General features: G+C 45.8%; 1 protein-coding gene across 1 annotated transcript; it reads left to right on the top strand.

The window, feature by feature from the left end:
• The first annotated feature begins 34,019 nt into the window (after window positions 1–34,019).
• Window positions 34,020–46,430, top strand: TBX3 (T-box transcription factor 3). The gene is made up of 7 exons (XM_073312832.2): window positions 34,020–35,292; window positions 37,039–37,306; window positions 38,451–38,597; window positions 40,735–40,811; window positions 42,010–42,167; window positions 43,405–44,081; window positions 45,155–46,430. Exons 1-7 carry the CDS (start codon window positions 34,898–34,900, stop codon window positions 45,596–45,598), a joined length of 2,166 nt encoding a protein of 721 aa, XP_073168933.1. The 5' UTR covers window positions 34,020–34,897; the 3' UTR covers window positions 45,599–46,430.
• Window positions 46,431–71,930: the final 25,500 nt, after the last annotated feature.

Below are 71,930 nucleotides of genomic sequence, written 5' to 3'. Positions count from 1 at the left end.
TAGCTTAAGAGCATGAGTACCAACCTCATGGGAGAATTGTTAGGAAACAGGGCACAAACTCCAAATTGGTTATGAGTGCTATACTTAGATTTCACCCATCACCCATCAAATTTAAACTCCTCATTATAACAGGCAAAACATGGAGTCACAGATAGTTCCCTTGGGTGCTCTGAGCTATCTCGCCACTGAGTGAGCCTACCTTCGTGATAGATAGATGGTCCCTTACACCCGAAATCACAGCAATATTCAGGTTACTCCTAGTCCCAAAGGACCAGTCACTTACCCCAGGTCAATTGTTCTTTAGATCTCACACCAAAGACAATGCTTGTAGCCAATCCTGTAATAAACTAGCTAAAGATGTATTATCCAGGAAAAGGAAACAGAGTTTTATTAACAAGATTAAAACAGGTAAACATACATACACACAAATGAGTTCCAATGATAAATTTCAAAATAGAAGCTGCTATAATAATCAAACTCTATATGTCCTTTAGGGCTAACCCAGACTAAGCACTGGGGATCTTTTGTTTATGCTTGTTAATCTTTGCCTCTCAGAGTCCCAGTAGTATAAAGGCACACTTCCTCCTTGTTAGGGCTTTTTATTCCCTTCCCCTGCTTGTGCTTTGAGCCGCAAATTTAACTGATGGCTAAACTCTACCTTCAAGCTAGTATTCATATAAAAATTATTTAAAATCTCAAGCTATCCCCCCCTTCCACTTTGAGCTGCAAACTCAGCTGATGGAAGGAATTCACTTGCACTGCGCCTCTTCTTGGGGGGAGGGGCAGATCAATCAGCAAAGTCTTTTGTCCTCTTTGGTGTTCCACAATAGTTCATCTGGTCTCAATGTGCCTTGCTTGCGGGGCAGGACATAACACCTTCTGTTGGAGATCAGCGTTTTACTCTAATTAATGTTTCTCTCCTGCCTGCTGATTTACACAGTCACAGAAAACAAATGTTTAAATAGTACCTTACAATATGGTACACAGATGTTATAAGTGAGATTAACGTGTTCAGCAATTTACAAGTATTCAATAAAGTCTCACTGCTAAACACATTTTTGTAATCCTAATACCTATTTTAACAATACTAACACACAGGTGAACCAGATGGATTCTAGCTCTGTATTTGTCAGTGTTCCACTGAGGCATGGGGTCCTTGGCATGAGCAGGTACCTGGTCTGCCAATGCCACACTCCCCAGTGTGCACAATCTATTCTGGGATAAAAGTGACTTTTTTAATATAGTTTATGGCACTTTGGAAACAACATTAGAAAAGTTCTATAGATCAATTTGCCCTTGAAGACAAGGCCCGAGTCTTTGGGTAACATTTGAATTGACAGCAGTTCTTTTTTGCCTTCCATTCTCTTGGGCTGACACTAATTAAATGACTGGTTTCTTCAGAGATTGAAGAAACAGAAAGGAGGTATGACCAAGGCCATCAACAATCTGTAGCATCTCTTACCCTGGGAACTGTTTGCACCAGATACGTCGTGATAGACCTTTTTTACAGTTGTTATATGAACCTGTTTGTATGAGAGGCCTCATGGGAGTGGAATGCTCTGCCAGCTATTTCAGAGGTGCTGTATCCAGACTCAAGGCACCACCACTACACAAATAAATAAATAAAGGGGAGGTGGTGGCAATGATTTGTTCAAGCAGCCTCCATGTTCACAGCCTAGCCAGGTGTTTCTGTTAAAATGACCCACAGAGAAATAGTTTGGAATGTTGCCTTTTAGGCTGGTATCATTAGGGTTCAGAGGAATCACCCCATTGAGAATACAGTCTGAGTTTTCAAGAGTTAGGCACTGAAATTCTAATACACTTGAGTGCCTAGCTCTATTAGATTCCTTTGAAAAATCCCATCTAATGGTTAGTAAAAATGTCAGTTCTAACCTCTCTTAGAGCTATCACTTCTGTCAGTCTGTCTGCAGAATCAGGAAGATGGCACTGTTATTGCTCTAGGTCTCCCCAGGCGTGAACTGCTGCAACATCAGTCTGACTTTGGCATCTTAAACTTTAGAAGACTATGGCAATACGGTGGCTGACCTCTTGTAGGCATGCTGGGAGATAAGTAAAGACACAGGTGCCAGCCACAATGTGGCTGAGGGAACACTGCCTACTTATAACTCTGTCCAGAGTGGCTGGTAGGCACTGTAAAAGGGAAAGCAGAGTTGGCCAGTCATGAAGTGTCTTGTAACTTCATATATGGAGTGGCTAATGTGGTTTCATCTATCTCCCTGGAAAAAAGTCACTGAATAGCTACCTAACAAAGCAACTCTGCTACACACTTTTTTCCCCCTCCCTTCCTGGCTTCAAGCATGATAGAAAATTGCAGACAGACATTACACAAATTCACTCTGTGTACGTGTGTTACAGAGGAGATCAAGTCTCTATGCGGCACATGAAAACCTCTCTTGTCTTTTAACACCTTTATTGCAAGCTTCAAGGGTAATCAAAATACGTGGCCACTGGCAAAAGAAGTAATGCTAAGCATGGAGTAGGAAGATATTTTGTATTCCGGGACTAACCTGGGGGTAATTTTATTCAACCATTTTTCAGTATTGTTTTTAGGAAAGAGAAACCAAGGATGGATTGAAGACAACTACCTGGGCTAAATCTTCAGCTGGCATAAGTCGGCTACTGAAGTCAAAGAGCTCTGCTAGCTCTCCCCAACTGAAGATTTGGCCCAGTTGACTGGAGATCCTGTTAATTTGTTTTGACCCCTAACGGGTTACCAGGAAGCACTCTTACCTACGGGCATAGTTAATGAGAGGCCCCACAGCAAATAAATGCAACTTGCAGGCCACGGCATGAAAATGAAGGATATATGGGAGGTCAGCATTGGAATCCGATAATTTTTAAAAAGAAAAGGAGTACTTGTGGCACCTTAGAGACTAACCAATTTATTAGAGCATAAGCTTTCGTGAGCTACAGCTCACTTCATCAGATGCATATCATGGAAACTGCAGCAGACTTTATATATACAGAGAGAATATGAACCAATACCTCCTCCCACCCCACTGTCCTGCTGGTAATAGCTTATCTAAAGTGATCATCAGGTGGGCCATTTCCAGCACAAATCCAGGTTTTCTCACCCTCCACCCCCCCACACAAATTCACTCTCCTGCTGGTGGATGGGCTATCACCAGCAGGAGAGTGAATTTGTGTGGGGGGGTGGAGGGTGAGAAAACCTGGATTTGTGCTGGAAATGGCCCACCTGATGATCACTTTAGATAAGCTATTACCAGCAGGACAGTGGGGTGGGAGGAGGTATTGGTTCATATTCTCTCTGTATATATAAAGTCTGCTGCAGTTTCCACGATATGCATCTGATGAAGTGAGCTGTAGCTCACGAAAGCTTATGCTCTAATAAATTGGTTAGTCTCTAAGGTGCCACAAGTACTCCTTTTCTTTTTGCGAATACAGACTAACACGGCTGTTACTCTGAAACCGATAATTTTTAAGTTGCATAATTTTATGCCAACTCTTTCAACTTGTATGTCTTCTCATAAGAATCAGTCTGGTACCAGCAGATCCTCAAAAAGGGGGGCTGAGCACTAGGGCAATATGTTCTGCACCAGGTTAGCCTGGATTAGAAAGAAAGAAGCCTACTCATGCCACAGAAAGGAGCAAGAGATCTAACGGGTGAATAAGGCACCCATGTAAATGAGAACCCCAGTATATTAGCAGCCTTCCTCTCTTTCCTTCCTGTTGGTGTCAATAAGAGGTGTTGGAGATGCTACAGGCCAAACCTGTACCCCCATGTGCAGCTCAAAAGAGGAGGGGTCAGAAACAAACCTGCCACTAGACTAAATGTTATTTTAAGACTAACATCTGTTGAGCAATTACTTAACACACCCCTTGCATCTGATGTGGGCGTTGGCAGGAACTCCATCCCTATAGCAGTGAGAGGGCTCTGCTGACGGAATTAGGGGACCATCCTCCCCACACGTGATTACGGCAAATTGGTGATGATGGTGCAGGCGCCATTTAGAACAATATCCTCTGTGCTGGGCACCTGAGTCCTGCCCTCTGCCAGGCTGACAGGTCCAGTTCTGTAATGGAGTCACCAGGCATCAGAATTCCAAACAGCTCCTTCTTTTAAAGATCTACCTCAGCACACTGACCCTCAGCCAGCCCAGAAAAGTTCTCCCTGCCATGATCAATGCACAAGAGGTACTGGGCATTCTCAGTGTATATCATCCTCTAAACCTGAACAGATATAGGCGAGATTGATGGAGGGATGAGTTTGGCCAGTTGCCTACAGTCTTGAGAAGATGAGGATTTAGGTCTCCTTGTAAAGTCTTTGAGGGGAATCCTCCCCCTTGGACCAGGCAATTACTTCTTGGGTTGAGAAACATTGGAGGCTACCAGAGCAGCCACTCCAGCCTGCTCTGAGATAATTATGAACATAATTACTGTTGCAATTTGGTATCACCCATTTTGCCGATGCGGGAATATGAGTCATGAAAAGGGGAAATGGCTTGACTCAGGTCTCCCAGCAAGGCCAAAGCAGAGAGGAAACAAGAAACCTGATGCTCAAGCGCCTTGCTTTAATCACTAGCCAAATGCTGCATTGGAAGTAGCTTTACTCTCCTGAGTCCACACCTCCTTCTGCCAGAATTGTCACCTGAATGTTTTTATAAAGTTTTGCCTCCACCTATTTGTATCACCTGAGCCTATTTTCAGACTCCAGCTAGCTACCACTGATTTTCTTCATGCCTTCATTTTAGGGCTGGTTAAAACTTTTCTGTTGCAATGGGTTTGTCAACAATGACTTGGGGTTTCAAGTCATTGTTTTCAACAATGGCTTTAGTCTGCAGAAGAGAAGAATGAGGGGGGATTTGATAGCTGCTTTCAACTACCTGAAAGGGGGTTCCAAAGAGGATGGCTCTAGACTGTTCTCAATGGTAGCAGATGACAGAACGAGGAGTAATGGTCTCAAGTTGCAGTGGGGGAGGTTTAGATTGGATATTAGGAAAAACTTTTTCACTATGAGGGTGGTGAAACACTGGAATGCGTTACCTAGGGAGGTGGTAGAATCTCCTTCCTTAGAGGTTTTTAAGGTCAGGCTTGACAAAGCCCTGGCTGGGATGATTTAACTGGGAATTGGTCCTGCTTCGAGCAGGGGGTTGGACTAGATGACCTTCTGGGGTCCCTTCCAACCCTGATATTCTATGATTCTATGATTCGATTCTACAAAATGTTTTGTGATAAGGTCTGCTTTCCACACTAAACGTTGACTTTGGGGAAGCCCCCCAAATTTTTGTATTTTGGCTGGATTTTTTTAATCTTCTGCAAAAAGTTAAAATTTCTCATGGAGAAAGGCGACATATTTTTATTATAGTTTTTGTTTCATTTTCCCATGATAAAAAAAAGAAACTCTTTGCTGCCAGCTCTAATTAACTGTATCTTTGTTTCCTGTTTGCTTTCTGTGTGAAGATTATTAATACATTGGGACACTGAGGTCACAGTTCAAGTTTAAAATTATGGGCCAGATTCTCAGATGGTGTCAACTGGTCTGTAGCTCCATTGAAATCTGGGAAGCTTTGCTGATTTCCACCAGCCGAGACTCAGAACAGAATACAGAATGTTCCTTGTCCCTGCCCTGAGGAATTTTCAGTCTCAGTAGTGTATAGAGCCAGAACCTTAACTGGCATAAATCAACCTACTCCACTGAAATCAATAGAGCTTGGCCGATTTACACCAGCTGAGGTTATGGCCCATGTTGCAGTTCTGCTCCTCCTCCCCCTTCCTCTCCAGCATGGACCATGGGTTTAAGCCACAATCTCCACTAAATATACTGGACCTGACTCTGAACTTACACCTACTACTTTTGCACCAGTGTGACCCCTTTTCCACTGAGTTATTTCTGATTTGCACCAGTGTAAGTGAGACCAGAAGTGGAGCCATTGTTTGCTTAAGGATAATGGATGAGAATTTCAGCTGGTGGAATTCAACGTCAATCCTTTGATGACAATGCAGTGAGGCCAGTTTACCCCAAGTAAAGATCTGGCCCCATAGCAGGTGGGCAATTCTGTGCCTTTGGAAAGCAGCAGGCAGACATCCGTGAATGTTCTCAGGTTCTCACCCAGACTAACCTCACCCTCCCTGAAGCTCTGCTACAGGTCTTCTGAACTGCTTAGTCCATGGACAGCCTGAGAGATGCAGGAAAAATCCTGAGGGATGCTTACTGAACTAGGGCTATGCCTACACTACAGTGGCGCAGCTGCACTGATGGTGAGGATGCTCTAAGCCAACGGGAGAGAGCTCTCCTGGCGGGCTCATAACTCCTGCCTCTGCGAGAGGCGGTAACTGTGTTGGAGGGAGAAGCTCTCCTGCTGACATAGCGCTGTCCAGACCAGCATTTAGGTCAGCATAACTAATGTCACTCGGGGGTGTGGATTATTCCCACCCCTGAGTGATGTAAGCTATACTTAAGTAAATTCTAGTGTAGACGTAGCCTCAGACTACAGCATGGGGCTGCTAGGCAAGCTTCCTTCCCCCAGCTCTATGGCCATGGAGCATCACTTGTCAGCACGATCTCCATGGAGAAGGCTGTGATTTCAGGGCACACGGGAGCTGTGCAGACTTCTGAGTGGTGCAGAACTCAGCTTTGTAGAGGTCCCTTGGCCAACCAGCTCCAGCACAACCCCTTGCCCTTGTGAAGCTGAACTGTTTGCCACAGTCCCTGTGCAGCCCTGTGGAATCCTGCAGCCCCTCTACCCCAGGCAGTGGAATATCACTGGTTCTGCTAACAAGGCATTTGTCTAGGCCAAGGAGGCAAGGGCAGGAATTTGGTCTAATGACCTGACATTGCACCTCCGCATTCAGGAGAGTGACCAAGGAGCCATACTACTACCCTGCTATTGTAGCCTCCACATCCCTAATGCATCCCCTTTATGTCGAGAGACGGGGAGGATTCATGTAGCAGTGGATCTTCATCCTCACCTCTCCTTCAGTTCACTCTTCAGTTTACCTCCTATTCATTGGCGAGTCAGGAGCCATTGCAGAGCTGATTCTGCACGGGGTACATATCCCCTGTAGAGCCTCATCCCAAAGAACCTTTCCACTCCGTGCAATGGGAAACCACACTGATTCCACCGCTGAGGACCCTCTGACACAATGCAGGAGGGGCAAGATTTCCTCCTTGCAAAGGCCCTTTCCTTTGGTACTATTTTTCTAAGATTTTCCAAGTCAAGTCCCATGCAAGATTGAGATTGAGCTAAACCAACTGACTTTAGGAGCTTTGCCCACATTAGGGTAATAAGATTTTGCAACCAACAACAGAACACCTGGCTTGGAATGCCTTGAGCTTACAATGTGTGTCAAATGTGTTGATTCCATACACACCGGCTCCTCTTGGCGTTTTAGTAAGCACTTGTACTGGTAGATTGCAATGTCTTGGGTGAGGTGTTTAGCAAAGGGGCAAGTACTGCAGTATTATTATTTAGTTAGTTATTTGTATTATCGTAGCACCTCAGAGCCCTAGTCATGGACACACACACACCGTTGTGCTAATTGCTGTACTAACACAGAACAGAAAGACAGTCTCTGCCCCAAGGTAGACAACAGATGGATAGAGACAGAGTGGGGAGTACAAGGAAACAATGAGGCTGTGATGATCAGCATGCTAGGTAGTGGTCTCAGGACACCAGCCATTTAACCTTGATCAAGTTTTATGTAGGCCTTTGTCTTCATCCCACAGTGCAATGGCTTTTGTTTGGAAATTACCCAAATGAACCTGCTCTTACTAGCAGCTCCCAGCATCATCCGCTTCACGCTCCAGGAGTCCCAGCTGTGAGGCACATTATGTTTGGACCAGCCAAGATTATTTGGTCCTTATGGGTGCACACACACACACACACACACACACACACACACACACAAAGCACGGGAAGCAGTCAATATCTGTGCAGTCAACATCCATGCAATAGTTTCCTTGATCAGGACTCAGTGCTTTAAAGGGCCAAACACTTTTGAATCCCACTGAAATCAGTTGAGTTGAGGCAGGGCAGCATCTTGCAGTGTTGTGCCCTCCGTGTGTATAGAGTCCATCGATTCCTGTTTGTTTTAAGTGTTAGACTGGTCTCTGGTCTTGACTAGAGGCTGGTCTTGACTAGAGGCTGCTTGAAATGTACACTTAAAATTAGGGGGTTGATTTGTCGCTATGTTATTCCAGTTATACACGGCTGTAACTCTGGTGAAATGAACGGATTTACTTTGGTGTAAAACTGGAGTAATGGAGAGGGGGATCAGGCCCCAGGTCTCTCAGAGAGTAGCACAACACTAGTAATGCAGGTGATCCATCAGGCCCAAGCTAACACAGTCAGTGTCAGTTCCTCACAGGCTTCCTCTCTCATCCTTCTGCTGGGTCAGATGCCCTTCTTCAATGTGAGATGCAAACACAACAGAAAGAACTTAACACAGGAGTTTGTCAGCCTTTAGCTCCAGTTGCATTACACTGACTTCAACCAAAGGAAGAGGAATGGATTGGAAAGTGGGGAAGCCACAAGAATTAGCAGTGCCAACTCCTGGCCTGTCTTCAATATGGACTGAAGCCATAGCAGCTGTGGATCTGCTTTGGAAACACAAAACCAGGTTAACATGAAAGGATCTCTGTGTTGAGTTTGGTGATGGGGGAGGCGTTAATTTGAAGGAAAGCCAGATCTGGAGATAAAGGGTATTCCTGGTAATAAGCGGAGATAGGGCTTAATCTCATCGTTACTCCTCTTTGAACACTGCTCCTGCTTTTGTGAAAAATGCCATGAAATCTTTACTGTCCACAAATGGTCAGGATTTGGGGTTTGCCTTACCTAAAATATGGTCTTCTCAGAACCACAGCATCTCCTAGCATGGTGGGGAATTGGGTTAGTATTCACCCAAGGCAGATTGCTACCAGATATGTTCCCATCATCACTTCCTCCAGAACATAGTTGCTCTCTGAATGAAGGTCTCCCATCCAAGTATTTGGCAAGGCCCAACCCTACTTAATGTCTGAGGCCCTTATTTGATTTCTTTGACTGCTGCTGCCCATCTTCAATGAAGTGCTGCCTAAGAAATTACCTGCCTAAGTGCTGCTTAAGAAATTACCATGGCTTTACAACTCATCAAACTACATTAGTTCTCCAGCAGTCTCCTTCCAGTGTATGCTAACTTGCATTTGTCTATGCCAAATAATTTGATCTGCTAGTAAGTTGCCCCATTATGTAGTTTTCTTAGGTCCCTCTGGAGTTTATCACATTTCTCCCTAGTCTTGACTTACCTAAGTAAGTCATCAGCAAAATATTTCATTTAATTACTCAACCGTTTCTTCCAGATCAATGTTTCTCAACCAGTGGGTCGCAACCCCTGTGGTGGGGAGAGGTCATGAGAAGCGGTCAGGGAAATGCAAGTCATTGAGAATTTCATCATATTCTAAAGCAAAAAAAATCTCACTCCCCCAGTCTCCACCTACCTTTACCCTTCCAGGTCAGGTATTCCCCATCAATTTCTCAACACATGCACAGAGATAAATTATGCAGCGTTATCATCATCATTGATATTGTTTACTCATACTTTCATAGTAAATGTAAGGGGGCAGTAACAATTTTTTATTTTAAATAAGGGGTCGCCCACCTGAAAAGCTTGAAACAATGTTCTAAATCGTACTTCCTTTACTTTGTAAATCACCTCCTGTGCTATTTAGGCCTGGTCCTACCCACATTGATTTCAATAGCAAATTTATTTCTATTTCAATGGGTGCTGGTTTAGGCATCATCATTATAGTATTAATTATTGTTATAATTTATTATTCCCCAACCCTAACTACAGAGGCATCCCCCTGTTAAGCACTTTCCAAAAACTTGGGGACACATCCTGCAAATTATTTCCATATTGGCCATTTGCCATTTATTTCGTACACTCTGTTTTCTGTCTCACCAAGTTTTTAATCTATGACAGCACTTTATCTCCCAACCCCATGATTGTAAAATTTCCTTCAGAGACTCTAGTGAAGGACTTTATCAAAAGCACTTTGAACCTCTCCATAAATCATATTCTCTGGTTCTCCTTCTCCTGCCATTTTATTAACTTTCAAAGAATTCATATGGCTAAGGGAGGCATGATTTACCCACATTCTTTTGTCCCTATTATATTATGCTCATCAAGGTTCATTTACTTCACTATTATAAAATTACCTTCTATTTTTTCTGCAAGTGAAGCATGTTTCACCAGTCTGAGATCACCCTTAGCCAATTTTCTAAGAGGCGTACAACAATCCACTGATATTGTACCTGTAGTTAAAGACAAATGCGTGGGACCTGATCCTCAGCTAATGGAAATTAGTATAGCTTTGTTGATTTCCATGTAATTATGCTGATTTATGCAAGCGAGGATCTGGCCCCATTAATTTTTGTGGAAAGCAGTTATTTCATTCTTTAAAACCTTTGGAACTCTCAAAAGAAATGCAATACGATCTTGATGTTTTACAGCAATCTTTTACGTTGTTCCATAGCCTCTACATCTTGCAGTTTTTCACTTTCATTACTTGTAAAGAGTAATCCTGGGATAGATATTTAGCCTCATCCGCCAACGTTCTGAACAGGAGCATCATTTCAGAAAAATTCTAGGGGGAGGCTAAGTTCTGTCAGTATATAGAGCATTATGTGTTTATATTGTATCCTGCAAAGTCGGGGATCAGGGGGGAGGTTTCGGGAGTGCAAAAACTGGAATATATAGAGTTATGAAAGGTCAAGGGTGGGGGACAACCTTACTCCATAGCAAACGACACCCCTCATTCTGAATAGAGCTAGTTAGTAATTTTTCAACAGCAAGTATTTCACTGGAAATTGCTGATTTATTGAAACCAAAACTTTCTATGGGAAAGGGCTGGTTTTGTGGCACATCTTCTTTACTCAAAACATTTTTGGGGAAAAAAAGTTTCAAACTGGTTCAAATGTTTTGTTAAATGTTTTCTGAGCAAAATGTTTTTTTCAAAATGATTTTTTCATTTTTGAAATACTAATTATTTTTTGAAAAATTAAAAATGGTCAAAATGGAAGCAAAGTTATTTGAAGTAATCAAAATGGCTGGTTTTTTTCCAGATTTTTGGTTCACAGAAATTTTTTTGTCCCAATTTGAGATAGGAAAACTGTTTTCTACCCAGCTCTATTCATGACCAAATCAAAGAAATGGTACCATGGCCCAGTAGATCGAGCTTTGAACTGAGTCTCATGAGAGCTGGGTTTTATTCCTGGCTTAGTCACTGACCTGTTGTGTGCCCTTGGCAAGTCACTTCCGCTCTCTGTGCCTCCGTTTTCCCTACCACAATTTCTCTGTCTTGTCTATTTAGATTGTAATGTCTTTGGGGGCTGGAATTTTCTCTTGCTATCTGTTGGTACAGTGCCTAGCACACTGAGGCCTCGTAACAGCAATCATAATATGTCTTCTCTGAAATGTCTTCCGTTTATATTTGATTCTCCCCTTACACCTTGGTGATCTAGTAGATTTTTCCCTGTGGCTCTCGCTTCTAATATAGTTAAATATCTTCTCATTTTTGTCTAATGCAACAACGTTGTCTCAAGGCAAATCCAGATATTGAGCATCCTATAAAATCAACTAGGAATATTTCATTCCGACCCCTAATTGACTGCATACATATCCCCTCTCTGATAGGTGATATGAGATGATCTATGTTCGTTTACTTCCACATTTGTTCCAAGCAATGTTTCTATAGTGAAAAGTTAACACGTGGACCAAATGGGCACCAGGACTCATGTGCTCTGGACCCATCACTGCCACAGGGTCTTCCCATGGTCCTGATTTTCAGTGGTGCTGAGTACCTGCAGAGCCCATTGCCCTTCGCAATGTGGCTCAGGTTGAACACACAGAAAATGAGGCTCCAAAAGGAGTGGTTATGACAAATAGGGATTTGACTTTGTTGTGCCTCAGTTTAGTCACAGGTATAATGGGCTATAACAATCCATGTGTACCTCACTAGATGTCCCTGAGTCAAAATTCCTCTAGGCTTCCAAGCCCCCTCCAAGGTACTCAAATGAAAGGCGCCCTATACAGTAATTACTACATCCGTTTTGCATAACACCATGTGATAGGAAACAGTCTGCAAGGCATGGCTGGAAAAGAAAGTTAATTTTATAGTGAAAATCCTTTCTAGGGAAAGTGAAAGATTTACTGCTAAAATGTCAAAATCAGCTGACTCCTTTTTCAGCCATTACAAATGGATTTGAGACAACGCTACATTGCAGTTAATTCCAACCACTGAGGAACAGTAGAACTCTCACAAATCTGGGACTGTCAGCACTGTTAGCCTGGTTTGTAAAGTAGTCAATTCTGGGTATGTCTACACTGCAATAAAACACTCGTGGCTAGCCGGCGTTAGCTGACCCAGGCTTGCAAGGCTATACAATTGGAGTGTAGACATACAGGCTGGAGCCTGAGCCCTGACACCCCATGCAAGGATCCCAGACTCAGGCTCCAGTTGGAGCCTGGACAACTACAGTGCAATTTTGCAGCCCGAGCCCTGAGCGCCTAAGTTGGCTGACTGGGCCAGGCAAGAGTGTTGTATTGCCTTGTAGACATTCCCGTAACGGCCAGATCTTCAGTTGGTGTAAGTCATGGTTCCATTGACTTCAGCTGAGCGGCAGTAATTGACAGCAGCTGGGGTTCTGGCCCATTTCCTTTAGAAACATCTTCTAACATTGAGACAGAAAAGACATCACATCGGTGAGAGGATCTTTTTCTGGCCTTATTGAGGGCTCAGTTGTGGATTTACCACAAGCCACCAGTAAGGGGCAGCATGTAGTTGCACTGGCTTGTGAGAAGAGCAGGCTCCAAATTGTGATTGAGTCGCAATTTCTGCTCTGGTTCCTCCCTTGTTCTAGAAGGAAATAATCTGCGCCAGCCATAGTGCAAATTACTTCCCCTTCCATGCTGACTCAGTTGTAGTGGTTGGCATGCTCAGGGGTGAAGAGGGGGTGCGGCAAAGTCAGTGGCTCCACCCACTGTCCCATCCCTGCCCATCTGCACTGGAAAGGAAGTAATGACCTCATGGAGACATCTATCCTACCCTGTGCAGCAGGTAGCCCACAAAGAGGAATAAGGGGCTGTCTTATGCCACTCACCTAGAATGAGCCAAAATTTCACCCTTTGCAATGAAAAGCTGCAATCCTTCTCCCTTTTCTCTCTGTCTGCCTCACTCCCCATTTAACAACATCACTCGTGACCCTTTCACATCGAGGAAGATGTCACCACTGGATGATAGATGACGAGACACATGCATGATTGCTAAGGGTCTATTAAAAAATGAGACACCTTTGAATTCAATGAGCAATAATGGGCATGGAGTATGCTTTATTGGTCTCTCTATTTTTTTTTTTTTTTTGAAGAAGTGATGGATGTTCCTGTGGAAAGATATAACATGCCCTCCCGAATGAGATGCTGTTACATCTCCCATCAAAATTCCTAGGTCAAAGGAAAGGCTTTAATTTCACTGTTAACACTCAGCCAAGTGAAATATGTGCTAGGTGTGAAAGACACCTGTTCTCAGTGCAAAACTGCAGAGAAATTTGAAAAAAGAAGTGAAGGCTACCAGGCAACTTGGCTGTCACTCGTTTTCTCAGGAAACTTCCGAGTGATGTGTGTGGATGTGCATGTGCGCCTATGTGTTTATTTCACACATACCTATGCCCCAAGGAAAACCAGCCCTTATGGGGAAAGGTACAAAGAATCAATTTGTTGCATAACTTTTCCTTTTAAAATTGGCAGCCACCACATTATATATCATTGCAGATAAGCTGTAATGTACACAGGCTCATTTTTTCCTCCCTTCCACTTCAAGGTGACCTTGTGAGGACATTTAAAATCCCATCTTTTATTACTTTGCTGTGTGCTCATCTCCAAGCCTTTTGCTATGTATTGTTTACGACTCAACCTGAAGCCTGCCCGACTTGATGGGAGTCTTTCCATTGACCTCAGTAGGACTCACTGATCTGTTCAGATTGGTTCATTGTACCTATATCACAGACCCTCAGTAGAATAGCAGATTTTAATAAAATATAAAAACAGGGTATCCAAACAGGCTTACACCCATACATCATACAAGGAGACACACACAGACATCCTACAGTATCCTCCCATTCCTAATAAGATCTCACAACCCAGCTTCTCCCCTGCTCTTCAACATCCTACCCCACCTTCAGGACATGTCTTGGAAGACAAATGCATCTTACAGCATGCCCTGAAAGGAACCAAATCTTGGTGTTGGTAAACCAAGGAGAAAATTGAGTTGTTTAGCTAAGGGCCTCTCACTGAGCAAAGGTTGCTGTCAGCACCTTCCTCTTTATATCAAAAAGGAGCTGTTAGCTCAGAAGCCTCAGGTGATCTCAGCGCACAAAAAGAGAATTGACCTCAGATAGCCAGGACCCGAGCCATGTAGTCTATAAAAGTCAAAAGCAAGGCCTTTAACGTAGCCTGGAAATCGATATGCAGTGTAGGACACTGGTATAATGTGCCCTGTGCATGAAACTCTGCTTAACATGTGGGCTGTCTCATTCAGCACCAACTGCAGCTTCCCCTTTGCATCAGTCTAATCTTTTGTTGTATGACGTGTATTCTTCCATCTCATTAACAATAAGTGGGCAAGGCATGTAGCCTGGAAAAGACACATTTTAACATAATATTTCAGAATGCTCTCTTTCACCAGAGCCTTTACAGCTACCTCCCTTAAAATGTGTGTAATTAATAGAGTATTTATAGTATGTAAATTCAATCCCAACTGCTGATCCAAAGCTTGCATTTTGCTGATTATAAAACAGATGCTTATCTGCTATACTGCAGCTCACTTCCAATAAGCATGTTAGCTGCAGCTGTTCAGAACCTCTGACAATCAGGACAATTATTTAGGTGCCTACATACAGAATTAGGCCCAGATGAAGATCTAAGCCTATGTTTAGATACCCAGTTTGGATACTTTAGTCACCCTCCACCACTAAAAGGTGTCTGGATGATCTCAGGTCCCTTCCTATGGGGCTGTTTCCCTCCCTTCCTAAGATGTTTTTGTATGAAGTTGCCATCTGTTGAAACTTGCTTTCTCCCTGGACCTTCATGCATCTGCTGACCCTCACCAACCCTTTTCATCTGAACGGCTGGAGATGGCCTGGGTGTGTTGGAAGCACTGCCTTAGTGACCCTGGCTCCACACTCAAGGACTGGCCTGAGGTCAGTTTTCAGCAGGCGCCAGGAGCTGGCAACAGGCTCTTAGAAGAAGGGACTGTAGTCTTCCTCCTCTCCAGTGCGAAGATGGAGCTTCTGCCAGATTGGATTCCTGAGGCATCTGGATAGCGTCTGTCAGCAAGGTGTGATATTAAAGGGGTGGGGAAGCAGAGGGGGTTCTCTCTCTTTCGGAAGGGGGCGTGAACTGGGCTCTAGGGCTGGCAGGGCCAGCAATCCAGACAGATTCTTCTGGCTGCCTCCACCCAGGTGTAGCAAGGAGGCTGTATGTGTCTCACTTGTGCTGTCTGAGAGCAAGGAAACACAGCCCAGGCCCTTGGAGGGGTCAGTGGTGATATTTGTCTCCCTGTTAGGAAGGGTGCAGGGCGGGGTTGAGGCGTCTGTGTGTATATCAGTTTAAGTGATCTCTTTCCATGTCCTGTTGTGCTTTTTTGTAAAACAAGTTAACCTGCTGGCTTTCCCCAGACTGCCTGGCACCAGTGGTCATTTCTGTAGGCTATAAGAGTTGTCAATTTAAACTGTAAGGACAGGTGTAAATCTGTTCTGGCATTCCACCCTCCCAGCCCCTCCGCACCTGAGAAGTTCTCATTTATTGCAGAGAGCGAGCAAATAAACCCAACAATCGCTTTGCCTTTCAAACGAACCCCCCACCGCCAGTTAACCCCCCTCCCCCGTGTATTGCTTTTTATAGCGTGCCTTAAAGTAAACCCCCCTCAGCTGTTTGTTAAAGCAAAGCAAATAAGGGTAATTCCAGCTCACACACAAATTCACTTGTTTGCTGGAGAGGGTGTTTAAGAAGGCAGCACCGGGACAGTGAGGGAACGGGGGAGACCTGCTTGGTGCATTAGAAAAGATTCATTAACAGGGGATGGGGGAGACAGACAGACAGCCCAGCGGGGGAGACAGACAGACAGCCCAGCAGCGGAGCCTATAGAAAAACTCCGATGTTTTTAAAGTGATATTTTTCCCCCTCATGAAACAACTCGGACAAATTTTGGGGGGAAACAACAAGGGGGTCTTTTGGGGAGGGGTCGAAATTTTAGGGGGTGCGTTTTGAAAAATGTGAAATGCGTGGTTAAAATGTTTTTTTTTTAAAAAAAAAAAACCTGGGTCTTTGGGGTGATAAACCTGCATTTAACTTTATTTTATTGCCAAAAAGTCTATTTTTTTTTCCGGGGGAAAAAATTACAATTGTTTTCTATAAAAGTGTTGGTAAATCTTTGGAAAAAACCCTTCTCTCTGAAATTTCAAAAAGTGCAGCGTTTGAACAAATTCTCTGCCTGAGATTCTCTTGGCTTTCTCACTTCCCACTTGACCTAAGTACCCCCAGACTGGACCTTTACCCCTTAGAGGAGTTCTTCATAAACTTGACTTTTTTTTGGTAGCAGTTATCCCCAGAAGTTGTTGCTGCTTGATCAAGCCAAATGTCCCCATGTTTTTCATTAAGAGACTGGGGAACGTTTCCTATCAAGAATTGCTGTAATCTTGACCGAGTTCTGAAAGCTACAGGTTTTCAATTCTTCTAGACCCCCTTTGATTTATGTTTTAACTCAATATTATGCATCCTACCAACACGCTGAAATCCTTACTGGCCAGATCTGCCCCCCCTCCCCCAAGTAACCGTTCTGTGGATGTAGCAAACCCTAATTAATTATAACTTGTCTCATAACTTGTCAGCATCAGATGTTTGATCCTGTTTAGAAACCATATTCCCAGGCGACCAAGTACTCTGGGAATAGGGTGATGCTGCTCGATAGTGATTTAATGGACGCATTAATGCTGAGACAGATAACTACACAGGCACGTTAAGTAATACATCAGGAATACTTCCCGAGAAGCAACTTTACAACTCACTACAGACCTGCTCACCGACCTTATCCCCTTTACTTCGAGCTAGAGATGGACACTGGGAATTCCCCTCGTCTCCCATCGCTCCATTCTCTAGGTATTCTTGCTTGTTCGCTCTCAGTGTTCTTTTCTTTCCTTCTTGTCTTTTTGGGCCAGCTGAGAGTATCTCCCCCCACGTTCTCCTTTGTGGACTGCAGAAAATGTGAGGGATCTGGTATGCCCAGCTAACAATGCTTTAATGGGGGGAGGAGAGGAACATTGCTTATTAACAGATTTTTATTTTTATTTTTTTTTAAGCAAACCGAAGTATTTTGGCTCCCGTTGGGTAACTGGGCGGGCGTAGGGGGAGTTACAGAACAAAACGGGTCAAGAGAAACTCGCCCCGTCTGTATGTTTCTGTGGCTCATCTCTAAAATGCAGCGGGGGGCTCGCTTGGTATTTTTCATGCCTGTGGATGTTACAACAAAAGAAACGTGGCGACGTTAAACAGTCCTGAGCGGCAGTTTCTCCTCTCAGGTCTCCCAGGACCGTCGGTTCACGTCTAACCAGCGGGGCTTCGCAGCACCCCTCTGGGGCAGCAGAACCTTTGGGGGCGGGCGGGAAGAGGAGAAGCGGGGCGGAATTTGCCACGTTTCCAAAAGTTTCCTGGTTGGCGCGATCGGCCTGACCTGGCCCCGTGGGCACAAGGTGGTTTTACACCAGGGGAGGGAGGGCTTGGGCGACAGACACCCTGATACCCTGCGGTTAAAACGGCTACGTGCTGCAGCAGCGGGGTCTGCCCTGAGTAGCAGGCACAGAAATGAGACGATACCTGCGCCTGGTGGCAAAGCGCGGTCGTGGGTGGGGTGGTAGCCGTGGGGTGTGTTTGTTTCCTCACCTTCCAGGCTGGGGGGATCGTCTGACGTGGAAAGCAAAAAAAAAAAATAAAACCCGCCCCTCAGGTGCGCGACAAAACAGGGCGCGGCTGGACTGGGGGAAGGGACACCAGCCACGTGGGGGAGGTGGGTTTGCTTGGGGAGAGCCCTGCCCCGCGTGGGCCGAGAAGTTCGCACTTGACGGGTGTCAGCTCAGTGGGGAATCACCGCACCGCCCTGAGCCGCTGTAATTAGTCCTGATCCACAAAGGGATGTTGCTACTTAAACGTTCACTAATTGCACCGCTTCAGCTGTGTTTTGTAAACACCCGTGGGAATGGCTGCACCTCTCGCATGAAAGATCCCCGGCATCCGCTTGTTTGGGTCTCCACTCCTGCAATGATGTTCTAATACTTGGTGGGTTGACTCTCTGATCACCCAGGAATAGCCCGAGTCTACCTGGAGATCTGGGTCCCCTGTCAGACACCACCATCTGATCCTCCAACAGGCTTTGGCGGGCAGGACCCCTACCCTTACACTAATATCCTACCGCGACAGTAACAGCTGAGTGATCGGCTCTCTCTCGCTCTCTTTCCAACAGACAGGAAATAGAAACCCCATAAAAATCTACCACGAACTTTTTAGGAAACCCTGTTTCATCACACGCCGCAAAAGAACCCCTCCCGGCCCCCGAGCGGTCTTCAAGGAGCTGTGATCCAGCTTGCGCAGAGCCCTGCAAATCTACAGGAAGATGCAGCCCTGTGACACCTCCCTGCCACTGTGCCGGTTGCGTTACCAGCAGCAGACGTGGACCGGCTCCTTTCCGGTAGCGTCGACGGGAGCGTCCGTGCGACCTTGGAAACAATCACTTCCATGAGAAACGGGGCAGCTGCTGGAAATTCATGGAAATTGAAGGACACACTTTCCCTAGGTCCTTCCGCCGGACAGACAGAGACCGGCACCTGGGTGCAAAGCATACACACCTAGTCGGTAGCTGTCTCTCTAGATTGACAAAGAAATGTGCAGGTCGTGCAATGTCCTTCCCACTAAGACCTCATTACAAACTGTTTTTATAGGTGGTTAACGCCCCCAAAAGTAATTGGGTTTTAATTGCAGGCCCGAGAGTGAGGTGAGGTTGGGAGATTTTAATTATTATTATTTTTGCTTACCTATATTTTCCCTCTAAACCACTGATCAGTTTAGGGGATTGGTTTGATTCTTTCCCCCCATTTGTCAGCTCAAAGATGCCCACAGCAGAATCACAAACTCTTCGGAACAAAATCGGAGAGGGTTTAGAAAACCTGCATGCGAATAGGCCTCCGTGGGTTCTTGCTGGAAAGTGAAAGCCAGCTGGCCTGACCCCTCCAGGGAACACTCGAAGTGGAGTCGATGGGAGCTGAGCAGCAAAAGGGGCTGCAGAATTGAGCCCACATAAGTTCAAATGTGAGCTCTTGACTTGTTCTGCGGGCTAGAAGCTAATGCACTTGGTGCTCGGCACCTGCTGGATTCTTGAAAAGGGACATGTACCTTTTTGTGGAGTTTCAGGGTGCCCCTTTTGTCTTGACAAAATAGACAGTTGTCGCCTTAAAGGCAGAAGATCAGCCTACTCCCCTTTCCTGGGACTGGAAAGGCGCCCCAAAGCCTATTTTGGAAAAAGGGGTCCTCCTACTTTGCAAATAACTATGAGGGGATCAGGTCAGCTGGGAAACTTAAAAAGAAAAAAACCAAGCCTACTTTGAAGGGTGATTTGACTAGACAGGAGACCTGAGGGGTTGATGATTATTGGTATTTATTACCTGGTTTTTACTCAAGGAAAGTTCCTATTTACCTGGGGGCTTACCTGAGTAAAAACGCACTTCCAATTCGGGGTCTGACCCTAAATCCACTGTAGTCACTGCCAAGACCCCCATCTACTTGAGCAGGGTTTAGAGTCCTAGATCGCCAGGCCGGAAGGGACCACTGTGACCATCTAGTCTGACTTCCTACATAATCAGGCGGTAGAACTTCCGCCACCATCATTCCTGGAGCAGATAGTTCAGGGGAACAAAACATCTGATCTTGATTTAAAAACCTGAGTTCTTTCCCGGCCTGCCGTTGATTTCGAAAGGTTTCACTCAGCGTTTTACCAGAAGGTTGCCCCCTTTGATGGGGGAGGCGGGAGGGTTTGCAGAGGGGCGCGGCAAGGTGTTGTGGTTTGCAGGGGACGGCGTCGTTAGCAGCACGGCCCGGTGGGGTTGTGTGTGCCATGGCTGATTAAGCGCTGTCCCCGAAAGATGGTCTCAGACATGAGATAATGAGGCTCTGTGACAGCCCAGGGGCCGCTTTAAGTTTTCCCAGGGACTAGAACTGTCTCCAGTTCACAAAACTGTAGTGTAAGGCAGCCGCACGCTACTCACATCCAATTTGTCCGGCACAAAAGCTGACCCCCCCCCCCACCCGGCAAATCCCCACTAACAACCCGGTACCCGGAGACAATTCCTATAATGTTGAGTTTGATTCATTTCAGGACTAATTAACTGGAATCCCACCTCCCTCCTTTCTACAGTGCCCAATTAATCTGCAATGTATGTCAAAGGGCTGGAGCCCACTGTAGACTAGTGAACCTTTGTTAAGATGTGTAGCCCCCTCTATACTGATCTTATTAGGACCCCCCCACCCCACCCACACACTTCTGTTGCTCCGTGCAAATAGTTATGGGTTGGGGTTTATGCGCATAAAGTTTCGCTTTCCAAATTTTAATAGGATTTCTCCAGTTCCTCCTCCCCGCATCCCCTTTGGAGTTCACGACAAGACCCGGCTCTTAGGAGGCTTAAGATGAGCTCAGAGGGGACACGAGGGAGATGAAGTTATCTGGGCAGAGAGAGAGAGCCCATTTGTGCATCTCTGGATTTGCTGTAAAAAGTTCCACATTTAAAAACAATGGGGGAGGGGTACAGGGGAGAAGGACTTAAAAAGGAAAAAGCTTTCAGCTGGCTTGCTAGTGGATGCGTTATTACCTCTGATTCTCCCGGTTATAGAGATTTATCAGCGTGTAGGTGCAGGAACGCGCAGTGACAGGGTATTTTATGAGACTCCTCTACTAAGCGGGGTATCGCTTTATTTCTGCATTAGCTTGGGGTGGGGAGATCGTTTTTAAGCAATCGGAGGGAGCAAATATAAAAAAGGAATTTATTAGCTTTCAGCCCATCAGAGGAATAAGCATTGATTTTATTGACCTAATTATGCACCAAATGACCTCGGCCATCGATCACGTAAAATTAAGGGTTTTTTTTTTTTAAAGTTGGGGGAGGAGGTGGCAAATAAATATACTTACTTGCAAAAGAAGGAGGAAAAAATAAACCAGATAATGTATTTGTAAAGCCTTTACAATGAAAATATAATGCAATTCTCCCAGGCAGGAGATGGAAAAATTGCACTGAACGTCTTTTGTCAACTAAAGCTTTCATGCTGAATTCAGATCCGGTCGGTTGGGCTAAAATATCATTAAACAAATGGACACCAGTTTATTTTTTACTCCCGGCAGCCCCTGAACTGCATTCGGTAGCCGGCGCAGAAGGAGTAGCTGAAATGTAACAGGCAAAACACAAGGCAGAGTCTCGTTGATTGTAGCGATTTTTCTTAATAAGGTGTCTAACAGACTCACCGCTAATCAAGAATCAAACGTTCTTTCTCTTGGATAATTCCAGCTAGTCTCTAGAGTTTTTCTATAGGATCTAATTAGTCTCAGTCTTGAAAGGGGAATGATTCTACTAAGTATACACTTGAAAACACCTGTCCTAGGTAAATGTCTGTTCTTGTCATCCCTTGATTTCATCTGCAGTTGGAAGGGTTTTTTTGTTTTGTTTTGTTTTGTTTTTTTTTTTAACTGATCCTGCTAACTGGGATACCGAGAGATTTCATGACCTGGGATTTGACTGAACTATCTGAAAAATAAGCACATGAATGGACTTCAGTTTTTGTTTGATTATCGTTGAGGTCATTGTAATATTTTTATTGCTGGTAGGATTACACACACACACACGATTGTTTCCTCTGTGTGTGTGTGTGTATTTGACAGCACACTTGTCCTCCTTTGTACCACTTTAAAAGAATAATGCGGGCTCATCCAGGCTCCTTGTACAATTCAGGCATCAAAGCAAGAAGGAGATCGGCCTTTTAGGTCAATTCTTTTATCAATAATCCACAGCCTCTTTTCACCCCCAGCCACCTCTTTGAGTTGGTCCAGTAGGTGCCTCTCATCACAGAAGATATTATCCCATATGCGATGTTAAACTTAGGAACCATTCTTGCCCAACTCTGTTGCTAACTTAAAAGTCTTTGGCTCTGCTCTGGCTCCCCGCTCTTCCCCCGACACACCCCTAACTCCGAAATACGTTGAATGATGATTTTGCACGCCCCCCCCATACCTGAAGGGGAGTGTGGGGGGGAAGAGACCCGATCCAGAATCGCGAGCAAGGTTTCAGTACATTAACGCCGATCTGTCACTTCTAATAAGCAGTTTATTGCAATGCCCTAAGATGGGCAGTGCCCCTAGACTGGCCTTTGTCCAACTGGAGCAAGCAGCGTGCATACGAATTAGCAACCCCCCCCCCCCCAATTTCTGCCAAGAGCCAGTTAATTATAAGTCTTTTCTCTCCCTAGCCTAACCGTTGTCACCGAGAAGGAACTGTTCAGGTAAGGAAAACACTTCTTCTTCCTGGAGAGACACTCAGTGAAGGCCACTGGGGCGCCACCAAGTGGCCAGAGGCATAAAATCCCAGGGGATCCATTGGCCCTGCGAGCACTCCAGAGAATAAGCAGAGCTGCTCTAGCCACCGGAGGTGGTGAAACAAGAGGTTAAACGTAGGGAAGCCCCTCGCACTGGGTATTCTGGCTGCACAGAGCTTCTGCCTGCGCGCTCGGCTCTAGGTTCACCCAGCGTTCATTCACTCCCCCTCATTAAGACAGGGCTTTATGCAGAACATCTGTAAGGGAAGGCAAAATAAATGACAACACTTTTACACCACTTCCTACTTAACTTTCCTTTTATGTGGCTTCTCTGGATTTTCCCTTGCTTTGTTCCATTTGAATCTTGTTTAGATGTTTGTACATGTTCTACTCTCCCCACTTAAATTCTGGGTAAGGCCTTTTCCAATCTGTAAACATAATGTTTCTCAATGTACCGTGCACAGGGCAGAGCCTCTCTACTGCGTGTGAATGGTAAAAACACAAGTACACGCACTTTATACACCAGATGCAATACATAACCTGTTGCATAGGAAGAAGATGAGACACATGTATTTTGAATGCTACACTCCTTATAGGTTTCAGAGTAACAGCCGTGTTAGTCTGTATTCGCAAAAAGAAAAGGAGGACTCGTGGCACCTTAGAGACTAAACAATTTATTTGAGCATAAGCATAACTCCTTATAATGGCTAATATCCCATTTTTGTACCTGAAATTAAAAGGAGTTTTGCCTCAGGATTGACACTTGTCCTAATGGCATTTAAATAAAACACCTATTGATAATTTATTAGCCCCTTTTCAATTATTTATAAATGTAACCTTAATATCTAGCAGTGACCTGCATGTCTGATATGTTACACATTTGTCTTGCCTTTGCTATAATGAATGGTGTAACAAATAGATAATCTCTTAGGCTCATTCTTTGCTTTTCAGTACTATGGGGAAAGTATTTTACCTTTCCTTATCTGGAAGTTCACATCCAATGCTCCGTTTCCATCCTGTACATTTTCTCTCCATACCTTCAGTGTACCTGGGATCATTTATTACCCATATTTCTTTGGGAGTCTTTCAAAGAGGCCTGTGACCATCACGAAGTTTCCTTTCCCCATGTGATGAACAGAATGGAAAGGGCATACAAGGGTTCACAACTTTCCACAGGTCAGGGAACATCAGAATATTGAGTGGGTCTGTAATTCCTGGGTAGAGCATAAGCAACAAGGATTATTTCTAGGCGGGGACCAGATGCAGTGTGTATCGATCATGCTCACTGATGGTCTGTAATGCTGAACTGTAGATTTGGAGCAATATGAACTCAGAAACATTCCAACCTGCTAATTCAGTTAGATGCAAGGAGTTTACCAGAAAACATGTATATATATATTCAAGGGGGGGGGTCATATAAATCTATAGTGCCATTAGATTTCATACAGAATTTAGGCAATGCTATTTGTGTGAGGGTGGATCCAGCATCATGTTTTACTTACCCATTTAGGACTTAGGTAATTTTTTTTTTAAAATTGGGCAACTTTCCCCTTCAGATCATTACAGTCAGGGGAAAAAGGGTTGTATGAAGTAGTGAGCACGTGCAAGCTTGACTCCTTTACCAAAACACTATTTACACCTGCAATGGAGGGATGACTGTATTCTGCTCCAATGGACTTTAATTGTAAATCTTTTCCTTATGCCCCAACTCCTGACTCATCTGTGTTTAATAAATTTTCACAACACCCCTGCTGCAAAAACTCTGTGGCAGGAACCGACTCTGCCTATTCCACTGAACCCTAACAGAACAGTAATTACTCCAGGCACACTAATGGCCTGCAACTTGCTGCAGGAAGAGAGACAGGGGTGGGGTGCTGGGGAGTTTTTCGGATAAATGGCTACTTTTAAATAATTTTTTTCAGCTGAAAAGCAAGGAGCAAGTGCAAGAGCAAATGTAAAACATGTCCTTTCAGCATCCAGAAAGAAATTAGAGGGCCGTTTAAAATGGTGAATTAAAGGTGGTTTTTGACTATATAGATTTTTGGACTCTTTCTCCCCTCCCCCCCCCCCTTCTGTAAAAAATATTCCTCTTTTCCCTCCTAATTACCTTGCATTTTTCACACTTGTATGCATTTTGGCCAATTTTTTCCAAAATTTGTTCTAAGGAAACACATATTTAATAATAATAAAATAAAATAATAAAAAACCCTGCCCCTCAGCCATCGAAAAAGAGGGAGATCCTTTTTACTTCCCAGGGTACACAGTTAAACTCCTCTTGCTTTGCTTATCCATTGAATGGGTTTTGGGGGAGGTTGCCTTGGTGATTTTTTTTGTTTTGTTTTTTAAACAGCAACCACCACCAAATTTTAGCTGTGATCAAGTCGAATTGTTCTTAAAGATTTGGGGTTTGGGAATGATTTTAGACAAAAGGGGTGCCACTATCAAGGAAAGGTTTAATAGACTCCTAGGAGGGACAGAAACAGCCACGGTCATTTTCTGTGATTCCCTATAAAACTTACTCCTATGAAAATGAATGGCACACACCTCTGGCGGCAGCTGCTCTGGTCAGATTATAAAACTGGATGAATTTGTCCCATTCCAGCTGCGAAAGCGCAGGGTTGGAACGGGCAAAGCGCGCAGTAAAAGTGGTGGGAGCTGTCTTGCACCAAAACCCAGCTCCCTGAACTGGCTGTCGCGCAGCATGTCGTCGGGATAATGTCCCGACGTAACAAACCACACAGACACCCCACTGATTTCTGTAGGGATGGTCTATATTTATTTGACACTACCGTTTTGATCCGTATGTGGCTGGGATGCCGCGGAGAAGTCGGTGCTAGCAAAGAAGTTTCAGGCTTCCCAGTGATGGGATGGTGACAATACAAATGTAGCTCTTCCCCGATGCTACTCCGCTGAATGAGAGTAAGGTGGTGGAGAAAAGCTCTTCCCTGGGACATTGTACCATGCGGATTGCCATGTATTTCGCCTTTAAAATGAAAATTGTTGAAGTGCTGTCAAAGAGGAACAGAATTCATCTGACACTAAACCTCCTAAAGTGAAGATTTTATAAATTCTTGGATTCCCTCCCCAAAGAGATTTGTAGGATTTACAAATTAGAAGTCTAGGTTTTCTTCTGTCTCTTGCCAATATATAGTCATGTTTTAGTGTTTGGGGGGGGAGGGTATATAACTGAAAGTAGAATTGTAAATTACACGCTTTCTGTTCACCCCCTGGTTCAAATAAACGATCCCTATAATTGTAGCTAAAGAAAGAATTAAGAGAAGAATAATTCCTATTTACGAACTCTGAGCACTTTACGCAGATATAAATATTAGAACAGAGCATGACCAGCAGACCACATATGTCCCGTTCATTTTTGAGCGGGGGGAGGGGGGGGAGGGAGCAGCTCAAGTAGTTTAGAGGAAATTGATCAAAGTTGTTTTCTTTTTAATAATGTGCAGTTTATGTACATCTTATACGGGCAATCTAAATACATTTTTAATGATTTGAGGGGGAAAACGCTCCTTTGATACTGGGACTCTGGAAGTCATATGCTTAATTAAAGACAGCTCTCGATCTCTGAATCTATCTGTTCTACACCAGGCTTTCTGGTTTGTGTAGCGATACTGTAAATCTTAGATCTTCAATTACAGGAGTGCTTTGAAAACATATACAGTTTAAAAGGCTGCCTTGAAAAGGGGGAAGAAAAAAAAAGAACACCACCCGCTCGGTTTTCTATTAGTAGAGGACTTACAGCCTTTAAAATGCAGAGATATTTTAAGTACCGAGATTCTTTTTTAAAAAATTCAGGGCTTCTGGGATTTTAACTGCTCCTACGCAAATAGATTAAGGAGAATTACAAGGAGCGGGAAACAACTATCCCTTCCCTCTCTTGACTAGTGAGGCAGACTCTTGCTTCTTCTGAATTACTTACTGATAGATCTCCGTGCAATCCAACTGTTGATTTAGCCCGAGCAAACCATGTGTAGATATGGTGGAATCGAGAAAGAAAGAAAGTTGCAATATTTAGACGGGGGGATTATTGCTTTCTGAGTTTGATGGAGTTATCTAATATTCTGGCAATGAAGCCGTCTGTATTTTACCAGGCATATTCTAGGCCTTGCATTGTGATGTGGTAGCAGCGCCCCCCCCCCCCCCCCGCGCCTTCAAGTCCTCAGGACAGGTTTGCAAACGCTTCCCCCCTTTCCTGGCATGCAGCCCTGTTGGTTTATTCTGGTTGGGGAAGTAAATAGCTCGTATTTGGTAACAAACCCAGCGAGGAGAAAGGGACTTGCCCGCAGCTTCGTCTTCCCTTTCATTTATCTCCTGCCCTCGGTGCATGTTTTTTGTCTCTTTAATTGAAACCCAGTAAGGAAAATAGTAATGGATACCCGGCTTAAATTGAGAAAACGTGTCCGCTGCTACATGGCGAGTGTTAGTTCAGCAGATTTGAAGAAGCCAGTTCTTCTTCTGCCTGTCATTTTCCTATTGACTGGAGCCCCTATTAGATTTGCTATGCTCTTCTGCTACAGATGTCCCTTTCCCTCCTCCTCCCCCCGCCCTCCCCATCCCCTCCGGGGGGTAAAAAACCTAGGGAGCAATAGATTGCCTGGTGGCTTCATGGCATCTTGAAGAAAATGCTTAAAAACAAAAGCAAGATGTATCCGATCAGCAGCCAAAGGATCAAATCCCTCTGCTTGGTTTTACTTTTGCAGGCAATGGTGCTGCGGAGAGAGAAACTGACTCTCTGGGCTGCATCAGACTCTCTGGGGAAGCGCTGGTTTGTCAGTTTCATTCTGACAGTGACTAAACATTGCTCCCCTCTGCAGCCCCCTTCTCCGGACTGCGGCCGCGTGCTCCGCAGCCGAGCACACAGCGGCTCTCCAGCATTTACCTTCATCGGGACAAAAACTCGAGGAAGGGGGTTGGGGGAGAGATGGGAAAGAGTCTTCAGGGCTGTGTCTGGGCTAAAAAAGAACACGTCGGATGGTCAAAGCGGATAAAAATCAGCTTCTTTATTGTGTGGTCTCGAGTGCCTTGTTACAGGGTACACAAGAAAAGTGTGTGTGCGGGGGGGGGGGTTATGTAGCGTCTTGCACGCTAGCGGATTCCTGCTATAGGAATCCTCCAGTCTCTTCTTTGTGTGTGTGTGTGTGTGTGTGTGTTAAAGTAATTGAATAAAACATTCTCTCTCTCACACACACACACAAAGCAGGCATTGAAAAGACAGATCTGCTCGAAAATAGGAAACGACAATTAGCTCAACTTCCTGAGTGTGTGTCTCTTTTCTTTTAACCTACTCCCCAGCGTTAGCTACTCATAGTTTCTACCTCGTCGCCGCTGGTGAAAGAAAGATGATCATTAGAAAGGGGTGAGAGCGTTCACTTAGACTGTGCCAGCAACGTATTGGCAAAAACTGGAGAGCAAAAAACCAACCCACCAAACAAATCAGTATGGACTTTCGTGTGCTTTACTGAGAGCCTAAACCGACTGGCGCCAAAGCGGGGCTGTAAGCTAAACAACTTTGACTATCTCTACTTCTGTACACACCCAACACACACACAGCTGACTGTTGCACTAAATTGCCCTGATCAATAATTCAAAGGCCCTGTCAGAGGACATGTAAATGTAAGTTACAGGAAAGCTAGATCGCTTTTTATGTTTTTTATACAGGACCAAATGGAAAGCAACTTGAGTAAGTCAAGGATGCTCAGGGCCTAGGATGCTGGTTTGGGTGAAACCGGTCCCAGCTTTTGTAAGCAGCCAAGGAGAGGGCCTGGGAGGAAGGAAGCAAAAACCAGAGAAAGACAACTTAGATGATTTATTTTAATACATTTGTGAAGGTCCTGTAATTGAAAGGCGCTGATCAGAGCCGAGACCACACACCACTCAGAAGCCAGGTGCTCTCCTTGTACCATCAACTCTAGGTGCTGCTTCACTGTCCTGTGAATCCACCAAAGGGCTGCCCTGCAGTTCAATAGGAATGTTAACTAATCGCATGCCCTCCGCTGCTGGAGAAGGGTTTGACAAATCTCTGTAGTCAAGGGACATGCTCTAGTCCCAGTCTGAGTCACCCAGCAGCTTTTCCTTTTCTTGCATGTTAAATGTGGAGTTTAGCCGCTGCTTGCTGGGCCTAATCGGACTCCCTTTCAACTCAGTATATGATAAAGTTCAAGCAAACTCTCCGGCACCTCCAGGAACGTAAGGGGTGGTGCATTGAGGGTCTCTTGGTCAGCTTCAAGTGGAACCCTCGAGCTAGTGCTTTTCTTGCAAGTGTGACATTCTAAGCAGATAAGGCAATTCAGCCAACCACACAGCAACCTGCTAAAAACCCCAGAGCACCATTCTGAGCCCTGGGTGCTTACAGATAGGCTCCTAAAACCCATATTTAGGCATCTTCCATGGAAGTGGCTGGGGTTTTAAAGGTGCTGGGTTTTGTGGGGGTCTACCTTTAGGCAACCCCGGCTGGAAAGCTTTGGCCTAAGGGGAGTGTTAAATGGTGCTGGCAACTAAAATAAGGTCTTGATAGGAGCGAGAGAGCGCGAGCAATTCCCCCTCCCCAGTAAAAGTTTATTTAGTCCGAGCATATTGACTAACCCCCTAAGGAACCTGCTTAATTAGGACTGAGCCCTTCAATGAGAAGCGAGGATGCAGTTGTGTCAACACCGCTTCCTATTTAGTGACACCTTCTGCTGAAGCGAAAGGGCCTGCGAAAGGGGGTGAAAGTTTAAGTAGGAATGAGCATGTAATCAGGGCTCGCCAGACCTCACACGTGCGAGGGAGAATATTTACAGCAAACGTGCCAAAGCAAACTCGCCCACTCCGTTTTATTTGAGATAAACCGTGGTCGGCCACCAAGGCTCTGGCTCCTTCAAAGCGCGTCAGACATGAGCGAGGGCCCCGCGGGGGAGGAGGAGTGGGTGGAAGGAAAGGCAGCAGCGCCGTGCACATGGGGTACGTACATATTTCCACACACAACCACGTGCCCAGGCGCACAGTCACAACCCTCCCCGCGCCCCTCTGATGCACAAACACACAAGCACAGCTTCACACGGGCAGGTAAACGCACGCAGAGATCCCCACAGATAAGCATCTAAACAACATATGCGCAACGCACAGGCAGACGCACATCCACTTAGAAATACATACAGATCCAACCACAGGCACCACACCCAAAGGGACCTCCACAGACACACGGCTGCACGGTACACACAGATACATAATGCACACGTATATGGAGCAATGATACACACACACGTGCGCGCGTATATATATATATATATACACCTACTTAGTACACACACCTGCATAACGCGCGCACACAAAGATCCGTGTACATCATGCCCACAATCATAGTGCGCCCGCAGACACAGGGCGCGTAGAAATCTACAGATGCCTAGCGCGAGCGGGCGGGCACCCACACTGCGCGTACACGCGCGCAGCGCGCGCTCTCCTACACCAACAAACAACCTGGTGTCCGCAGAGCGCGCAAGAGCTGGCGCACGCAGGCAGGTAGGCTTAAAATGGATGATTGGCGTGGAAAGGGGACGCAGAACGAGTGTCCCCAAGGCCGGAGCTAACCGCTCGGCTGGCATGCCGCAGCCTCTTCAGGGTATGTGTCAAGAGAGGACCGAAAAGCCTGACCTGAGTGGAGCTAAGGCAAAGTTCTCGTGAATGAAACCGTCGGGGAGCGTTTGATCGGCTCAGGGTCAGAGGGGACAGGGAAGGTACCACCGTGTTATTTATTTATTTGATTGCAGCCTTCACTATCACAGCCCTTGTGTTAAAAGATTAGAGGGGGCCCTGGCCTAACCACTCCTCCAAGAGACAGAAAACATCTCAATGCCTCTTTGAAGAGCAAGATAGCGTCCAACATGCTTCGTCCCCGGGCTTCAAACAAGGCAGGGAAAAGCCACCCTTATCTCGCCACCTTATCGGCTCTGCTTCTGCTCAGCCCAGGTTCCCGACCTTTCTGGCCCTGCTCCCCTTCCCTGGCCGGGCGCTTCGCCCTTTGCTTTTGTGAGGGCGCTCGACCCTGTTGCTTGCCTTGCAAGAAAGGGGCTAACAAGTAGCTGGAAGCGCTGGCCAATATTTAACTAACATGGCTGGCCATCAGGTCCCTTTTGTTTGCTTGCAAATTAATCATCCAGCGCGCAGTCGGCGCCAGTGTAGATTTATCACACACAGGAGAGGGAATGAGGCGGCCGAGGAGAGACAAAGGGAGTTCGCACCTTCCTGCTTTTGATCCTAGATTAGTGCAGCATCCCTTCATAATAGGAGTCTCCGGGGGGCTTCGTCTGGGAGGTCACTCATAATTGGCGGAAGTTTGTACACCATTAGCAAGACGATGCGATTGGAAATCATAATCCACAAACATTTTCCGTGCCTAGTAAATGGAGGGCTGGAGGGGAGGGGGGGCATTTTGCAGAGGGAGGGTCTGCGTGGAAAAATATAAATGAACTTCTTTCTTTCAGCCGCTACCTTTGTTTTCCCTAGCAGGGGTGGTGGATTTATAGGCGACGTTACTCCAAGGGGGTTAAGTATGCAGTTCTGCACTGAAACTTTTAAAAACTAAACCCAAACCCACAATTATCTCCTGTGTGAATGTGCAGATCATTCTTTGGGTGTATGCATGACGTGTTTATTCCTCTGCATGCACACACGGAAATGTATATACAAATACACACACCCCTATATAGCTAGAAGTGTATATCTATACACAGAGAGGCACACTTCAGAAACACAACCAGACAACGGCGTGCAAACACCCTTTCGGTCACTGGAGAACTCATGGGGGTTGCTTTTAAACAGCTCCTGGATTTCTGGAAACTTTTAATGTACCAAACAGTTTTACAGAGCAGGGATTTGCTTATTTTGATTGTTCTATTCATTATTTTATTAGCCTCATCCTCATTGTGATTTTCAGGTTGTGATGGGCAGGAGACGGAATGAATGACACGGAATCACGGATTTCTAGCAGGGGTTGGAGGAAGGATCCGCAATCGCTTTCTCTCCCTCTGTCTGCCATAACTAGCTGAAAACTATAACCAAGGGGATTAGCTAGCCCACAGAATCACTAGAGGATCCAAGCGTTTGGGTTCTTTAAAAATGCGACTCTTCTCTCTCTCTCTCTCCTGACTCCCCCCCCCCCCAATCCACCCGCATCGCCTTTGAAGGCCTAGTCCCTGCTCCCCCTCCGCCCCCCCGCCTGAGACTGAAGGGGAGATATTTTGGTGAATGCAAAGCGATCCTAGACGCTGGTTACTACAGGGATTTCACCAGGCTGGCGCCAAGCGCTCTTAACCATGTGCGTCAAAAATGCAACGTTAGAAGAGCTAATCACTTTAGATGTTCCGCTGCTATCTACATGCATTTAGGCCACAATGCCACTGCCGGCTCTCTCTCCCTCTCTGCTTTGCTCCCAGCATTTATTTCCCTTTCTGTAAGCGGAGTGTGTGTGTGAGGGGGGGATCCCTCCCAAAAATGTGACATTCTCCACCCCAGCTTGTACATCTGTATGATTTCTCTGGCTGCTCATTTCCTCCCTCCCACCCCCACTGACACACACATGCTCCATCCCCCCCTCCCACAGCCACACTCAAACTCCACTCCACATATTTTCTGCTCTGTCTCTCTCTCACACGAGCCCCATCCGCAAGATATGACTTGCATGTATGCATTGTCATTCCCAAAGGAACATAAACTGCCAAGGCAAAGCCAGCTCAGCTCTGATCTTCCTAAAGTAACACAGAGGGGGTGGAAGGACACAGAACGGGTATGTTAGCTGGGGCCCGATCCTGCATTCCTTAACAACCCATTGAAGTCATCAGGCGTTTGGGGTACTCCAGGAAAGGCCTGATTGTGCTTTATTCCGGGCTCGTCCTCTCCAACCCCCACCAAATTCCCAGCCCCAAAGAGCACGGAGAATTGCACTGCACTTCCCGTCTTCTCCCTGCGCACCCATCTGGAGAAGGAGGGGTGGGAAGGCGCTGGGCTAAAGAGTAACCCATTCGGCGCCAGCATGAACTGCTAGCACAATCCACTGCTTAAAAAAAACTAACCCCCCCCCATTCCCCAGTCTCCCCTAGAAGCCACTGGGACAAGGACTCAGCCACATCAGAGGCCGGAGAGCAAGATTTCAAGGTTTGCTGAAGAAGAAGAAGAAGAAGAAGAAGAAGAAGAAGAAGAAGAAGAAGAAGAAGAAGAAGAAGAATTAACACCCCCCCCCGATTTCTGTGCGGATAAAACGCGGGTGAAGAAAAGAGCAGGGAGCGCGAGGCTGCATATGGTAAAGGCGATCCCTGAGTCAGATATCACCCCCCCCCCCAAGACTTGGTGACAGAGGGATAAAAGGATTTAGAACAAGAGCCAGGCCTTGAGACACTTTCGCCTTCCGAGTGAGCCTCTCTAGGCGGCGTGAGCGCAGACTTCATTGGGGGGGAGCCCCCTGTTCCTTCCACACACGTGTAACAGCGGTTGCCTCTCGAGACAATGCATCCACCGTGTGCATCGGTAACGTACCCTGCGTTCGACTGGATCCAGCATGACATGTCTATGGTGTAGAATAGTCTATATCCCTGGGTCTGACCCCGGTACTCGCGTGTTTCTGGCCTATAGCCACTCCCTGTATGTGTCCCGTAGACTCGACTCCAAGGTGTGCACAAGGTAGAAGCTAGCACGGGGCGGAGAGTAACGTGTAGGTCCTGGGGTACCTTATCCCCTGCACTTCAAACCAGGGACGGGGGACAACAATCTCAAGCCCCTAGAGACTCGGTTCATTAAGGCCCGTTCACCAGCCGCAAATCGCGCACCCCCGGATGGCAGAACTAAGGTGCCGCTCCCATGGCAGGGTAAGCGCGGCTCCAAGCCCCCCCCCACACACACACACCCCTTAGCGGCTGCCCTGGCTATTGTCCTGCGAGGCGGCGAGGCGATGCAAACCCCGCTGAGCCAGGCGGTTGCTAAGTCGAAAATGAAAATGCCCAGCGCTGGCCAGCCCTAGATCTGGCCAAAGGGAAGGAGAAGCGGAGCCCTGCACTGTTCCAGGGAGAGGCGAGCCTTTCCCAGCCCCCCCCCTCCCCGCCTCCTCTAGGGCTGGAGCAGCTCGAGCAGGGTTAGGGGGCGATTTCGTCTCGGAGAAGCCACCTAGAGGCGGTTCTCTCGCTCGCTCCCCAGTGGCTGCTGCGCCCTCCCCTCTGATCATGTTGACATATTCACACGCCATGGAGTAGTAGTGATGCTTCGCTGCGGCGTTACAGTTTCCGACACCTTCTTTTTATAACTCGGCTCTGTCCCCCCCACCCGACCTGTCAAAACCACGCCTATGGAGCCACACAATTGGTCCGAAAGCGTCAAAGAGCCAATCAACTAGGCTCCAGCTCCCCTGCGGCCCATAACCCATCCAGACAATCCGGGGCAAGGGCAGCAGAGCTCACAGGGAATTCTTGGAGCTGAAAGTCTCTCTCTCTCTCCCCTCTGCTGGAGCGTGCTGGAGCGGAGACAAGGGTGTAATTCCAAATAAAAAAGGCAGGGAGAGAGAGAGAGAAGGGAAGTGGGGAAAGGAAAGGAAAGAAGAAGAGATCCTTCTTGGAATCAGGGCTCCTTCCGAAGGCTCTGCGGGGGAGGGGGGGGAAACGGAAGCGAGATTTCACTGCAAATTTTGTAGCTGCTGCTTGCTACAAGGGTGATCAAGCCGGGGTCCTTTTCTGTTTTGTGGGGAGTTTTGTTTGTTTTTCTATCTCCGCCCCCCCCCCTTTCCCTTCCCTTCCCAGGCTCTGTTCTGTGCAAGGGAGGGTGGAGGGAAGGAACCCACACACCGCAACAAGAAAACAAACCACAGAGAGAAAACCCGTCTTCGAGCCCTCAACCTCTGCAACGCACGGAGAGGAAGAGAGAGGGAAATAAAACACACACAGGCTCCAGGAGCGCCCGCGTCCTCGGCGGAGACCCCCATCAACAGCAGCGACATCCTTGGATTTTCTTCTTCTTCTTCTACATCCTTTGAAATTGCATGCAAGAACTTCCACTCAGGGGGGAAAAAAAGCCACACTAATCAGCAGCCGCCACAAGGAGAAGCTGTCCGGAGTGATTATGTCTCCTGACTGGGCCACTTGCAGTGTGTAGAGTTTTTCTTGTTTCATGTACTCTGTGTCTATAGATCTCCCCCCCACACACACCCTATTTGGGGTGATTTTTTTCCCCCATGATGTACTGTTAGAAACCACTCCAGGGCTCCTCCAGCAGTAGGAAGATCCGGGGGGAGTGGATGAGTATACCGATGAGAGATCCAGTAATCCCTGGGACAAGCATGGCTTATCATCCCTTTTTACCTCACCGAGCACCGGACTTTGCCATGAGCGCAGTACTGGGACACCAACCTCCATTCTTCCCGGCGCTTGCTTTGCCTCCCAATGGGGCGGCTGCCCTCTCCCTTCCCGGGGCTCTGGCCAAACCGATTATGGATCAATTAGTCGGGGCGGCTGAGACTGGCATTCCCTTTTCTTCCCTGGGTCACCAGGCGGCAGCTCATCTGAGGCCTCTAAAAACCCTGGAGCCAGAGGAAGAGGTGGAAGATGACCCCAAAGTGCATCTGGAAGCCAAAGAACTTTGGGAACAATTCCACAAAAGGGGCACAGAAATGGTGATCACTAAATCAGGAAGGTAGGTCTGTGTGTTTCGCTCTGTATTCCCCTCGACCCCACAATGCAGTGCCAAAGCAAGCCAACGACTTCCTCCAGAAAACTTGTTTCATCTGGAATGATGAAAACTTTCAGACAGCTGAAGTGACTGCGCTTCAGGGCCCTGTTCAGCTTCTGAATCGCCAATAGTGGATGCGGAGTGTGTCTGTGTGTGAATATGTGTGTCTATATACACACGTGTGTGAGACAACAGCTTAGTGTGACTGTAGAATATTAGAAGAGAAAAAAATAATTTTGGTTAGGATTTTAGCTGGCTTGATTTCTGCCTTACTGCATGTTGTCTTTCATAACCGGAAAAGGGGGCATAATTCTGCTGTTGAAGTAAATATAGTAGTGTTAGATGAAATGACTTCTCTTTTCCAGTTGCTTCCTTACGAATCTGTGCTTCTACTGTGATCTATGCAAGCATTTGTGCTGACTAATGGTGTCTGGAAATACATAAACTGATAAAAAAGAAACATTAATCTTACACACAATGCATAGTTATAGGTTTCTGTCCACAAAATTTGCCAGCAATTTTGGTATCTATCTATCTATCTATCTATCTATCTATCTATCTATCTATCTATCTATCTATCTATCTAATTCCTTCATTTCTGAGTGTACACACAGACGTATATTAAGTATGAATGTGGGTATGCTATATGTGTATTATATAATGTGTATACTAATAACACGCATATGCGTTAGATATATACATACATATATACACAATTAATAGTACTTAATTGTATTTTATTATAAACACTGCTAATTCATTTGCAATCTGTAAGAGCAAATAATTCTTAACGAACCATTCCTGAGAAGTAATCCTATAATGCTTATAATAGTAATATTTACGTTATAGGGTTTTTTTATTGCATGGCTTGTAGATTGTACAGCCACAAAAGAACTGAGAGCTGGAGAAAATTGCCCCTATAGACATTACCGCCTCCCCCATTTTTCTGTGGCCAAACTTTTGCAGGAAAGATTGAAGAGTATTAGATACTTCTTATTTGTTGCAAAGTCATGTGTTTCCTTTTAAGTGAAGATTGCTGAATGCCAACCACTCGGCATAATAAACAGCAAATTTGTGGTATCCTGTTGCACTTTACAACTGGACTTAGGAGCATAGGGGAATGTGGTTTGCAAGGAGCCCTGCTCAGATATGTTCCCCTACATTGAGATATGATTGGATTCTGAATTTCACACTTACGTACAACATTGTGGCTCTTTCCCGGCCCCAGCAGAAATCTTGTTTCGCCCCGACAGCTAATGGACTGACTCCTAAACATGCAGAACATTTACACAGTTAACCAATGGCTTCCCATGTCTCTTTGTGTAGCACTCAGGGAAATAAAATCAAATAAATACAAATGGCTTCAAGATCCAACTGAGATGTCAGGCTTTGAAGTTTGTGAGTGGAGGGCGGGGAATGTTGTGGCGATTGTAGGGAAATATACACATCCTCAGTACGTGCTTTTTCGAGAAAGAATTTTCTCTTGAAACCTCTAAGCGATTGAAAAAAAAAAACTTTCTCTGTGTGTGTGTGGGGGGGGGGGAATACATCGTGTTTATTTCAGGGCCTTTTTCTATTGAGACATGAAATTACTGGCTGAAATGGCACTGGGATATAGGAGTTTACTCATGTAGGGTTTTGTTTGTTTGCTTGTATGGGTTTTTTTTATCTTGTCTTTTTCTCTCTCTTCCTGTTCCTCTCTATCCCTAGGAGAATGTTTCCTCCATTTAAAGTGAGATGCACTGGGCTGGATAAAAAGGCCAAGTACATTTTATTGATGGATATTGTGGCGGCTGATGATTGTAGATATAAATTCCATAATTCCCGGTGGATGGTAGCCGGCAAAGCTGATCCTGAAATGCCAAAGAGAATGTACATCCACCCGGACAGTCCGGCTACGGGAGAACAATGGATGTCCAAAGTCGTCACTTTCCACAAACTTAAACTGACTAACAATATTTCTGACAAGCATGGATTTGTAAGTTCCTTTTCCTTTTGATCCCTCTCTTACTTTTTCTTTCACTCCTTCCCTCCCACCCACAATTTGCAACAGAACCAGAGCCACTGAGTTTTCAAAGAAGGTGCAGCCCATGGCAAACTACATAGTCTTGCAGAGTTGGAATATTGCGAGAGGGGGTTGCAAAGAGGCAAAAAAAAAAAAAAAAAAAAAGAGAGAGAGAGAGAGAGAGAAAGAAAAGAGAGAGAAGCGTTTGCATTGATTTTAATTCGCTAAAGAATAGATTTGTGGCAATAATAAATAAATGAATAACCCTCCTCTGTAACACCCACCTGTCCAGCCTATAATGCAACTAATTTATTTTCCTTTTGATGAATATAGTAATTTCAATCTTGGTACATCTAGAAACTCACTGGAGCAATATTGGCTTTAAAATAGAGAGGATCGCATTTTTACTGTAGGGAATTATATGGGTATGTGTATAAAGGGTGGTTTAAATGCCCGGGAATGCAAACATTTAAATATATATTCATCAAGATAGGATAATGCAAGTCAGAGAGAAAATAAACAGACACAAGAATGAGAGGTCAAGGGGCCCATTCATTTCTACCCACTCCATTACATTTACTGGGTGTGCAGTGATAAAAACTAACTTAATAATTAAATCAAACAAATAGGCTGATAAGTGCTAAAAGAAGTTAAATGATCTTCTAGGGTTCTCTCTCTCTCCTTGGGAAGACTCTGCAAAGGAGCAGGGAGATGGGAAATCTCTAATGTTGTGAAGATTGCATTTGCTGGCTGTGATTTGATTAGATGATACATTTTTGCTCTTCGCAGAAGGCCTTAAGTGGATTGGGACCGTCAATTAGTTACAACTAAGGCCCTGGATTGTTTTTTAAATTAAAATACATGTTGTCCTTATCGCAAACGATTCTTCCCCCTCCCCCATCTGCTGCCAAAATGTTGGTCGATTTCAAAATTCACAGAGAGATGTGTATTAATTGAAAACTGAAGTGTGTAGCTGTCAACGTGTGGGGGACTGTAAGGTGGTGTGGGGAATGGAGAGGGAACAAATTCACCCTCCCAGCTGATCACTCTTGTAAATCCGGTGGTTGTTGTTGTTGTTTTTGTGTCTGATCGTGTCCCTCCTCCCGTGCAATTGCAGACAATTTTAAACTCCATGCACAAATACCAACCGAGGTTCCATATTGTCCGAGCCAACGACATACTCAAGCTGCCCTACAGTACATTCAGGACCTATGTATTTCCTGAAACTGAATTCATCGCTGTGACCGCATACCAGAACGATAAGGTAAGGCGATTCGGGAGGGATTCGTTTTAAGTGCTTTGGCTTTTAATAAAGCTTTTCTGGTGCTTTGTTGATTTAAAAATCAGGAAGTCTGTCACTCTTTTTTTTTTTTTGTAGTGCAAACAAGGCTGCTAATATCGCGTATCCAGTTTGCCTTGGAAATGTTATTTTAAACGGGAGGGTTTACACTGAGTGTGCACGTGAGGGAGGGTATCTGTGTTTTCGGTGTGGATTAAATACGAGTAACATAGGGGAGCAGGAGGGACTCAATCCGATCGGTGTTCAGAAAAACAGGCCAGAGCCAGGGTTGTAGTTTGCATTGCCCTTGGCCTTTGCACCAGTTTACCTCCTTTGACAGCACTGGCGATAAGGCTGGAACGCACCTTTACTTCCTATTATTATTTCTACCCTGCAGTGTTTTTATTACTGTTGTTATTGATTCGGGGGTGGGGGGAGGAGGTTCTGATCAGGGAGGCTCTCTAGCAGAGTTTAAGCATTAAGGGCTGAACGAGAGGCAGTGTGGACAAAGTTGCAGCGCGTCAGACTTCTCCTTTCCCGTCTGCCAGGGGATCGGTTGCATCCAAGGAGCTCTATTTGGGAGATTGGTGAATGCTGAGTTTAGGAAAATGGAGACAGGTCTCGGGAACCAAAGAGCCAAAACTGGCGGAGTTTATTGTATTTTTTCTCTACGTTATAACTTCTTTTGTTAAACTAAAAAGTGCTGGATTTAAAGCACCTGGCTGAGTTGCTGGAATTCTGCGATAAGTAATCCTTCTGGGTCCCCCTTCTATTATCCCACGAGATGAATATTTTAAAAGTTGGGGGGGAAGATTCCTCACGCCCTAATTATTATATTTTAAAGAGCTATTTGTCATTGTGGGGAAGGAGGGGGAGTTTACACTGTTTCTGCAAGCCTGCTTTTTTTGGTAAGGAAATAGAAGGGAAATGTGTGCAGGAGAGATGGGGCTAGATTTTGCCCTGGGACTTGCTAGCAACAATGCTCGCTTGGAGCCCTCAACGGAGCCGTCACTTCGTTGCAGAGTAGAACTAAATGTACTTGTCTTATTGCCATGAAATTGTGTGTAAAGCCTATTGTAATGGAAGCAAAGTGCCCCTCGCCCCCTGCTCTAACTCAGCGATCTTGCCGGAGAGGTCAGAACCCACATTCCACATCTCACCTAGCCAGACCTTTGTTAGTTTCGTGCAATCGTTGGGTCCTGGGTTTAACTTTATAGACCGAGGAGACACCATGCAGAGTTCAGGGAATCCAAACAGAAGGCATAAGTTATGCTTTATGGAGCTGCTTTGCTCTCTAAGCGGAGGTTGTTGGGTTTGCAATAAATAAATACATAAATAAAACACCCTCCCCGCTTACCCTGACACCTCCTCACCTCCCCGATTTTGTAAATGAAACCCTTGGTGCATTTTTCTAGTGTAAACTCCTCGCCTCGTATTTACAGGCGCTCCGCAAACTTGGGGGGGGGGGGCTTAAATCTGCCCAGTGTCTCTTTAAGATCTCCACCGATTCTTTAAACAGGCTTTAAAATGTAAAGCGGATAAGCGAAAACAAATGTTTTCAAGGGTAACTCAGTGCTTTTTAATCTAAAAAATCTTGATGCATTACAAGGCGTTTTCAATAAAATCAGCTCTGTGTTCGCCCTCCCCCCCAACACACGCTGTGCAATGTAACTATATAAAGTACTTTATTGTATAGCAAGGGGGGTGGCTATGATTCGTTTGCGGTTTAATTATGGCATTTAAAGAGTTTAAACTGAAGCATAACTTTAATGGATCGCAGTGCACTTTGTTACATTCCTTCCAGCGCGGTATTAGCAAAACGGGGCATTTTCAGTGGCAAGCCATTCTCTGCGATTGACTCGACTAAGCCAGTCTGTGTAACTGAGGAGACAAACGTGTCTTTAGAACTGTGCAAAGCCAGAGTATTAAAATGTATAGATCCACCAAGTAATCTGCTTGCCCCTGCCAACCCAAAAATCTTTGCACCTCCGCGTATCGATTTATATGCTGTGTGTTTCTTGAAGAGGAAACCTCCTGCTGTATGTATTGCAGGAGAGAGGGGAGAGTTTGAAAATTTTGGTGCCTGACTTTGTGGCCTCTCCCCGCCTTTTTTCGCCTTTAGATAACCCAATTAAAAATTGACAACAATCCCTTTGCCAAAGGTTTTCGCGACACCGGGAATGGAAGGAGGGAGAAAAGGTAAGCCTGAAAAGTTGTCCTGTTTCTTTCTCTTTTGCCAACTTTAGAACATGTCCAGAGGTCAATATAACTTCCAGCTTGCTCCGAACTAGCCCCTTCCCCCAGCCAGATTTAATAAGGAGAGTTTGTTTCATAAAGCAAAACAGATTGCGGGTGATTCGATTGTGTTTTTACCTTTTATTTTCAATATCGCATTGGATTGATATGAGAAGTGACATAAGAAGAGAATGACATACGGCCAAGGATAGAAATCTCTCTTAAAAGGCAAGGATATTAAAGCATGTGTTTGCAGCTGGTTCTGGAAAATAGGAGGAATGAAGTATAGATTTGAGAGCCCAGGGGTAAATACATGCCATTGTATACATTGGTATCTTCCTTGGGGTGTTAAAATCCCCTTTCTGCACTGAAGAGAAAATATAATACATCTCTTTTATAGAGATGGCATCCTGATTATAAAATTGTCTAGGACTTTATTTCTGCAAAGTAGGAGTAGTTCCTATTTTATATAGAAACAAACAAAGCATTTTCACTGTGGCAACAGGCTTGTCTTAATGCCCTAACAGAGACGCCTTTCATTTGACTGGGGAGGTGGCATTTTATCAATTGAAAACAAATCCCACACGGAAGCCACAAGTCGGAAATTATTTCTAATTTCTCTCTAAATATAAATAGATTTCACTCCGGGTTAATTGTTGGGGGAAAGATTACATAGAGTACCTAGCAAAATAACCACTTCCTAGCAATCTTAGCAACCATTAAGATGCCTGATATCCCAGGAACACGCTAACATTTTAAAAGCTAATCGCTTGGGAAAGATTTTTTTCCTCCTCATTTATTTAATACTCTGCCCTAGCTAAGTACTGATGCTAACAGCTTCCAAGAATCTCTTCTCATTAGCAGACAACCCGCAGCGTTTTAATTCTGCCTGCAAAAATGTATTCCTTCCAATCCATGAACCCTGATCCGTCATAAATGTGACCCAATCCCCACCGAACACACGGGGGGAAAACATCTGACATGTACAAAGTCGTTATTAATGCAACATAGATTCTGTGGCCCCTCCCGCTGCACAGCCAGGAGGGGAAGGTGGAGGTAGCGGGGTGCAGAAGGGCAGTTGTGCTAGGTAGCAGGTTAACTGGAGTCCCGGGAAAGCGCAAAAGCCCTCTGAAGAAGTTCTGCTCCCTCGCTGTCCCCGCAGAAAGCAGCTGACCTTGCAGTCCATGAGAGCTTATGACGAGAGGCAGAAGAAGGAGAACGGGACCTCTGATGAGTCCTCTAGCGAGCAGACCGCCTTTAAGTGCTTCGCTCAGTCCTCGTCCCCCGCCGTCTCTGCGGTGGGCACATCCAATCTGAAAGGTGAGGTTCCTTCCCCTCACCTCCCCGCACGCACCTACTCCAGAGACCGTGTCTATCCTTCATCTCTGGGTTGCTTTTCCTTTTGGGCGTGAAGGAAAAGTTTCGCTCCTGGCCAAACTTCTGGCTACAGCGAAGCAAATGATTTTGAACATGCATCCGCTGAAGGTTCTTTACATATACAGATCCGCTTCTCTTCCCCACCCCTCCCTCACTTTTTTTTCTTCTGTTGCTGTGTTTTGAATCTCTTTTCCCCCTCCTTCCCCCTCCCTGCGGTTCAGAAAGGAGCCAGCTCTGAGTCAAGGGAGCAAAGGCAGACTACGGGGCAAAAGTTCAAAACTGGAGCCGGTACATTAATATTCATGTTTCAATCTGTTATTAAAGGCAGGCTCTTTCCCCAGCCCCTTTTATAAAATCCTACTTTCTTGCAGAAAAATCGCCGTGGATTTCTTTTTCTTCCCCTTTTCTCGGCGGTGGTTTTGAAATCTTCCTTTGGCTTTCTGTTGTGTTGGCCGAGACACTGGATTCCTTTTTCAATTCTTCCCCCTTCCCCTCCGATTTTATTTTATTTTATTTTATTTTATTTTATTTTGTGGTTTAAAGTCGTGCAGAGGTGGAGGTGGGAGGGGATCTGAAAAACAGACTAGATCTTAACACCTGGAGGTTGCACGTAGGTTAGGAGATAAAATACCCAGGAATCTTATGCAGGGCCAGGAGGGGTGGGGAGATAGGAGGGAAGGAGTTTGTTCAAAGCCTGCAACGGGTTTCCTGTCTTTAAGCAGGAAAAAAAATGTCTGAAAGCTGCAGAAAGTGATTTAGAAATAAACAAACAACAATCCCATAACGTTATTTTTTAAATCCTCTGTTTAACTACATTTGAATAGGAAAACAAGGATTTTGCTCGGTACACACACACAATGCACAGCCGGACCTGCTCTCAGTTTCACCGGAGCAACCAATCCAGATTTATGTGGCAGCTAATTCGGATTTACCCCGGTGTAACTGAAGGCTCTGGCCCGAGGCACGTTCACTTTGGGGTAGTTTCCCATACACACCTATATGTTGTTCCTCTGCTGATTGGAGTGGAAGGATTCGCTATTTTCTTAGTTCAGGCTTGCCCGGAATATTCCCCCTAGTCCCAGGACAGGGGAGCGCGGAGAGAGCTGCTGCCTGGCAGGGCACATGGGGTCTGCAGCCAGGGCCAGGATTATGCAATAGCGCTTGCTCCGTTGCCTTTCAGACCTGTGCCCCAGCGAGGGGGAGAGCGACGCCGAGAGCAAAGATGAGCAGCCCCTGCCGGAGGCCAGTGACTCTGGCAAGATCAGCACCACCACGGCGGCGGCGGAAGATCCCCGGGAGAAGGGCGGCAGCCCGGCCAAAGCGCCCTTCTTCTCCACCGACTCGGCGGCCGGCAAGAGCAGGGAAGGCCCCAGCCGGACTGAGAAAGCCCCTCCTGATTCCAGGCACAGCCCAGCCACGATCTCCTCCAGCACCAGAGGCCTGGGCAGCGAGGAACTCAAAAGCCCCCGCAGGGACGCCCCGAAGGTGGATGAGTCCCGGCTGCTGAGCAAGGAGCCGTTCGCCCCGCTCACGGTTCAGACTGACAGCCCGGCGCCTCTGAGCCAGGGGCCGCTGCAGAACCTGGCCTTCCCCCACGGCTTGGCGGGCCAGCAGTTCTTCAACCCCTTGGGCAGCGGGCACCCGCTCCTCCTGCACCCCAGTCAGTTCGCCATGGGGGGAGCCTTCTCCAGCATGGCCGCTGGCATGGGCCCCTTACTGGCCACCGTGTCCGGGGCCTCGGCCGGGGTCAGCGGACTGGAAAGCACGGTTATGGCCACAGCAGCGGCTCAAGGACTTTCTGGGGCGTCGGCAGCTGCGCTACCGTTTCATCTCCAACAGCACGTCCTGGCCTCTCAGGTATTCCCCCAGGCCTGCCCTCCGCTAGCCCTGGCGCTCACGGGGTGCTGCTGGGCTGCGATTCCTTTCCCTCCAAGGCGGTGCGATGCGCTCTGCCTTTCCCTGGGCACCCAAGGGGTCTGACTCGCCTTTCCCGTTTACACTGGGTTCTGACTTCTGATTTACACCCGTGCAACTAAGAACAGAGTCAGAACCACCCCTCCACTCGCACCGCGATAGGGAGCGGTTTTACAAAATTGCAACAGGTTGAAAGCACCAGGTTGTATAAAATTAACCTGGAATAGAAAACGGGGGGTTTCTTTGTCTTTTTTATTTTTTAGGCTTTCATTTTTATTCCCCCTGGGAAACTTGTGTACAGGGTGTTTGATCTAGATCTCGTTCCCTTCCAAGCTCTCTGGCGTCCTTACTTCCAGTAATCGTTACTAACCTCACCTGTGATGTGTTTGTTTTAAAGATGATCTTGGGGAGGGGGGGATCGGTGCTAGTTGAAACCCATCAGTCAGCGATGAGAGAGAAAATGGAAGGCTCTAAAAAGTAAAATAAAAGTAGAGTTGGGTAGGAAAGGGGGGGATCTCCCCTAATTTCCATGGAGGACCATGCTCTCTTTCCTATTTGCAGGCCCACAGTTCCCAAACTTTGGGTGCCTAAACTTCGGCACTTGCATTCCTGTGTAAATGGCCCGATTTTCAGAGGCGTTGGGCCCAGTGGTTTGAATGGGTGATCAGCACCTTTTGTGGAAAGCCTGGGAGGTGTTTCCAACTGAATTGAAGTGACTCCACTTCGGGGCACTCAGGCTTGCAAATCGTGGTCTGGCTGTGCCCTGGCCTGATCTGCTCGGGGTGTAAGTTCTCACACTCCCAGCTGTTCTGCCTTTGACATGCAGGCCTGTGTGTGAGTCTCCTGTTCCATAAACCAGACCCCAAATCTCCCCAGCCAGGGGGGATGATTTGTGGCGAGCTGAGTGAGCGGTGTGTTTTCTCTCCGGCTCTCTGGGCTGCATGGGAACATGGACAAAGGGTGAAACATCACTGACAGTTCCCCCCCCCCCTTTGCTTCTGTTTTTCTTTTCGCAGGGCCTGGCCATGTCTCCCTTCGGAAGCCTCTTTCCATACCCCTACACCTACATGGCTGCGGCAGCCGCGGCCTCCTCCGCAGCCGGCAGCTCGGTTCACCGGCACCCTTTCCTCAGCGCCGTCCGCCCTCGCCTGAGGTACAGCCCCTACTCTCTCCCCGTGCCCCTGCCTGACGGCAGCAGCCTGCTGACCACTGCCCTGCCCACTGTGGCCAGCAGCACAGGGGAGGGCAAAGCTGGCAACATGGCAGCTAGCCCCGCTTCGGTGGCGTTGGACTCGGGTTCAGAACTCAACAGCAGGTCCTCAACTCTCTCCTCGGGCTCCGTGTCCCTGTCGCCCAAACTCTGCTCGGAAAAGGAAGCGACCAGCGAACTGCAGAACATCCAGCGTCTCGTGAGTGGACTTGAATCCAAGCAAGACAGATCCAGGAGTGGGTCTCCTTAATAGTGTCCCCTCTCCACTGCACCCCCTTCCACTCTCGGGGCGGGAGGGGGGAAGAGTGTGTTAACACGGGGGTGGGGTTCCCCTTTCTTGTCTCATTTCAAATCACGCTCGCAGTGCACTTTGTTTGAAGGAAACCACATGGCCCAGGCCAGCTTTCTGCGGACTGCGCTGGCTTATCAGCAAAACGTATCTTGAAATGGGCGAAGGAGAAGGGGTGGGGGCCTGGAGGTGGAAGAGCTGGTTTGAAAGCTGCTATCAATGACATGTGTAGGCCAGAAAGGTGGTTTTGTGGGTGGTGTTTATTTCTTTTCTTCAATGTGTAAAGCAAACAAACAAACATATGGATTAAAAAATAAAGTAAGAAAAGTGATTTTTTTCTAAAAAATATGTAAGTAACTTGCATATCAGTTCTTTCAATATTGTTTTTTTTTTTGATGGGTTATTAAATATAGCTCTTGTTAGTCTTTATTAAGGGAAGCTGTGTCTTTTGACATATTGTTGTGATGTCTCAAAGCCACCTTATGGCTTTTTGCATGTTCCATAGTAGTCCGCTTTTTGGGGGGGAGGGGTTGTTTTATTTTTGGATGCTTGTCAAAAATCCCAGGGATAAAAATTAAAAAACAAATAAAAATATGATCCATACCCCTTTCTTCCCACCCTTCCCCTTTGTAGCAACAAAAATACAAAATGTAGCTGGAAAGGGAAAAAAATATTTTACCTAAAAACCTCTGTAGCTTGACTGTAGGTTTATTACAGCTTTCCCTCTTTTACTGTATATGCAATAACAAGGTTTAAACATAATGAGAAGAAATAAGTGGACACTATTATTAAGACAGAAAGTATTTATGTAATTATTTGATAACTTGTAAATAAGTGGATTATGAATACTCAGAATTAAACTTTAATTTATTGACAGTGTACATATCTCTGTAAATATGACTGCAGCTGTTTTTTTTTCTGTTTTGTTTTAGTCATTTTCAAGTTCTTACTTTCTTTAAAAATACCACCTAAAACCAACAAACCAACCAAATATACCCCAGTGCAAAGTGTTCACTTTTCTTTTGGTTCACCACCATGCAAAAACTCAAGTGATTTTTTTATATATAAAAAAAGAGCTGAATGCAAAAGAAAAAGAAGAAAAATATCAATGAACTTAAAGAAGAATGAAAGAAATGTGCCACTGTAGCAGTTAACCCTTGTTTTTCAGTGTTAAAAGTGCTACTCTCAGTGTACAATTTCTCCCCCCCCCAAAAAAAATTAATAAAATGACAACACACTTCTCCAGTGACTTGAAAGGAAAAGAGAGAGAGAAAGAGAGAAAGAGAGTGAGAGAGATGAAGAATTTAGGTTTTTCTTTACTTTCTAAAAGATATTATTTTCCAATTCCCTTAGTGTGTCAAAATCACAATGGATTTTTACTACTGTTTTGCTTACTGTTGTCTTTGTTTGAGTGGGTGAATTTTTAATGGCTTGAAAGTCAGGTAGGTGCTCGGACCTGATTAAAAGAGAAATGAAGGTATACTTTGTGTTATATAATTGTCAAGAAGTTCTTGGATTTTCTGTAATTCTCTCCCCTCCCCCACCCCCTTTTAAAAGTCACTGAAGTTTCAATAAATTTTTATTGAAATGTCTTTGGGCCTCTTGTGAAATGCCTTAATAGAAACTTTCCTAAAAACTTGAACTGGAGGGAGAAGAGAGGGGTTTTTAAAATATTGCCTTTTCTGTCTCTTCTGTTCTTTGCTCTATATCAAAACCCATGTGAAATGAGTTGAGAAGGATCTCTTTTAAATCAAGCAGTAAAGAGAAGGATAACTTGCAATGTTCCTGGGAAAATACAAGTTTGAACCAAACTGTTTAATAATACACTTTTTTCTTCTTTTTCTTTTTAAAAAGTGGATTCATATGCAACACAGTCAAGTTTTTTAATGGAAAAATATTAAGTGACATTTGAAAAGTTAATGAGAATGGCTCAGCTATGCTTTTATCCATCATAAATTAATAAAGCAAAAGTGAAGAATTAGAGAATAGATCTGTTAAAATTTAATGCAAAAGCCTCCTCAAAAGTTTGCAGGCAAAGTGCTTACAATGTGGTGTGGTATTACTATTTTATTTCTTGCCGTCTGTTTTTTGGAGTAGAATCTTTCTAATTTTGCCCAGAAAACACATTTTTCTTCCTCCAACTTGTCCTGTTTTTATGGTTGTAATAATAATAAAGACATATAAAACGACTGTAGCAGGAACACAAATTCAGTATTTAATCATTGGGTTTATATTCTAGTTACCCTCACCAGGCCTTAGAGGTTATAAGATTAGAAATAAAGAAAATTGGCACCAGCTCTCTGTACATTTGCCAACTCCTTGATCACATTCTCAAACATTATGTATATATTTTTCCTTGTTAAAAAAGATTTTTTTTAACAGTTAATGGCCTATATATTGGAAAGTGATTCATCTCCAGCCAGTAATAAATATTATAAGGATCCACTTCCAGGCTGTATCCTGTTTTATTCTCCTTCCTCCGCCTTGCAAGGCCTCTGAATTGAGTGGTTTGTAGATAAACAGAGGTCCAGTTGGTGAAAGTGGATATATACACAGCAACCTTCTACAAACCTATTAAAATCCCCTTGCAAGGGGCACTTGGACTCTTCCCTTAAGAAGAACTGCTGCTGAAAACATGAAAAGAAAGGGGTTAGTCACACTTTGGGGTTCATTTGATCAGATCTTCTGTTCATGGAGAGTTTTTGAGAGAAAAAGGACATTTCATTTTAAAATTGAACCCCAATAAAACATTTTTGCTTCTTTATACTACAGGAAACCAAACGACCTCACAATGTTAAAGAGTCCAACTGTTGACTGTTCTGTACTTTCTCCTGTACTTAGTAGAGGAAAGAAAGTTGACAGGAGTTTTAGAAGCAGTAACCCACGTGGCTATCTATAGACACAAAGCCATTAACAGAAACACTCACACTACACACATAAATACACACCACACAAGCGCTGTATAGACCTCCTACATATTGCACACACGTTCACACAGTGCAAACACATGTACACACAGACTGCCTAAACATACATACATATTGCCCTTACACAAACACACACATTCCTAGCAGAGCTGTCTCCAGCTGATCATTCCCTGGAAGGTGTTTTCTAATATTTGAGAGCCGGGTGGATGGGCTTGTTTTAAACCACGGCGTATTCAATGTTAATGGATCAATCCGCACCCACTAACCCGATTAAGGTCGAGGGCTTTTTTTCCCCTTTGGGTCTCCTGAAAGCCCGTTGTGAGTCCTAGTAACAAATTTCATTTAAATGATGCACCATATTTAGCTGGACTCTAAATAATAATGAACCCCGACTCGAAAGGCATCATTTTCGTCCCAAATCTTTCCAGGCAGAAAGGCTGCTGGCTGGGAATGGCGAGAGACCCCGTAGCTGTATATTACACGCACAGCTACCGCTAAAGAAACTTAAAGCAGAGTTATCACAAGTCGATCTAGATGTCCATGGCTACTAATGAGCTGCTCCTGACCTGTGCAATAATTGATGCATAAAAAGCGTATTGGAAACGCCGTCCTTTTCGCCATGTGTGAACGTCTCACCGAGGCCGAGGTGTAGGACTCGAGGGGAATGTATGTAAAAGAACTGGAGTTATCCCTCACTTTTCTGTTATACACAGAAGCGGTGTAAGAGTAATTTACTTTGGGGCTCATAGATTTTTTGTTGTTGTTGTTCCTTTCTTTTTATGCTGCCTGCTTGCACTGAGAACTTGAAATATTTTCAGGGAGAGGGTTTGGGGCGAAGAGTGAGACTCGCTGTTCATGTCTGGTGTAAAGCAATTGTTCTTGTCCGACCCCTTCCCCGCTGCCTCTGGGCTCATTGATTAGGCAGATCACCCCAAATGCCTCGATGGAACTGAGATACCTAACCAGCCCTTAGCAAAATGGCTGAGTCCCGCTGATAGTCCCATAAACTCTGGGGGGAATCTTCAAACCTCACACCTGGAGATCAGAAGTAAGGGCAACTTTCCCTTGCCTGTTTGCTCTTCTCCTATGCAGGCAATCTAAAACCCAGGCCTCACGAGAAAAGAGTTATGCACCCCAGGTGTAATTCTGACTTGCAAATGGCTTTATCTCCTGAGTATCTTATTTGTATATAGTAACGTTAATGAGTAACCATTGTGGCGCTTGTGGATCGAGGTAAACGGCGAGCAATCTCTCTGGATTATCCTGTCTATTACTCACCTGGCGCCTGAGTTGATATCCCCAATGGTTTTATGGGATTGCTGCCTTGTGCAGGCGACCTGGCTGGCGCTAGGGGAGACTTTAGCAGGGGAGGAGCGCCACCTATGTGATCGCAAGGCGATAGGAGAAGCTCATCTGACTTTAAGGAAGCAAGCAGGCTTTTGCTCACTGGGGGTTAGTTTCCTTCTCTTGCCAGGAAGACCACAGGTAAACGGCAGGTAGTTAATTAGATGCAGCAGCCCTTTCTACTGAGTTGTGTGGAACTGGGTGTTTGAACCCGAGGCGCGGCACGGTTCAGGGATTTGAACGCCTATCGGGGACTGCTTTCCCCGTCGTATTCAATGGAAGTTTCGCTTGATCGAGTGCAAAGTCTGTGGGAAAGGCGGCCACGGGCCTGACTCCCCAGCCCTGCTCCTGGAGCTACCAGCCCAAGGGTGACGCGCAGAACCAGGAGCTGTGTGCGCGCGCGCAAGAGGAGGAAACCGCTCAGCGGAGGCGCAACTGGGAGTTATTTCTAGCCAGGACGCTTCTTAAAATGAGCAGCCTGCTCGCGGACAGGGCTCGTGGGTTTTTCTCCTGATGAACAATTGGTCATTCTTCTTCTAGAGAGGGTCCTAATGAAAGGTCTTGGTAAACCGGGGAGCCCCCAAAAGATCACCTGCCCTACACCTCTCCACCACCTGATTCTTTCTTTCTTTCCCCCCACCCCCCAAAAAGGAAAAGTAGCGGTCATGTCCCCCTGGAATTCACACCCCTTACGTTGTCCTGCTCCAGGCGACACCAGCGGTTCTGATTTTTCCACCAAAAAAAAATCGGCACACGTCCGCCCGTCTTCTCTCTTTTTGTCTTCAAGTTGCAAGCGCAGTCCTTGCGGTCCCTGCCCGGTCGGTTCAGACCACACGAGAGTATTAGTTAATTATTTATCGATTACAAGTGACAATTTATTACACCCCAAGCGGGTTTTTTTTTCTTTTCTACAGATCCTATTAAAACCCCCTTCCCCCACGCCCCTTCAATGGCGCGGTTCCCTCCTGCTTGGAGTCCACACTCTGTGCCGGGCTTGTGCAACTGGTTGTGTTGTTGGGCTTTGCAGCTTCCAGTAACAGGCAACAGCTTCAAACCCACCAGCTGATAGTCCATGTCCTGGCGCTTTTTAAAAACGCATAGACACCCCCCGCCCCCGCGATGCTAATCGTGGCTTTTTCCTGCTAGAAATGGATCCTTCAGCCGTAATTTCATTTGTCCCCTTGGGAGATCAGAATAAAACAGGATACATGTCGCCTAAGGGGATCAAAGGGATCTCCATATTCTGTGCAAGGAAGGGAAACGTTTCCTTCATTACTGATTGTTCTTAAATGTCTTAAAAAGCAATGACCAATGCAGTCTGTCTCTCTTCCACCTCCTCTCCCAATTGACTGCACCCTGGGCTGGAGCATTTCACGAGCTGTGCTACAGGGCAGTGACTAATAACACGGACAAGTTTCGGGCAGCTTTTAAAAGTAATTCTTTTCCGTCTCAGAAAACAGCATTAGTGAGCTTTCTGTACCGTCACTGAAGACGCTGTTGTGTTGTAAGTAACACAGAGGCACCACATATATATCACATACTACACACTATATATATATAAATTGCACGTCTTTTGCAAGATGCATAGCTAAAATCACTGACGCATACCACAAATGTGAGACTGTGGTCAGCAAAGTTCTTTACTTTCTAAAGGTACTTGCCCTAGTATGGGCAGATATCTATATCTATACATCAAGAACGCAGGGGTGTGTCTCGCTGTATATGTGTTTGTGTGTATCCACACACACGTATATACACATGCTCCTATGTATTGAGCTTTGCGGTCAAGGTCAGTCTGAGGCTGGAAGCCCCTCATGCATATGTAACCAGTGTGGTTATAAATACATCACGACACACATATGCCGTGTGTACAGTAGTGTGTGAATATACCGATTTGTTTGTATCTCTACTGGGGGGGGACGGGGGACAAAAGCGCGGGGCCCAATGACTGTGACCAAAATCCGCTTGAAGTGAATGGGGTTTTTGCATGAGTAAGGCGAATGGGCTTCATAACTGACATGGTCATGCAGCGTTTCCCGGGGACACTTCTCAGAAAGGGAGAGCTGGGGATGATCAAACGCAACACACTCGAACCGCTCCTTCCTTCGGCTCCTTGAGTTAGGTGCCCATCACTATGCCCCCTGGAAACCCCCCCCCCCCACACACACACACTCCCCTCTCTGGCAGACATAGACACACACGTTCCTGCTCTTCAGCCTGTGTGAACAGACACCTACTTCTCTGCCGGTGCCTTGCAGACACGCTGCCAGGTGCTGAGATAACAGCCTCTGGAGAGGCCCAGGAGGGTGCCCTAGATGTACTCGGTGCTCTCAGGAATTGGGGGGGGGGGGGGTTGGCCGAAGCCAGGCTCCAGCCACAGAAGTGGACGGTGCACGTGCAGCTGCTACTCCTGGAAACACAAGGTAGAGGTTCCTGCTCCCCCGTCGGGTCAGTAGCAGGGGAAACATGTGGACGTTGCCGCTGGAGGTTTGCTCCTAGAGTTAATTTAAGGGCGTTACTGACATGATCCGGCGCAAGATCTTTTGGTGGTTCTTTCACAGTGACTATGGGGACCCACAAACATTTTCTCTCTCTCTCTTTCACATGCACAAACACTTTCTCACACGCACGACCTCCACTCTTTAACACCCCCAGCCCCCGCACTCCGTTACACACAGCGCCCCGCTGAACGCAGAGCCCCATACAACTCGCTCCTCCACCCCTTCACGCCTGAACAGGTAAACAGACACGAAAAAGGACATTCCAACTCGTGTAGCGGGAAGATCGGATCGCGTTCTCCCTCTGACCTAGCGACCCCTCACTGCAGCCCAGCCCAGCCCCTCTTGCATTGCTTGAGATTTTAAAGATCTCCCGGCCCCCCCTGAAGCCTTTGACTCGGGGGGGGGGGAGGCGCGGGGGGAGAGAAAGCCACTGACTCACCAGAGAGCAGGACTGAAGCGAATTCAGCTTCTTTTTTTCTCTCGGGTCCCAGACTCCACACGTGCGCCTAACCAAACCCCCTCGTTACAAGGGAACCATCAAGACCCGAGAGGCGTGTACAGACATGGCGAGGATACACTCTCTACAGTGCAGTGTAGCCCGGCCACCCTTGCTCCGAGCCATCCTGACACGAGGATTCTAATTCGGATTTGCACGCCTGCTCTGGATAAGAAGCCAATTCAGCTGTGGACAAGTGGCTCGAAGGGGCTCTTCCAGCTGTGTTGCTTCAGATTCTATTCAATGGGGATATTTTAGATGTTGCTAGAAATACAGATTAACAGGGGGGTAGGCTGGCAGGTGCTCACATTGGGAGGGCGCTAAGATTTGAACAGGCTCTTCAAATTCGCAGAAGCTCGATAATACTCCTATATTTTTATTCCACTTCTGTGCTTTTTACTCCTTGATCTAGAGCAACTGTTTTAATCACCAGCACACACTCAATAACACCAAGGATCGAATTTCTTGCTTTGCTATTGCTGGTTTTTCATGCCAGTGCGATCTTCCCCCCTTCTCTTTCACCCCCGTTTCCCAGTTCCGTTCCTCTGTTAGTTTAGGGGAAAATGCTGTTAAAGCCATTTTAAAAATCGAAATAAAATTCTTACAGCAAAAAGGGAAACAACTCTTGTCTAATGCAATTTGACTGGGGGCAGAATTCCTCCTGAACTTGGGATGTGGTTTCTACTGCCTCCTTCCCCCACTTTCTGCAGTCAGCAAGCAGACCTTTTTGACATCTTGACTGGCATGGGATTGAAAAGTCTGTGATTGAAAACAAGCTGCTCCGAGACAGTAGGCTCCACTCTGCTGAGTGCTTCAATTGGATTCCAAGACAATTTTGGAATACCAGAAGCAGCGCTGTTGAAAATTTTGCTCATTTCACTTCCTCCTGAAATCTACAGTTAGGCGGTGTTTTTTCTCTCTCTCTCTCTCTCTCTAGCTATCTATCATTTAAATGCAATTTAAAGAAAGAGCCATATTGATTGAGTCTGAGGACATTTTAGGTGTACTTTGGGGTTGGTTTGTTTTTGCTAGCTTCTTTGTTTGGTGCAAGTTTAAGTTAAGTTTGTTTTAAGTTTAAAAATCCTCTAATTGCAAATGTAACTTGAAATAAACGGGCTATCTGGGGGGTGAGAAAACCCCAAACAAACTCACTTTGGACAAGTCCATTTTATAAAACCAACTAAATACATAAATGGAGCTACATCACAGCAGTACTGAAAAAAAGGGGAAAATAAGGCTCCCCATTTTTGCTGAAATGTTCATAAAATGCAGGACATTTGTTTTTACAAAGATCAGCGGAGAAATTAGATGACAGCCACTTGTATTGGGGAAGAGGGAGGATTTGTTTAAAGCGTTCGTGTAAAGTTTTATGACATTTTTCTTTCAAGGAAGAGGCTATCTCTGAGCTGAATGGGTGTTCGCGCTATGGCATACAAAACAGAGTTTTCATCTGCAAAAGTCATAACTTGGACATTTAAGTTTGCAATCAGTTCTCTCGTTTACTTCCTTGGGAATTTAGCATTGCAATCTGGTCTGTCATGAATCCCCCCTGGAAAACTGCTTTTGGGCTCAGTTCTGGTGTTGCTTTTTTGCTTTGTGTTTCTTTAGAATTAGTTTTAAATGTTAAAAAAAAAAGTCAGTGACTTTATTTTGATAGCCACTTCATTCCCCCCCCCCCCCGCCCCAGTTCAGCTCACTTCCGCCCCGGATCTCGGGTTAAACTAAATATTTTAAAAAATATGTAAAATGCAAGAACTGATCATTAGTGTTTCCCCAAAGTTCTCCTCTAGGAAGAGCGAAAAGCGTGGTTTAAAGGACGGCTATTGATAAGTCTCACTTTAAGGTTAAAAAGGGCTTATGACCCATCCCACCCCTGACCATTTATTTGTCTCACTGTCACAAGTTATCAGTCATTAAGGGGATTTTAACTTCACAACTGCATTGTGTGTTTTTAGCTATGACTGCCGATTTCTCAACATGACTCCAGCTGGACAAGAGAAAAACACCCCGAGGTTTAGACACCCATAGGAACACGTGTGAAACTAGCCCCGATTCTGTACAATTAGGGCTAGATATTGGTTTGCATCAGGAATAATTTGCTCTGGGGAAAGTGCAGAGTGGGGCTGCAATGGGGCTAAGGCTCCCCGGGTTTTAACAGAGGAAGTGTATTTTTTCGGGGCGAAGAATAAACAGAAAGGAAGAGAGAAAAGAGCAGGGGGAGATGGAGAGAGAATTTTGGGGCATTTACAGCTGAACATTGTGGTTGAATTTGACCATGATGGAAAAGAGAAGTGACAGGACACGAAATAGGCGGTAGATTTTTGACCCCCGCCTAAGAGTATTATGTTATATATACAGAAGTATAGATGTGTGTGTTTGTACATATTATGTATAATATGATCTGTATTTATATGTATATACTACATATACTGTGTACATCTACAAAGTGTCTATATTATAACTCGCTGTTTGTGTTATATATGTGTGTATGTACACACAGAAAGTGTGAGGTATTTCTCATCTCATACACACCTACACGATGGTATAATATTATAGGTTATATTACTTAGATAACGTACACAACTCTATGTATCACTTATATAAATAGAACACACGACACCAAGTTTTTAATGTTATGCCAGTTAACATCGTTTAATGTGTGTGTGAGTGTGTGTGAGTGTGCATTTTGCACACCTCTCTTTTTCCATCATGGTCAATTTCAGCCACAATCTTCAGCTGTAAATGCCCCAGAATTCTCTCTCCATCTCCCGCCCCCCGAAGTCTAGTTAGCTGTAAAGCACCTTTGGGTATGTTGGCCAGCTTAATACAGCTCAGCGTCCCTCGCATTGCAACTCGCTGCTTCTTTCCGAGCAGTAGGCGTCATTTTAAGCCCCAGTTTTCGTCTTCTCTCTGCTCAGGCCCCGGGGGGAAGCGCCTTTGTTGGCACTCATGCACTCGGTCGCTGATTTCCCCCCTCGATAATTGTTTAAATGAGGCTGGGTGGCGGACGGAGGGAGCCACCAAATGCATATTTAACCGCCCCCCAAGCCGTGGATGCAACTCCTCCTGTCAGGAAACTTCTCTAGGGTTGATCGAATATTTCGGAGAGATTTACTGGCGCTTAACTTGTGCCACCATGACCGATGCAGAGCGAGCAGCTGTCCTGCATTGCAGATAGTAATCAACAGATCAAGGACTCTTTAGTCCTGTTCTTAGAGGAAATAATGTTCTAAGCAATCACTGACCATCTTGCACCCGAAGCCTAAGTGTTTTCGGTCCCAAACCCACCTCCTTGTTTTCGCATTTCTTTATAATCCTCACAAATCCATTTTCTCCATTTGAATCATGCTAGAACAGGGAGTCAATCGACATACCTGCCTGAAAGGAAAGGGGGGACTGTGAACCGCAGTTCATGTGGAGTACAGTACGGCGCGATTCAGTGCCCTGGCATAAGCGGTCTAAACTGTTCTTGGAGTGCCATCTGCTGGTAAAGGCTTGTAAAGTCAACTCCTTTGTCTTAGCTACAAAGAAGTAAGTTACACGCAGACTCCTAGCAGAAAATATAACAAAGAAAATTCACCAGACTCACTTGTCTGTTCTTGTCACTCTCTAAGTCACTTCTTCAGTTCCCTCCCACCCCCGCAAAAGATAACTGGCATGAAGTATCACCACAAGTGTTACCCGATGATGGTAAACCTATGAAAACAACTTCACAAGATTTGCTTGGTTACTAGAGACAACTTCAAAGTGCTTCAGTTATAAAAATTAAATTAAACTGTGTGTTGTCCATAAAGGAGGGGAAAGGGTGGGCCTTCCTGATGTTCATAATTACATGCAATTTCTTTCTTCGGCTTGAGTAAATTTGTATAAGTGAGCCTAGTCCTATAGGGCTTGTTCAATAACCCATTGAAAGCAATGGTAAAGCTCTCAATGATTTCAGTGGATTTTGGAACTTTGGGTGGAAGAATTTGGCCCTATATTTTTATAGACAAACTACAGAAATATTGTGTGTGCTTAGATGTGCTCTATTAGGAGGGAATTTTTTAAAACTGAAATCCTTCCCCCCCCCTCCCCTCAAGTTAACACTTAGGTTAACCAACAGGTCAGTAAAGAACAGATCATCCTCATTTTCAAGTATTTTGTCTTATTATCATTTTATTACTATATTATCCCCCCCACCACTCTCTATTTCTCTCTGTCCCACCTGCACACACATGGAGCTATTTACTGTTTGAGAAGCTGAAATTTTGCAACCAACATTCCTCCCAAAGCGACTGATCAATTTGCTGAGAGAGGCCATTAAAATGTGAGAACAAGGATGTAAAAGCCTGAAGATTTCAGGGTAAACAATGGGAACTATATTGGTTGCCTTTTAATATGCAGTGGTCACACACTTGGAAAGAAAGCCTTCTCCTCCTATGGAGCAGCCATGTGTGTTTAACTGACCCATGGATCCCAGGCCCCAATGTCAACATTTCTGGGACAGCTGAGAGGTCCCAGTGATGCAGACAGTCCTATGTCAGAGGCTCTTCAGGCTCCACAGAGCTAGAAAATAAACTGCTGCCCTAGTTTCCAACTGTCCCTGATTATTCATCAGAAATTCCCATTGTCCTTTCTCAAGCTAGTGTGCACTCTCATTAAGGCCTTTGACTCATGTCTATGCACGTGAGTGCCAAGACTGCTTTTGCAACCTCTACAAGGATCAACATGCAGGGTTTCTGTGGCAGGTAATTCCTGCTATACAGCAGCCTGAAAGATTTATGAAGGAGTTAAATCTTGAGAGCTTCATGTTAATTCTTTTGGGGTGGGGAGGTGTGGGGGGAAGAATGATTGTCATGCTGCAGAATAGCAGATCTTGCCACAAATGTTTAGTGTAGCTGTGCGAACAGAGCTTTGGGGGAATTCACAACTAGATGGCCAGCAATTTTGCTGGAAGTAGAAGGATTAACTTGAGATGTATCAAAGTAACCACTCTTAATTCCTCGGGTGTTGGTTTTTGATCCAAATTGACAGGGGATATGCTGGCTGGAAAGCAAAGCAATTCCTTACATTTCTTAATGTGTTATCTAAAGTCCAGATCACTTTATGCTCAGCGAGGATGGCGCAATATGCAAGGCAAAGTGTCAGAAAATGTGAAAGCGCATCTGCTCTTTCCACTTGGCTAGCTGCTATCAGTTTGGATAATGGACATCCTGTTCAGATCCTTAGGGGGAATCTTTGGGACTCTGGGTTTTAGCTAAAAGGGGACATGCTGATTTATTTATTGAATGACAACCTGATTTGGGGGGTAATTGATTACTTGATGCCTTTTCTTCTCCGTCTTTTTAAATGACAGTGAATGACTTTCCCAGTGAAACCCAGAAGACAGAGAGAGAGAGAGAGAGAGAGGAATCTATAGATATTCTTTTAAAAATATGTTCACTTCAGTTTGGTACACATTAAAGGGAGAGAATGCTAGCATTAATTATAGCCAGATATAGCATGGAAAGTGCCTCAAATCTACTTGGCTTTGGCACCTTAATCCTGACATACAGGACCCCTCTGCTACCTTAGTCCTGGGCCCCATGCAGCTTTGCCAATGAACATTGGGTAACATTTTCCAAAGAGACTTAGGAGCCTAAGTCCTGGCAGGGGCACTTAGGCACTTTTGAAAATTGTGCCCCTTATTCCTGATATACCGTCATATTATTGCAGTCCTGGGCTCCTTCTAAACTCTTTATTCCTGACATGCAAGACCCATTTTCTCAGTCCTGGGCCCACACATGGCTCTGTCACTATACCCTGATTTGCAACACTCTCTTCTATTCCAGGCTGCCCCCAAGCACAAGTGCACATCATTTTTGACCTGCACCAGTCTAGCCCTGAGTAAAGACTGCTGATCTGGCCAGTTTGTTTGCTAGCTTTTGTCATATGGCTAAAGGTCCCTTAGGGACCATACAACGCATTTCTGACATGCAACTGGCAACAGGGTTTGAACCCAGATCTGCAGCTCTAGTGGTTCAACGCTCTAACATCAAGCTTGCTTCCATCCTCTCTCTTCTCTGCTGTAACCCTTCTCTTGCTTTCTATTCTGCAGGAGGCTAAAACTGTAACTTAATAAGCAGCCAGCCTGCTTTTGCTCCTCTGGTTGGTGACACCAAGCATTGTGCAGGTGTTTCCAACTCCCTACAGGAGAGGTTGTTGAGATGGGCTGGCTCAGGACACAGTCACCTGGTGTCACGCTGTCATACCAGAAACTGGATCTGAGCTGCATGGGAAATCACCCTGATATGCGCGCCCCAGTTCATGGGATATTTTATTGGTCTAGTAGGAAACTGCTTGTCCAGCTTGTGCAGGAGAATGAAGGCAGGAAGGGCGCCTGCCCAGTGGAAGGGATCAAAGCTAGAGAGGTTTTCCAAAGCAAGGGAAAGGATGAAAATCCCACAGACTCTCTCTGGACTGTCACGGAAGCAAGAGACTAGGAGAAGTAGAGGGAAGGGTCAGAAACAAATCAAGACAACAGTAGATTGAAGATCCTCAAAGCTCTTCACATCTTAATTCCACCTGCCCCATCTGATTTAGTAACTTATCATGATGTCAACCCCCATCATCGCTCCGCCAAGATGCCCAGCCTTAACCACCCCCTGAATGTCTCTAGACTTTCTCCCACGTTACCCTTTATTCATGGGGAAAACTCCCTGATAAAATCTGAACAGCCATCGCCTCCTCTTCCTCCAGATTCCTCCTGTAGACACACCCCTGCCATGCCCCTTACAAAACCCAGCCTGCTCATTATGACTAGGCCGGGGGTGAGCTGGGACTATCAGAGGCTCCTAGACTCTAAGGCTACTAGTGACCATTATGATCATCTAGTCTGACCTCCTACACATGGCAGGCCACAGAACCTCACCCACTCACTCTTGTAATAGACCGCTGACCTCTGGCTGAGTTACTGAAGTCCTCAAATCATGATTTAAAGACTTCAAGTTACAGAGAATCCACCATTTACTTTAGTTTAGACCAGCAAGTGACCAGTGCCCCACATTGCAAAGGAAGGTGAAAAACCTCCTATCCCTCTGTTTCTCCCTTCCTCTTCCTAGCCCCTGCTATCCTTTCCTCCCACACCTCACCTCACCTCTAGCCCCCAATTAAAAGTCAAAACAACAACAGCAAAACATGTGAAAAGCAAACAGGGTCAATCCTTCGCCCGATTAATTTATTCCCATGTTACATTCCCATCCCCTACCCTTTGCCTGTTTGTGTCTTCCTGACTGCAAGTCCTCCAGGCAGGGACTTTCTCTTATCAATGCTTGCACAGCACCCAGCCCAGTAGGCCTTGATCCTGATCAGGCACCCCCATAATATAAACATTTATTGGTATGACTACTACTAAGAGTTTTTTGTGGTGGGGACTTGAAAAGCGTTGCTTTTTTCATGGTTCCTAGAAATGAATTTTTCAAAGGCGCCTCAGGCCCAGATCATGCCAGGTATTTAGGCTCCTATTTCTATTCATTTCAAAAGAAGTCAGGAACCTAAATGCCTTTGAGAATCCAGGCCTCTGTGAGGTAGGGTATGTCTACACTATAGTGGCACAGCTGGGGCTCTGCAGCTGAGCCACCCGAGTGCTACCGTGCAGCCACTTCCTACATCACCTTCCCACTCCATCAGTCTACTTAATCCACCTCTCCGAGCCGTGGAAGCTAAGCTGATGGAAGAATGCTTCCATTGACCTGGCTGCATCTACAGTGAGGGTGAGGGCAACCTAACTACAGAGCCCGGGTGCCAATTTTTTCAATGCCCTGAGAGATGTAGCGAGGTGGATTGAAAGTTTAGGTGTAGACCAGTAGTAGATCAAGTCTCATTGACTTTCAATGGATTTTAGGCAGCTAAGTCACTTAGGTGCTCTTGGAAAATGTACCCTTTATGTTCTATGCGTCGTGTTAATGTAATTCATACTGTGCTGTCTGCCTGAGTTTGCACAGAGCCTGAGACAACGGCTCTGAGGAGCGACACCACATTCATATCAACGGATGTTAACACAGATGATACTTTAAATGCCAGCTTGGTTAGTGATTTCACCAATCAATAAACCATGTAGGAAAACAGAGGAATTATCACAATGTGAAGATGTACATCAGCATGTGTGGGTGTGGCCGGGCTCATAAAACCCACACTGGCAGTGACAGGGTTAAGGGGAGCTGTAGCATCCAATAAGCACATTCTGTGTCACCCGGAGGGGAGACATACAATTAAGGATTAGAGCCAGCTGAGAAGAACCAGCTTGGGTGTTTCTAGAAAGGATGGCCTGCAGGGCTAATAGGTGAGCTCTGAGAGAGGGATGCTGCAGTAGGTTGCATAGGTGAAGGAGTTCTAAGGGGCCTCTCAGAAAGGCTAGGAGCCACCCGGAGGAATCTCCTCAGCAATAACCTGGGAAAAGGGGCCCAGAAAGATGCAACTGCAGTGAGAGAGGAGTGTGCAGCTCCATGACAGATACTGGCAAACAGGCAAAGGTAGGTGGCAGTCCAGGGGGCCAGTGGGGAGAGATAAGAAACAGACTGGAGCTGCTTATCACAAGGGTCTTGGGCTGGAACCCAGAGGAGAGGGTGGGCCTGAGCTCTCCTAACAGGAGGGTCTTGGGAGTAAAGGGGCGAGGGCCCTTGAGCCTACATGGGGCCTGGTACTTGGTCACTAAGGCTTTAGGTTTTCATTTGGGCCCCGGAAGGGGTGAGGCTGTGAGTGTCCCAGTCAGAGGGATGAGTCACAGGAAGGAACAGACTAGGGTCAACAGAAACTAGAGGGCTTCTGTGCCATGCTCTGCCACAAGGGGGCACCCCAGCTGGTGACTGAGCCTTTTGTGGGCTGCATAGCGCTAGCTGGGGGGTGCAGAAGGTGCAGTGGTTGATATAGGTTGGCCTTTAAAAACCCATGGCCAGGGCCCAGAGGGGGTGGGTGCAATGACTTTCATTTCCCTGAAGAGGGGGCACTGTGTTCAAACGCTTAAGAAATGCGGCTCCCATGGGACCATTTGGAGAAAGCACGTTTTGAGTGACCCCGTGCTCCAGGAGAGACAGAGGGGCTTTGGGATGGGCAGCAGGACAGGCACTTTTCATGTCTGCGTCACCAGTTTTAGGCCACCCCAGGGATGGAGAGAATGAAAATTGCTGACATAAGGTGGCTTTAATCCAGTTCCTGGCAGACAAGTGTCCAGCTCCCAGAAATCTCCCTCTAATGGGCAACCTTGTTGGAAGACTTGGCAGAGAGGCTGAGGAAAGTGAATTATCCTCTCCCCTCTAGTCCACAGGTGGCTTCTCCAGCGTGGCATTGACATCTTGCTGCTGGGCCTGCAATGGGGCTAAGACACTCCATCCTGCTGCCATGGAAACCTTGCTGAGCACCGTATGGCCCCCATTCCTATAGTAGGTGAGTACCTCACACCACCCCTGTGAAGCAGGGCAGCAGCAATGACCTGCGCCTGCCAATAGTGGGGGGGGGGTCACAGAGTGAGGGCAGCCGGCTTCAGCAGAGTTACTGAGTATGCTCAATCCATGTGAGCATGCTCATTACAAGCCAAACCAGGGGGATGCACCTGACCCCTATATGTGTTATGTCTGCAGGGCGGCAGTTATCCCCATTGTACAGATGTGGAACTGAGGCAGAGAGGAGCTAAGGTCACAAAGGGAGCCTGCAGCAGAGCAGGGAAATGAACCCAGGTATCCCAAATCCTAGACTAGCCCCGTAACCAGTCACCTGCCCTTCCTCTCGTTGGTCTCTGGAGCCAGCACAAAAGGCTTGATCCTGTACCTACAAGAGGACAATTCCTGGGATGCTGAGCCCCCTCATCTTCCACTGACTCAAATGGGAATCAAGGGTGCTCAGCACCTTGCAAAATCGAGGGTGTCAATCATTCTTCAGGGCTGTCCCTCTGGCACGATCCACTTCCCGTGCACTGAGGCCCGATCTCAGCAAAGCACTTCAGCACCCACTTAAGTCCCATTGAAGTCAATTGTCTGCCAGGCTCCGTGTGGGCACGGGGGTCTGCACGAGTGAGGTTCTGTGCAAGGTCAGGGACCTTTGTTTGCCAGCTAGGCCACCTTCTGAGGCATCCCTGCTTATGCGTCATTCTCGCTAAGGTCACAAACCCTTTCCCTGAAAACTCCATTAGGTCTGCTGCACGTCCGTGTAACACTCTTCTTTCATCCTGCGCCAGGACAAGGGTATATGTAGGGAGGGAGGGTGGCTGAAATTATTATTTGTATCATTTCTGTAGCACAGCACAGCACTGCAGATGTCCACCCGGCTGTGCGGTAGGTGAAATGTGTGAGCCAAAAGTCCATGATTGGAGCGGCTTACAGTCAAAAGGCAGGAACTGAGAATACACAGCAGAGCAAATACTGAATGGATTGCGTGCTTGAGTCAAAATCCTCTCTCTCTCTCACACACACACACTGTCAACGCTCCATGTTAATATGTCACTCACTTACAGCTACTCCAACAAAAATGTATCAGCCTTAATAGGCTGAGATTATCTGAAGACAATTCTGTCCTTTTCCATAACAGTAGCCAGGAATTTTTGAAAACCTTCTCTGAGCCTATTTAGGAGCTTTTATTAAGGCCAAGAAAAGGCTTAGTGAGTTGCCCATCTTCAAGATCAACAGTCATCTGCTTGCCGCTTTGTCCTGCCTCCCGCTCTCTGTCTGCTGGCTGGCTGGCTGCCATGCCCCCTGTATGTATGACCAGGGTTGTCTCTGTAGTCAGCGGGGGGGGGGGCGGGGGGGGGGGCGGGGGGGGGAATAAAGAACCAAGGCTCCCTTGAACAGACATCAGTTAATGAGATGAGGGGCGGAAGCGGCTGAGTGTGTGGCGGATCATCTTGCCACAAAGAAAAGTAAAATAGGGCCCCTACGACTCTAAGCCCTGCCTGTGCTCTGTTTTCATTCTCTCTTCCTAGTGCAGGAGAAGTTGCTTGCAAGGCGGAAATCACCAAAGAATGCTGGGCTGCTTATTCTACTTCTGGATTTGTGTGGGCCACTTTCAATTTAGGGCAGGTCACCCTAGACTGCTACTCCAGCCAGACCTCAGCATCTTGAGAAATTAATTAGGAAGAGGAAAGCTACTGGGCTGGGGAGCAGAGGTGGGGGAGTTTCCACTCAAACTGTCAGGGCTGGCTGCTACTAGAGATGTGCAAATCAACAACAGTAAGGTTGTAATTTTCAGATGAACCTAAGGCCTGGATCCTGAAAGGTATTTTGGTGCCTAACTTCCAGGGGAGTTAATCACTGAGGCCCAGATCCTGAAAGGTATTTAAGAGACTTTGGGGACTTTCAGTGGGACTTCAATGCTTTTGAAAATTCCACCCTGAACATTTACCCTGAACCTGAACCCACCAAACTTTTGGGAGGTTCTAAAACATTTGGCCAACTTATTTGTCTTCCTTTTCTCTCTTCCTTGCCCCGGGACTAGAAGAAGTGTCCTGATACAGCCTGTTCTCAGACTGACTGAACTGAAGCGAGACGGAAATGAAAGGGAAAGTTTCAAGGAGCTCCTATTGTTGTTTGATGTTGACGAACCCAAGCATTTATTTGACTTCTGACATGGTGGTAACTGTTTGTCAACGCACTGATCTCTGCCTCCCTCAGGTATCAAGGCAATATCAAAGAGATGCATTATGTTTATTGGTGGCAGCATGGTTCAGTGGCTAAGACACTGGCCTCAGGATCTGGTTCCTGATTCTGCCATTGATCTGCAGTGTGACTTCATGTAAGTTACTTCCGCTTGGTTTCCCCTCTGTGTACTGGTAACATCTTCAGGGCCTGATCTGTCTGAGTATGTTTGTACAGCACCTAGCACAATGGGGTCCTGATCTCATGCCTACCAAGCCTTGCTGCAATCCTAATAAACCTTGGGATCTTCCTGCACTCATTACTTCCCCAGGCACTGGAGTACCAACAGTGGTGAGAAGTACCTTCGACCACTCCCCGGAAACCCCGCTTCCTTTGAGATGAGAATCTGGTCCCTTCAATCTATTAATTCATCTACATGCTATGCTAAGGTGGTAACTCACTGAGCAGAAGATAGAGGAGGAAACATGGAAACTTTCCAGATGTATAAAATGCAGCAGCCTGCCTCTTTTTCAGGGAAAAAAACTTCCCAAGAATATATTACATGATCCCGCGGGCCTCAGGTTCATATCTGGTGTTTATTCAAGGCTTTGGTCTTGCTCATTAAGTCATTCAGTGGGTGAGGGGCCTGGTCTATAGATTCGTAGGCCAGCTGGGATCATTAGATCGTCTAGTCCAACCTCCTGCTTATCACAGGCCATTAAATTTCACCCAGTTAACTCTGCATTAAGCCCAATAACTTGTGTTTGGCTAAAGCTGTGTCTACCAGAAAGGAATCCAGTCTTGAGCTGAAGACAGCAAGATAGAGATTCCACCTCTTCTCTTGGTAATTTGTTCCAACAGTTAATCATCGCCACAATTAAAATGTGCAACTTGTTTCTAATTTGAATTTGTCTGGCTTTAGATTCCCACCACTAGCTTCTGTTCTCCTTTCTCCACTATGTTAAAGAGCCCTTGAACACCCAGCATCTTCTCCCGAAGAAAGCACTTAGACACTGTACACAAGTCCCCCCAGTCTTCTTTTTGGTAAGTTCAACAGAGTTCTTTACTTCTCTCACAGTAAGGCATATTCTCCAGGCCTCAAATCATTTTTGTGGCACTTTTCTGCACTCTCTCCAGTTTTTCAACCTTTTTTTTAAATGTGGACACCAGAACTGGGTGCTGTATTCAAGTATCGTGCCTCCAGTGATGTCTATAGAGGTAAAATCACTTCCCCACACCTACTCACTACTCCCATGTTTGTCCATCAAAGGATCGTGTTAGCCTGTGTTACTACAGCAGTATAGTTGGAATTCACATTGAGCTGCTTGTCCACTAAGACCCAATCACACTTCATACAGGAGAACCCCTCTCTACCCATGATCCACTGAGGAAGGTTGGTCAACTATGTGTCATCAAAACACTTTTTCAATGAAAAATGACATTTCAACCAAAATGGAAAACTTTCATTCTGGCCAATTTTTTCCCCAATGACAAACTGAATTTTGGGGGGTGGGAGGGAGAGGGGGCTGGTTTAAAAACAAACAATTATTCAAAAATGGCTTTTGAAATCTGATATTTTTGTCTGGCTCTTGTTGTTGTTGTTTTTTTTTGCTGGCAAACCAAACAAATATATAGTCACAAGAAATTTTGGAGGAAAAACCAACCTTTTCTTTTCAAGGTAAAACTATTTGACATTTTTGACCAGCAATCTGGCTGAAACTGTTGCAATTCTTTGGGGCAATGCAGCTAAGAGCACTTGAAATGAAACTTGTGAGAGCTGGAATTAAAAATACTCTCAGGTATGCATCAGTTTCTGGTCTCTTTCAGTTTAGGTTTGAGTATATAGGGCCTAGAAGATTTATGGGGCCCTGTTTTGGTGGCAAAAATTAAGAGACCTGCTAGTCTGACTTAAAAAAAATTGGGGAGCTATATTTACAATACTCTTTGCAGGGGAAGATCTCTACCAAGGCAGAAATAGAAGAGGGGAACTATACTTCCCTCCCTGCAAACTTGTAGCCAAGGTTGGGAAATTGTAACGAAAGAACTAGCGAATGGTGCTAGGCAGCAAGATGCTCACTCACTCTGTGGATATCTTTATTAAAGACTAAAGCCAGATGTGCATGGGGCAGGCACCCAAGAAACTTCCTCCCAGTGATTGGACTCTCTGGGATGGGGCCAGGTATAACCCCGCCCTTCTGTCCCAGCGTTTGGGTGAATCTACCGCCAACAGAAGTAGAGGTGGAGGAGTAGGGTGAGGTCAGGGCCACAGCGTGATCCACCCTCAGCACCTGAAGACTAGTGTGGTGGGAGAAGGTAGCGTATGTTGCATCCTGTGAACAGGGAGAGCCATAGGGTTAGGAGGGACCATAAGGGCCAGGTCCCAAGATATAAAGATCCAGGGGCTGGAACCCAGGTCTGCAGAGCTTGGGACAGCTGGTAGGCCCACAGTGCCACCAGGAGATGCAGTGAGGGCTGCTTCTTTAGGGATTCTGACTCTTGAAACGGCTGCTGTTGCACAGCTCCTACTGAATCTCTCCTGCACCAAAGCGTAACGACTCAGGGCCTCGTTGCCCCGCGCGGTGTGCAGTCATTGGCACCAGTGCAAAGTGGGTATAAATTGCTGCGGTTCTGATCCGATGTCGTGTTTTGCATGTACCTTGCACATGACCGCCTGTGCTACAAGGGCCACGAGCCGCCTGGTCTCGCTCGGAGCATTCAGAGCTTCAGAGGGGAGTATGTGAGATGCATCATCATAGTGATGGTGTTCACAACCCTGCATATTTCACTGGTATATTTTGTTTATTTTCGGGGGGGGGGGGAATTTTCTAAAACACTTAGGGGATTCAGATGCCCAATTCTCATTGATTTTAACAGCAGAACATAAAAGTGAGTGCAAACCCTAGGGAAATATTTATTTGTAAAGGCTCCTCCTTCCCCAAGATTCTGCTGCCTGGCAAGACTGTAGCACAAAGTGCAAAAGAGTATTTATGTACTGACGGCCCAGTCTTTGTAGTGTGCAAATGATTCAGTTCCTTTCTTTTGGCTGCTCTAGTTAAAGCAGGTACCTTCCAGTGGAGCCATCTAGTGGTGCGGCCTATGCTATGGTCTGGCACCAACATTTTCTCAGACAACAAATCTTTCCCCTCTTCAGGCAGTAAAAATACCCCGGAGTCTCTTCCTTGACTACTGCAGGGGCAATCATCTGGCGACAGCTGATTGCTGAGTTGTGGGTACAGAGTAATCAGACGTGCGCCTCTAAACACAGAACTAACAGGATTGTTTATTGATGGCACATGACAACAGTCCCTGAAATAGTCCTGAGAGATGGCAAGAGCGAAATAAAAAATAAAAAAAAATGACCGAGATGTAGGTGATGTTTTAGGAATATGCTCGCCAAGCACTAAAAGCGCCCCCCTGTGATGGGATGTTCACCCCACACCAGCCTTGAAAGGGTTAATGGGGCTGAGACAGGGCCAGTTAACATGGTTGGCCCCACCTGAGGGGAATTAGGCTGGCTCAGTAACCCCTGACTGGGAACAGAGCCCAGCTGAGAAGGAAAAGGCAGGGCTATGATAAAGCCAGGAAGTTGGCACAGAATGACAGGAGGAAATCGGGGGAGAATAGAAGCCCTGGGGGAAGAGTGTACCTAGGGGAGGTTGGCAAATGAATCGGATAGTGGCAAAGAGCCTGACCGAGATAAAGTAGGAGCAGCCCAAGGAAACAGTAGCAAGGTTTGGGACTGTGCAGAGTTTGGCTGCTGGTTGTAGGGTCCCTGGGCTGGAACCTGGAGTAGTGGGTGGGCCCAGGTTCCCCCACTGTCCACTGGATAGGTGGCACAGACAAGGCAGTGGGGCAGAAGACTGCCTAGGACAGTCATCCAGTGGGACTTTGACCCCTCAAAGGGAAAACCTGCAGTGACCTGGCTGGAGGGCCAAACCAAAAAGGGAGAGCCCCCTGAGTCTCAGAAAGAGAGGTAGGTGGGCATGTGAACGAATGTCAGAAGCAGGAGCTGGACCTGGAAAGACCTAATCCCCAACCGTGGCCAGAAGGAGGCTTCCCAACAGTGAGTGGAGCTGATGACATCCCCCTCTCCAGCGCTACCAGTAGAAACACCATTTTTCATGCTCTTTAAGATACAAAGGTGAAGGTCCACTAAAGTTGGTACAATCAGTGCCATCCTAAGGGAGTAAGGCCCTCAGTATCCAGGGGAAGACACCTCCAAAGAGATGGTACCATTGCTTGGACCCTTGTAGGATTTCCACTACAGTCTTTCCTGTGACCCCATCGGAGGTCTGCCAGCAGAGTGGATATGCTCAATGAGTGCATTCTCCAGCCAACTTTGCCATGTGTCCCATTCCTGGGCAATGCCACCCACATTTTGGGCTGTGCTGGTCTCCCATTGTTTCCCACGCTCTCTAACAGAATAGTCTGCAGCCAGCTCTCACATCCTCCTCCCATATGGGAATTGACTTCAGTGTGAAGTTAAGCACATGGGTAAGTCTTGGCAGGATCAGGGCCTCATTTTGTGGGATATTTTTCTTTCCTGTAGATTTAGTGCCATTATTATACAATTCCCAGGCTTGATACTCCATGGCCCTGCCCCTTGTGTAGGGGTAAATGCTATTATCCTGATCTGCTGGTGTTTTACACGCACTTGCCTTGAAAGTGACAGAAAAAGTTGCGGGACAATGGCAAGTCAGACCTGTTGCTTTTACTCAGGGTATGTCTCCACTAGAAAAGCTACAGCACGGCAGCTGTAGCCTATAGTGTGGATACTTACTACAGCAATGGCAAGGATTCTTCTGGCGCTGTAGTAAATCCACTTCTCTGAACGGTAATAGCCAGGCTGATGGAAGAATTCTGCCATCCGCCTGGTGCTGCCTACACAGGGGCATACGTCAGCTTCACGATGTCTCTCAGGGATGTGAATTTTTCACCCCCCGGAGTGACATAGCTAGGTAGAGCTAACTTTCTAGGGTAGACCAATCCTCATTCTCCTACAGAGAAGGAAAGAACCTTCTGGACATGTTAGTTAACCAACTGGTTTAAAAAATATCCATCAAGTGTTGTGTTGAAAAATAACTCCATCTATTTCCTATATGTGCACCTCATCCTCTGATCAGACCTGATATTAAAGCATGGTGCAAACAATAGCTACAGAGTACATATACTCCTGAGCTCAAAAATATTTCTCATGTTGATTTAGATTTTCTAAAATTAACCTGCCAATAGTTTAGTTCATGCACATCTGTTCTTTTTAATCTATTAGTATACAGCATTGTATTTAAATAATCTCTATTTTTGTCCTCTTATAGAATGTCTTCCAAGGAGGAACTAGAAAGCACTTTGCAAACATTAGCTCTGTCCCCTACTGAAAACTTATTTTTGAAAGTCTAAAGTGGAATTAAGAGGTGCACGGGGCTTTTGCTGAATTTCTGTCCCGTGGTGAGTTTCTCCAATTAGTTAATTAAGTCTCATTGCAGCCTTTTCAAAAATGGGCAAGTATTCTTACTGGCTAGGATCTGTTGTATTAATTTAGATGGAATAAAGGTGTTAACATTAAACAGTGTTAAATAAGATTGGGAGTTTAGTATACAAAGACCTCAGCCAGTTTAGAACCATGACAAACACACCATTAAAATTCCTTTTATTAAAGATACAGAAAAGAAGGAAAGACTGAAAGCATTTGAAATGGGAAGTATTAAGTAAGGCTTTCGTTTTCACAACATTTCTTGTCCCTTCCTCCCCCCACATGTTTGACAGGGTCTTGGAGGGTTTCAGAGATGGTCCTAACTGTCCTTTGGGGAAAGAGAAGAAGTTGGCTGAGATGAATTGGTGCTGTTGCTGTTACAAAGGCCAATCCTATTTTATCACAGGTGGTGTTTGGGGTTCAGTGGGAGCTGATGGGGTGGCAATGTCAGCTGGAGCCCTCTTTCTGGCTGGAGCTGGTAAGGACATCTCCCAGGATTCGGACCAAAAAAGGTCTGGGGTTTCAGGAGATGGTGGGGGGTAGCAGCCAGGATGGTGAAGTTTGCTTCCGTCGCCTCCATTCGCTCTTCCTTTTTCATCTGTTCTTTTTGTCTCCCCTCCCACCCCGACCCCAAAGTCTCTTTCTTTAAGGACCCACAAAGGGAATTTTGTCCACCAGTTAGGTCTAATGTCTGACACCCGTTTTGGTTCATTGACTTCTGCCACCACATCACCTGTTTTAAGCAGCATAATTTCAACCTTCTGTGGATTATATCAATGTGGTCCTTTTGGTTTAGGCTGATAGTTTCTTTGACTGGTTTTCTTGCACCTATTCCCATCAACATTTGTTGTTCTAGATTGTGACATTTTATGATCTTTCATTTACTTTTTACAACTAGGGTAAATCTGTAGGCTTAATTATTACAACAGATCATCTGGGCATATCTCACCTAACCAATTCCCTGCCACTTCAAGGGCCTCAGAAACTGGTGTGCTTTGGTTTCTCGTGCTCTTTCCCTGTGGCACACACAATTCTAGTCTCCTGAGGACCAAAATGCTTTGGTTTAACTGAAGTTATTGGGCTCTGCGTAGGGGTATTTGTGTGAAATGTAATGGCCTGTGATGTGCAGGAGGTCAAACTAGTTGATCTAATGGCTCCTTCTGGCCTTGAACTCTGTGAAACTTTGATGCTCTCTCCATTTAACAGAAGAAGAAACTGGTTTAGAGGCTACATAGCAAGTCAGTGGCACAGCTGGGGCTAGACTCTGTCTGGTGCCATAATGACAAGCTCAAGCTCACCATACTATATTGGTTTTTATACTGTTAAGAAATAGGGCCACGTATGTTTTATATTTTGTATATAGAATCATAGAATATTAGGGTTGGAAGGGACCTCAGGAGGTCATCTAGTCCAACCTCCTGTTCAAAGCAGGACCAATCCCCAATTAAATCATCCCAGCCAGGGCTTTGTAGAGGTAAAACCATGAGAAATACATTGCTTCAAGGTCTGACAAACTCAGCCTCCCACTACTTCTCCTGTTGGGTGTCCATTCATGCTTCGACAGAGCAGATGTGATGGTTATCACTTCAGCTGAGGTACCGGGGACTGAAGCAGGGACCTCCAGACCTAAAAGCACAGGTTGTTACAGCTTGAGATAAAGCTCTTTAGTTGTGTCTACAACAGAGGAGGACCTGTCTCTCACTGACGCCCCCACCGGTGTTCAGGGACTGACCTAAAAAGATCCACAACACAAGATACTCCTTTCAAATTATTATTGCTAGGACTTCCAAGTCATCCTAATTTGGAAAGTATCTTGGAATGGATACGATCATTTGAAAGGTATGGTAGGGAAAGAAAAACAATATTTCCCTTCCAACAGAAGTCTTGGCTAAGATCCTCAAAGCTCGTGAAATCAATGAGATCAATATTTGAACCAATCAATCTTTGAAGATCTGGGTCCTTGTATGAAAAGAACC

This window comes from Lepidochelys kempii, chromosome 15 (genome assembly GCF_965140285.1).
Source record: "Lepidochelys kempii isolate rLepKem1 chromosome 15, rLepKem1.hap1, whole genome shotgun sequence".
NCBI classification, from domain to species: Eukaryota; Metazoa; Chordata; order Testudines; family Cheloniidae; genus Lepidochelys; species Lepidochelys kempii.
The sequence above is the reverse complement of the archived record's forward strand: the minus strand, read 5'-3'. Positions and strand labels throughout refer to the sequence as shown.

What these genes read in the sequence shown, in the direction of transcription:
- TBX3 (XM_073312832.2), top strand. Translation starts at nt 34,898, where the DNA reads ATGAGTATACCGATGAGAGATCCAGTAATCCCTGGGACAAGCATGGCT. An exon ending in CCGCATACCAGAACGATAAG is followed by an intron (nt 38,598 to 40,734) that starts GTAAGGCGATTC and finishes TTTCGCCTTTAG; the next exon opens with ATAACCCAATTAAAAATTGA. An exon ending in AGCACGTCCTGGCCTCTCAG is followed by an intron (nt 44,082 to 45,154) that starts GTATTCCCCCAG and finishes TTCTTTTCGCAG; the next exon opens with GGCCTGGCCATGTCTCCCTT.